Source organism: Melitaea cinxia, chromosome 12 (genome assembly GCF_905220565.1).
Source record: "Melitaea cinxia chromosome 12, ilMelCinx1.1, whole genome shotgun sequence".
Classification (NCBI taxonomy): Eukaryota; Metazoa; Arthropoda; class Insecta; order Lepidoptera; family Nymphalidae; genus Melitaea; species Melitaea cinxia.
Window position 1 is genome coordinate 1671745 of NC_059405.1, and position 72089 is coordinate 1743833.

Genomic DNA, 72089 nt, shown 5'->3' on the forward strand with positions numbered 1-72089 from the left:
AACGTTTCAAAAATAATTTTATAATGAGATATATCCCGCCACCCGTTAGCGACGATCGATGACAACTACTGTGTCACGTTTTACTCGTGATGTACAAAAGTATTAAAATAGTTAAATTCGTTTTATATTTGTGTAAGTATCTACGAAATTGATGACATATTTTTTCTTTAATAAACTTTATTAATTCGTTAGAATTTTTGTATGTTATTTGAGACATTGAAAAATGCTTAGTTTATTTTAGTTTACACTTTAGAATTACAAAATAATTGTGTTTGCAGACAAACGAAAAAAAAACTGACTTCAATTACATCAACAAGTAATACAACGTAGATTGACGAAAAAATAGTCAAGTGATTACGCGTTATCAAAGATTACTCAAAAAGTAGTTATCAGATCTCGATAAAATTTAAAAGTGACCACATGATAAATATCAGCTATTGATTAAATTAAAAATTATCAAAATCGGTACACCCAGTAAAAAGTTATTGCGAATTTTCGAGAGTTTCCCTCGATTTCTCTGGGATTCCATCATCAGATCCTGGGTTCCTTATCATGATACCAAACTAGAGGTATCCCCTTTCCAACAAAAAAAGAATTACAACCAGAATTACAACATACATAAAAAAAATACAGTCGAATTGAGAACCTCCTCCTTTTTTGGAAGTCGGTTAATTAAATTTGGAATAAGTTTAAGTATCATTAATTATTGTTACTTTTTATGTTTATTTTTCTATCTTGTTTTAAATTCTTACAGCTCCAAGAAGCTGGCTGAAAAGAGACAAGCTCCCTAAAAACTAGACATATCATGCCATTAAATAGTTTTTGTATGCCAATAAAAATAATTCCACCTCACATATAGCTTTGAAACCTGAATTAATAAAATTAGAACCTTGCAATACCAATATAACAAATAACTTGACGGATGTCGGCAATTTTTTTTTATGAATATTGGTACTTCTATGAAACTTACGTTCAAATAATGTACTCCGTATAAACCATTTAAAATTCGTATAAAAGGTCGTATACAAAGAGCTTAGGTTAACCATCCGTCGCGACCGGCATCCCTTGTGCCCTGGGACGCTCAGAATCTTTAGTGGTATTAGATATTCAGTACATAAAAAGGTACCCCGGCTATGTGTTACTATAGAAAGCTTTAACTGTGCTTATTGTTGACAGTACTTGTTGAAATTTATTATAAAATATATATCTGACCACACTTTTGAAGTAAAAAAGTAAAGACAAATCGTTTGAGGTGTCCATTCGCATTGCATACTGCTTTGCAGTGAAAATTATATGCACGAGTAAGCAAAGAAAAGGTATTCGGTATGATCCAAGATTCTTACTATTTATATCAAAACAATCGACCTTCTTGTGAATACATAATATTCATCATCATCATCATCATCATTCCAGCCTATTTCAGTCCACTGCTGGACACAGGCCACCACAAGTTCACGCCAAAAATGCGTGAACTCATGTGCGGCGGGTTGGTGACCGCAGGGCCGGATTTGTCGCACCTAAGACGCTGCTGCCCATCTTCGGCCTGTGTGTTTCAAAGCCAGCGGTTAGATGGTTATCCCGCCATCGGTCGGCTTCTTAAGTTCCAAGGTGGTGGTGGAACCTTGTTATCCCTTAGTCGCCTCTTACGACACCCACGGGAAGAGAGGGGGTGGCTATATTCTTTGGTGCCGTAGCCACACAATATATTATAGCACAATTGTTACCCTGTTATACCGATACTTTATGAAAAACATCCCGCAGGGAGACTCAATCTCCGAGATCATAAATGACGATGAAGACTTGTGGATTTAGTAAGAGTAGCTTTCATCTAGGATACATGACTGAATTAGAAATGGTTGAAGAATTTTATGAAGACTTTTAAAAGAATGACAATTATGTTTCACCCGGCCTTTCTTAGTAGAATCTATCAGTGATAGCTCCACATCTATACCAATATTATAAAGAAGAAAGATTTGATTGTTTGTAGGCGCTGAAATTACTGAACAGATTTGAAAAATTCTTTCACTGTTGGGAGGCTACACTATCCCCGGTTGATATAGGCTATATTACATTATATATATATAATTTTTAATTTTGAAATTGAACCCTCGCGAAGCCGGGGCGGGCTGATAGTCACTTATTATTAAAAAAATAATTAAAAGTATGAAATATTTTGTGAAGGGACAAATTAAATGAAAGGGCGACTTAAAATAATGATTTTTGGATTTTGGTGGCCGTTATGAAATAATATAGGAACGATATGAAGCCCGGGGCATGGAAACATATGGGGAGTGAAATATTAAGAAACAGTAACGGTCAACAGTAACGCTAAGACCTGCCCAGATAGTGATGTTCTACTGCGCAAAGAGATGAATGTTTTTTTTTTATGTCACTAGGTCGGCAAACAAGCGTACGGCTCACCTGATGGTAAGCGATTACCGTAGCTTATAGACGCCTGCAACACCAGAAGCATCGCAAGCGCGTTGCCGACCCAATCCCCAATCCCCACCAGGAGCAGGAGGAGGAATGTATTTTAAACTATCACGGAAGTTACGGAGTAAACTCCAGTCGCATGTTGGAACTAATTTTTCATTCTTGTAGTGGAGTATTTGTGTTGTTAAAATAAACGTCACAATTTAAATACTCAAAATGACACGCGATTGTTTCATTAAAAATTAATAAAAATGCAAATATATGAAAATGATGTCGTGTTCGTACGCGTGATACGTCACACTAATTTCTTTTGCGTGTGTACTTAAGGTCAAGTTTTTGATAATATTATTCATTTGTAACATCCCGCTGGACTCTTTCTCTATGTAGGAGAAGGGTTGGAGCTTTATCCACCACACTGCTCCACTGCAGGTTGACGGATTTATTCCCTACCGTGGGTAACGATCGCTATCAAGTGTCTATGATATAACCGGGACCTATAGCTTAACGTGCTCTTTGAGGCACGGTGGGGAGACCCACAACGACAGACATGCGAACCGGAAAGAAATATTTGTACAAATACAAATATCGGAATCAGGAATCGAACCCGCAAACTGTGGGTTTTGTAGGCGATTACTCGCACCACTACACCAGAGGGGTCGTTCGTGAGTGGAATTTGTGAGTGGTAAACTTGTAATACTTACTTGTGCACTGTGTGTTAAAGGTTAAAGATTTCAACCTTATACCATTCCACAAACGTACATACATACCTACATACATTGCGAGTTAATTCACTAACTCTTTTTAAGTATAAAACCATTTCAATAACCAAAATGAAATTGCGATTAACTCTTTGAAGTGACATACTGATACGTGATACGTGACATCAAACATATCTTAAAACACCCGCCCGTAATTCACCTTTTATACAAAAAAAAAAAACTAAATTGAAATCGCTTCATCCGTTCGCGAGCTACGGAGCCACAGACAGACAGACAGACAAACAGACTCGTCAAACTTATAACACCCCTCTTTTTGCGTCGGGGGCTAAAAATGTTATCAAAATCGTCTATTTTAATGCATGTTTTTTATTTTTATTTTTCGGAGCTCCATATTTCGACATTAGCAACCAATGTCTTGTTCACAAGACTGAAGTTTGCGGGTAGATCTTGACGGCTTTAGCCATAACGTACTACCTCATTTCTCGTACGTAAATAAATAACATGGTAAATATCCCGTTTTTGAATAATTATAGAAAAGAATTGAATATATTATAGAATATGAAGAAATGGAAAATAGTAAATAACAACGAAATTAAAACAATTTGTTGAGCCTTCAATACAATTTGTTACTTGGTTCACGATCACATCGATTGTCTTGAATTCTCCGGCGTTTGTAAATTATGCAAGCTACTGAAATATTTACTATTATGGTGTATAAGTTGGCTTTAGTTTATTATTTACTGAAAATTCAAATTTATATTGCTTCTAAATAGTACTTTTACTACATATACATTATAAATGACATAATATCGATCACTTTTACCTTGTAACATCTCACTGCTGGGCATGGGCCTCTTTCTCCATCTATACATACGGATATAATCCCTATGGTGAGCAACAATAATATCATCCTAATAACATAACATCCACCTACCGGCATTCAAGCAGCGTGTCGATCAAGCTCCAATCTTTCTCCTATATGGAGAAAGAGGCCAGCTGTGGGATGTTACGCGTTGAATGCGATGAGACAATATGTGATAATAGTTGCGAAAACGACGAATTTCTGATACAAAAAATCTAAGTTTATAAAGTTTCTTAGTTGAATTCCAGTTTTTACCATTTTTTCGACTAAATTGATTCCTTTCTTCCTTCGAAATAAGTTTCCTGCGTTTAAACAACATGAAATATACCTATTGTATCTATTTAGATTCATAATAACTTACTGGGTCTAATACAAGGAACTCTAAAATTGGAATCAATCTGAAACCACGTAGTCGACAGGCTACTGAGCGTTGGCATAAAACCTCATTACTGTATAATGGAAATCGTTCAGAATGTCATATGAGATAAAAGGAGTTCGCTAGGAAGGAGGTTAATTAAATACTTCGCCTCAGCTTAATTCTATTTAGTCGCACGTTGGATGTAACATCAAACTTATTAAGGTGAATATGCTAACGATGTCATAGTTACGTAATCGTTTTTAGTATCAAATATATGTCAGTATTTCCTGGTAGGTAATTTGAAATTTCGATATATCTTTCATCCGTTTTACAATTTATAAGATATACAATCAAGTGATCCAGCATCTAAAATATCTCAATCTCTTTCTACACTTATATCTCTACCTCTATTTTCCTCTGCCTAACTCAATAAACGCAAACAAATTTGTGATGAGAATTATGAAGCAATGACAATAGTAACATTAACGGCGACGATCGCAATATCTATACAAACATTTGTTTCTCTTTTCTTTCATTTCTAATCTAAATGTTTGAATTTGTCTTCATCATGCCTTGGAGAACACTAAGAGACATCGGATTTATCAGAAATATAATTTCGGTCATCACTTCTTTTCTATATATATATATTTATTTATGAATACAGCATCAATCCAATATAGATCATACGGTTTTCGCCAACCCGTGATATTTAGATGTTTTATTTTAATACATATATTTTTTTGATGTGAAAAATCTATATTAAAAATCTATAGGCGAAAATAAACCTGATTGTTGGTGTGGCGATACAGGCCATGGTGACGCATCGCCACACTATAGGATGGAATATAGATATTATATATCGCGATTTACAAAAAAATGAATTAAAATGTATATAATTTTCAATAAAGAGAAAATATATTTTTTAAATATTTTACATCTACCAGACGTCACGTGACGGCTCTATGCCGACCCTATCCCTGACCTATTATACTTGTGACCTCGTGAACTGTATTATTTTAGGTGTGACCATCTGTAAGTTTGAGGTACTTATCCAGTTGGGCTGCTCCAAATTTTGAGCAGTATATTTTCAGCTGTACCCTACCTCAATGATATCGGCCTCCTCTACATCGACGAACGATGAAAGTAGAATTTTAAGCATTCATAATTTTAATAAATTTCCGCATAATTAAGTCTTCTCGTAACAGGATTAGCTCTACTTTCAGCGAAATTAAATTTCATCAAAATTAAATGCAATTGTTCCAAAGCTAATCTCATTTAGTAATCGAATATAGTCTATAACTTTACCTTTTTGGGTATCATGTGAGTTTCCCTTAACAAGATTTAAGTAATTTTATAAGGCAATTTAAGTAATATGTACAGCTATAAGGTCATGAGGTAAATCAAAACTCAATGAAAGTCGCTCTAACACTAAGCTTATTAAGATAATTGTAAGTATATATGCGGAAATATAGACATCACATGTTCAGTGCGGAAATGCAAGAGGGCAATTTTACAAGAACTAACCTGAATTAAAAGAGGAGATAATAATTAAAAGATAAAATAATAACGTACCGTACAATTGAGTTTTGCTGAATCTTCCTTATTCTTTCAAAATGGTAAATGCGAATATTAATGAGGGCAAAAAAATATTTGTCATTGTTTCATGCTTAATTTTATAACTCATCCCGAAAATTTTGATACATCGCACAGTTCAAGTAAATAAGTAGAGATTCGAAACAAGACATGGCTTATGCACATTTTGTGTTAATATTTGGCAACTTTAATAACACTTGAGTTTGGTTAAAAGTTTTTATTAATAAATGTTAGTACATGTATTATTATCTATACTAATATTATGAAGCTGATAAATTCAAATTTACTGCAAAATGTTTTAACATTTATATATATATCCACAAAAAACACAAATTTTTATGATTATATTCTTAGATCTGGGCATAGAAAAAAGGCTCATTCAACGACTCATAACTCGTGACAACGAAAGGTCGTATCTTAGAAGGTATTAGAATAAAGGAAGGGAAGGAAAGATAACATACAAAAAACAAAACGCCCAAACACTACAAACACTTATATTGGCCTATACAAATATTTGACTTGATCGAAGATCGAAGCAGCAAAATTAGGTTATGTTATAATATAAGTAGATACTAGGTCAACTTCACTGTTCCCTTTATGTTAACTACTATATTCTAATAATTATAACAGAAAATACGAGTACATACATATTTTACACACACTTAAAAATTGAATTTATGGGTTGTCTGGAAGAAATGGCTAATTAGCCATAAGTCCGCCCATTGTACTTCACTGTCTGTAACTATCTTTATGCTTTGTTTGTAATATATTTGTGGTGTACAATAAAATATAAAATAAATAATAAAAATATTTAGGTCAGAAAAAAAATTTGGATAAACGCAAATATCTGCGAATAACAGATATAAGAAATACTTAAATTTAACCAACCTTTCCAAGTAATCTGAAAAAATTGAGCAATTCATAAGATTACTAGACTAACGCTAAATCGATTCCATTTATTGCAAGGATCGAAAAGTCTTTTACGGACCAACTGTGATAAGGGTACTAGAATTGTCAGAAAACGAAAAAACTTTTCCTATAAATTCTTTCGGATATTAATTTCAAAGTTACGATTATTCTTTCATAACTTTTTATTCGGGAGAGCAATATTGATAAGTTATAGATAACCAAATTGATAGTGACAGAGAGCAAAAGGTATTCCACTTTTTTATCCTAGTAATAGAAAGAAGCAATTTTAGGGATGATCAGTCATTTTCGTCATAATAGGTGGTTTAGAGAGCTAATTTGTATACAATTTCACGATGTTATTACCTATTAAATTGGTAAGCCAGAAAAATCTCTAAACTAACCACCATGATGTCATTGATTTACAACTGATCAATCAAGGAGACAAAATTGATCCAATTGTAAGGTTCTGATGATCTACAATTACACTGTTTACTCAAGTTAGAGATCTGGGTTTTAATTCAATAAGTTTTATGACGCCTATACAAAATTACTACTAACTTTTCCAAGTTTTCTCTCTCACAGAACTTTCTCTAATAAACCTAAGCCAGTCCAGTTCTTCAAATCGACTAGTGTACTTGTAATAAAGTTAGATTGTAAAGATTTTAATTAAATATGTGTTGTTTTTACCAGAAAAATGCGGTTCGTGATGCCTGGCTTCGTCGGCGATATACGCAACATGCCCTACGTGCGGCTACTGGTCATTATCACGGCTATGGCATTGTACTTGACAATGGGTAAGTAGCTTGTTAGTAAAATGATGCAAATACTTCCCAAACATTTCCATATTTCTAGAGTATCAACATTTGTCACAAACTCACTTTACCACACTGACTTTTTTTATACAACTAGGTCGGCAATAAAGCGTACCACTCACCTGATGGTAGGCAATTACCGTCGCTTAGGTATAGATGCCTGCAACACTAGAAGCATCGCAAGCGCGTTGCCCACCCTACCCCAATTCCATCGAGAAGCTCACCTTACTCACCAACAGGAACACAATACTACTTGAAAACAAGTAAGGTTAAGGTACTACCCCAGTTGGGCTGCTTCATATTTTGATCAGAATAAATATTTCCTGCTGTGCCCTACTTCAGTTTTATGTTCTTCCTCTAGTATCTATAATCTTCCGTAAATCTTGCATAATTTAAGCAACCCCTTTCAATAGGTTTCCGTTATGGTTATAATTTAAATTTTTATTTTTAATTGAAAATTTTATTTAGAAAATAAGTCGGTTCAATACGAATTTATATTAGTTATCAAATGCTATCTTATTGTTCAATGTTACTTTAATTCAAAAAAGATTTACGCATTTTTAAATTTCGAATTCCGCATTCTAAATTGACATACGAGTATTACAAGCGTCGTTCTATGCTTCTGTTGTCTCTTTTGTTAAGATGCGGAGTTTTAGATTTTATTTTCTTTCTCAAAAACAGTAAGAACAGTAATCGACTGCCCTGATCTTTTTTTATTTTAATGTCACTAGGTCGGGAAACAAGCGTACGGCTCACCTGATGGTAAGCAATTACCGTAGCTTATAGACACCTGCAACACCAGAAGCATCGCAAGCGCGTTGCCGACCCAATCCCCAATCCCCCCAGGAGCTCTGGTCACCTTACTCACCAACAGAAACACAATACTGCTTGAAAACAGTATTATTCTAGGAGTAGGATCTACTGCATAAAATATTATTCAAAATACCGTCACTTGCTCTCGTAACAATATTTACAAGCCGTTTATTATTTTCTTCTCGGGCAACTATCGATAAAATAGTATAATTGTTAGAGCTTGTCAGGCATGTAATAATATTAATTTTGATATCGATTTGTTTCATAGGAGTGTCAGTACTGTACAGTATGAATGTCATGTCACACACTAGTAACTAGTATTGTTTAGCTTTATATAAATTAATAAAATTATTCTTAGTAGAAATATTCAGTTTAGTTGTTTTTCAGTTTAGTAGTTTCAGTATGTGTAGCGTTATTAGCTTTTTAGTTTTCTATTATGCAATATATAATAATTATTATAAGTTGTAAACTGTCCAAATACAATAAAATTAAAATATAAAATTTCTTTTAGTATAAATTTGTGTATAATTTCCTAAAGCTATTCAATTTCCTACTAAGATTATTTGAGGATGATTCCTATTAAGTATCCAAATCAAGATTGTCGTTTATTTAAGTGAACCTCTGTTTATGATTTTTTAATGCCATGGACAAGTGTTAACCGTCAGCCAATTTCAGTTTTATTAGATCTCAGGGACACCACTTGAGACTAGCACTTCAGTCTCGTCACGCTGAATATTTTATATATTTTGAATAAAATCGTATGATTGATGATTAATTACGTTGATGAATGATTTATTAAAGATCATTGACGTCATTGTTTTTATTTTAATAATGGATTAAATACCCATTTTTTACATTTAATAAAATTAAAATAGAGATATTTTTAATTTTTTATTAATTGTAATAAATAAAAGCAGTCTTTTAGTAGATGAGACCGTAGGAGATCGACTCTCGCCGATCTGATAATTAAATAAATAAATAGATAATAATAAATAGATATCTACACAATACACACACGGTCGTCTGTTCCTAAAGTAAACAACTTAATTCTTGTGTTATAGGTAACAGCCGACTGGTATATAGCTACATTTTTTTTTTCGAGAAACATACTTATAAATAAAACATATATAAATATATAAATAAATATTTATATTACACCCAGACTCGGGGTGGGAATCGAACCCACAACCCTCGGAGCAGAAAGCAGGGTCACTACAAACTGCGCCAACGGGCTAGTCAAATTCGATGAGACATATTTTTTATCAAATATCATTTATAAACAAATATACCAATGATAGCTTCAACATAGCAGCTGCACGCCACCTGACCGATGAGTGTAATCGAGCGCGCCAACCTAAGGTTGGAACGTATTAAAATCTTTTTAGTAATTTTCGGTTTTATTATTTAAAGCAAAACCAAACTTTTTGGTCTCTTTATGTTATACGATACTTCTCTTTATGATATAAGATACATAATTATCAATTCATATATGTGTTTATATATTTTTCTGTTTTAGGTGCGTCAGTTTTCCAAGCCCTGGAAGGCCCGGTAGAACAAGAGATAGAGGAGCACATGGCCAAAGTTAAAATGGACTTCCTAAAAGATCACCCCTGTGTCTCTTGTAAGTAAATTAGACAAAAAGTCAATGTCCATCCTGAGACGGACAATAAACTTGGCATTATATAAAAAAAATTAACGCAATTTACACAAGCTTACTTCATCGTAAATACATTAAGTAGATCATAAGTAATTGTATTTAGGTATTTGTTGTATTATTTTGTGGGGTAGGTCCAGGTCTAAGGAATAGTGACACAATTGCGGTGTTTGATGTACAAACAAAGTAAAATGACCTATAGGTGGGGGACAGGTATGTACGTGAATGAGGATAGATAAAATGATATAGGTGTATATGCGTAAGTATGTTATGTAATGAAATGTATTGTGTGAGTGTAAGTGTATGTATACATTAATAATTGTGTTTGCTCGCAAACGAAAAAAAACCGACTTCAATTACATCGACGAGTAATACAACGTAGATCGACGAAAAAATAGTCAAGTAACTACGCGTTATCAAAGATTACTCAAAAAGTGGTTATCAGATCTCAATAAAATTTATATGTGTAACATACATAAAAAAAATACAGTCGAATCGAGAACCTCCTCCTTTTTTGGAAGTCGGTTAAAAAAACCTGTCGATTTGTAGTTCCAATGACTAGTGGTCGCCTAGTGGTCGAAATTCGACCATAATTAATTTAAATTATAAGTTTGATCATTATTAAGGTTCTGTTGACAAAGACTATACTTTTATAATAACACAACACAAAATAGTGTATATGCGTGTGTGTCAAATACAAGGTAGTGTGTGTAATGTTTTTTTTTACTGATTTAATGTATTTGTTAGTATAGTTTATAAAATATTAGCATTCTGTACTCCTTCTCTATATAAGCTGTCAGTGTGCAAAATTTCATATTCCGTCTACGCAATTTGTGTAAAAAGGGGTACAAAGTTTTTGCTTTACGTATGAATATAACACAAATCGCCTGTGGTATAATAATGCATGTTTAAAAAAAAAATACAGTCGAATTGAGAACCTCCTCCTTTTTTGGAAGTCGGTTAACAAAAGGCATGGGCATTTGAGCCCGTCGATGTAAATTTTAAATTAAAAAAATAATAATTGTATTTTGTTGCATACTTACGTTTACTGTATATATAAATATTGTTGTTCTTTAGGCAAAACATTTCTACGACATAAGATTGTAGAAGGATATGGACATTAATTCGCCATACCGTTTTACTGTAGATTGGCGGATGTAAATCCCTCAGAACCTATCCTAAGACGCATACACTTCCATACTACATTATAGTTAACTACCGAGTGTGATTAAATTTAAATGTAACGTTTAAAAATTTAGCTATGTTATAGACACATGTTACAGATTGTTCGTAATTATACTTTTTTCTCGTTAAAATAAAAGAAGAAAAAAATAATCTCCATAAACTTTGGTAATCCTTATTTAAACTTTTCGTAGCGGATAAAGTTTTATTTCAAATAATCTCACACAGTAAGACATAAAAAGTGTAACAATCCCATATTATTAATAAATTTTTTAATATGTGTATTAATAGTTATAAACTTCTGAGCTGTGATTCGGCTGTGCAGCCAAGTTTAGTCTAAATTTCTAAATATTTGATGATACTCTTGATGTATAATCGTGTTATTAATTATTTATCTTTGTCGCATGTGGTACCATCTGTTGGTTCGCAGTAGAATCTTCGAAGAATTACCATCTACTAAAATTTCCATATTACATCATCATCATTATCACATCAGTCTTTCGCAGTCCACTACTGGACATAGACGTCCACAAGTTCACGCCAAAAATGGCGTGAACTGGTGTGTTTTGCCCATAGTCACCACGCTGGGCAGGCGGGTCGATGAGCGCAGGGCTGGCTTTATCGGACCGAAGACGCTGCTGATCGTCTTCGGCCTGTGTATTTCAAAGCCAGCAGTTGGATGGTTATCCCGCTATCGGTCCGCATCTTAAGTTCCAAAGTAGTAATGGAATTGTGTTATCCCTTAGTCGCCTCTTACGACACCCATGGGAAGAGAGGGGGTCATATTACATACAATTAATAAATACTGAAATACTAAATCACGGCTATTTTAAAATTTGAATCGAAATTATTATAATTCATTATAAAAACAATTTAAAAAAGAATTGAGGAAAAAACGAGAAATAATTTAAAATTTTTGATAATGTTAAATGGTGCTAAAAGTCGCATTAAAGCCAGCCGTCGTAGATACAAATATTTGTTCGTAATCTGTGTGTGTCATGATCTCGTATGTATATCAAACATTAAAGTAAAGCGTGTGAAATCACGTGCCTCATTTGTTGAAGCAATTATATGCCATTAAACTTTTTATCGAAGCCCCGATAAGTATAACCATTTCCTTTATAATTAACTTAGACCAAAGTACGTAGCGATATTGTCACAACTAATGTCATTCCGTGTACACAACATTATCGAACACGCGACAGTGATACTTTTGTTTATAACAATGTTGATTTGTTTATATAGTATTTTACCATATATATTGTGTTTATTTGACACAAGTACGCAGAAGTACCCTATAGCTAGCTACAATGAGGTGGGACACAGCAGAAAATATCCTGCTCAAATCTGGAGTAGCCCGACTGGGGAAGTAAAGTACCTCGACCTTACAGAAGATCATAGCTAAATAATACTGCTTTCAAGCTGTGTTGTGTTTCTGTGGTGACTAAGGTGACCAGAGCTCCTGGGGGTGATTGGGGGTAAGGTCGACAACGAGCTTGCGATGTTCCTTATGTTCCAGGCGTCTATAAGCTACAATAAGCGCTTACCATCAAGTGAGCTTAAAGGCGGACCTTCCGAGGTTAAAGGCGGAGGCCTGTTAGTTATTCATGTGCAGGGTAAAAAAAAATTAATAACCAGTTAAACAGGCCTTAAATAAATAATGACGGCCTTATGATAACAAAGGTTTTATTAGGTTTTATTTATAATTAGCTTCTGCCCGCCACTCCGTCCGCGTGGAATAGGAGTAATTCTGTCATACATGATTTTTGCGAAACTTTAACTGTTTTCGCAGCGCATGCAGCGGAAGCTCTCAAAAGGAAAAAAAACGATTTTGAAACATTTTTCATTGGTGCTCCGCTCCTATTGGTCTTAGCCTGATGATATACAGCCTATAGCCTTCCTCGATAAATGAACTATCTAACACTGAAAGATGTTTTTAAATCTGACCATTATTCCTGAGATTAGCGCGTTCAAGTAAACAAACAAATAAACAAACTCTTTATACACACACACACTTCAGCCTAATACAGTCCACTGCTGGACATAGGTCTTTACAAGTTCGTGCGAAAAATGGCGTGAAACTCATGTGTTTAGCCCATAGTCACCAAGCTGGGCAGGCGGGTTGGTGACCGCAGGGCTGGTTTTGTCGCAACGAAGACGCTGCTTCCAGTATTCGGCCTGTGTATTTCAAAGCCAGCAGTTGGACGGTTACCCCGTCATCGGTCGGCTTTTTAAGTTCAAAGGTGATAGTGGAACCGTGTTATCCCTCAACAACAAACTCTTCAGCTGTATAATATTAGTACAGATTCTAGGGTGACAAACAAGTGTACACTACTCATGATGGAAAGCGGACAGCCATAGCCTATTCTTGCTGTTCCGTACCTCAAAGCAATTGAATGAAGAAATTAAAACTTCTCCAATTTGAAGATAATACGGAAATAATTACGAAAACAATTTAAAGGTAAATTTTTTTAAACGTACATGAAAGCAAAATTAATAATTAAATAATTTAAGTGGTAAAAGCATTGGGTAAAAGTATTATTTAAATCAATCGAGATCTAGTTATGAAAAAAATAATAGTATAAATAATAAAAATAAAACTTTTCTCTTCATTAACATCAGCTTCTGACCGCGACCGATCTCGGTTTTCTATCCCAGTATTAAATATCTTGGAACTCGTGAAATGGATAAATAAACTAGTAAGTTACTTTCATTGTTTCGTGTGTTAATGCGGGTACATTTTAGTTGTCAGTTAACGGGGCTATTTTTAAAAAGATATTATGGGGGTAATTTCGTATTTTTGGACCAATCCGGAGAAATTATTTATTGAATATTCAGTACTTTTTTATTGAGAAAGGTAAGTAAGGTAGTAAAAAAAAGGTACACGAAAACACTGTGTCGAGGGTCCAGAAACACACAAATAAATACACAAGCACAAATGCCCAGACATCGCAAACATCTGTTTGGCCAACACAAATGTATACCATAAGGGATCGAACCCGGGACAATCAACAAAATAGCCATAATTCACCTTTGCGCTAACACGTCGTCCAAAATGTACCTAAATACATTAGAAACAACCTGTTTTTGATACGAACTAAATGACTTAAAAAGGTAACAAATCCCATACAATCCCTTGTATTGACGCACGGGCACTTAGATTGATTGTAATCTCCCGCTGTTTTGTCTCCATCAAGCGATATTAAGATAAAACAACAAAAGCTAGACATTACTCGGACAGAAAGGCTGGTGTTACTGTTATTGGCTTTTAAGACAATTGATATTTATCTTGCCCACTAATCTTTATTATTTACAATTGTAACTAAGGTTTTGAAATGTCTGTCTCAGTCGCGACACAAGGTTGAACGGTTTTGGATGAAAGTAAAGATAGATAAGTTAAATTCTGGAATAGCATAGGTTATTTCTTAGAGGTCGACCATTAATCACGTGGCATTTTTAACAATATTTTGACCTCCCTTCGGTGATATGTCATGAGGTTTAAATCCCCTCCTCCTATACTGGTGAATACAAGACGAAATCGTTACGAAAAGTGTGATCGGGTGAGGCGAACGGAGCAAGAGAGAGGTGCGAACACACATTTTCTTTCTCTCTTTCTCTCATAGCCAGTTACGTTTCGTACATCTAAGACACAGTGCAGGCCTATTGTGCAAATCTATTCCTAAAGAAGTTTTACTTCAGTCGTATGGTCTAAAGCACAGTACCTGATTAAATATTTGAAAATTTAGAACCATGATACAAATTTCTAAAAAAAATAACAGACATCAAGGTTGCGGGGGTTGTTGGTTGTTTGTTTGGTTTAGAATTCGCGTGTTCAACGAAAAATAAATACACACGATATTACATTACAGCCCCGTCCATTCCTCGTGCTATTTCGTGATTTTTCCGAACTCCTCCAGCTAGCTTCGCGTGATTATAGGACGACCCCTTGTGCCGTATTAAAAAAAATACATAAACAACGGTGCTACTTACAATTAGATAGAGCATAAGCTTGACTAACATCGTAGTGGTTTCAATAAAAAAAAATTATATAGAGATATAGTTGTGTAGATATAGTTGTTTTCATTAGAATACATTTTTTTACAGAGCAAATGATCGAAATATTTTTTTTCTCAAAATAGTAGTTTAAGGGTCAGAGAAGGGCAAAAGCTACTTTTTATTCCAGAACAATGGACGGTTTCTATGGAATGGTAAAATTGATAAAAGTCGTAAAATGGTTAAAATCTGTTTTTCTCAAAAAGGTTGTTGAAGTAATTTGACATGATAAAGTAAGTCAATAAAATTGTAAAATAATTATACCATTCACGTGAACGAAGTTCGATTACGAAGAGTAATTTCTGTAGGAAATACCTTGTGGTGGCACGAGTATATACAGTAATATAATTGTAGACGTAATTATAATAAGTACGTCAACTTTAAAATTATATGTATAGAAAACATTTCTAAGTTTGTAATAACATGTTCTAAACAAACACACACAGAAGCTAGCAGTATCTTAATAATGTATACTAGCTGAATCCGCAAACGTTGTTTTGCCATAATGTATTATATTATAAGCCCCTTATAACTTGGGGGTATAAAAAATTGTATGTTGGCCGATTCTCAGACCTACCCGATATGCACATAATTGTGTTTGCAGGCAAACGAAGAAAAACCGACTTTAATTATATCGATAAGTAATACAACGTAGGTAGACGAAAAAATAGTCAAGTAAATACGCATTATCAAAGATTACTCCAAAATTTGTAATCAGATCTCGATGAAATTTAAATGTGACCACATGATAAACATCGGCTTTCGATTTAATTAAAAATCATTAAAATCGGTACACCCAGTAAAAAGTTATGCGGATTTTCTAGAGTTTGCCTCGATTTCTCTGGGATCCCATCATCAGATCCTGATTTCCTTATCATGGTACTAAACTAGGGATATCTCCTTTCCAACAAAAAAAGAATTATCAAAATCGGTTTATAAACGATGGAGTTATCTCCGAACATATATATATATATATATATACTTATTACTTTATATATATATATATATATATATATATATATATATATATATATATATATATATATATATATATATACGGTCGAATTGAGTAACCTCCTCCTTTTTTTGAAGTCGGTTTACAAAATTTCATAAAAATCGGTCCAGCCGTTTCGGAAGAGTATTTTAACTAACATTCGAATGTTCGACATGAGAATTTTATATATAAGATTTATTATAAATAAATATTGTCATTAAAAAATGATTAATATAAATTGTTATTGTTATTATAGTTATATGACACAATATACAATTGCATATAAAAACCAAATGAATCATTTGCAATAATTGAACCAGTTTCAATCATTATCAACATGACCACATATCATTTAATTATCTCATAGATCATTTACTACTTGAGTGCGCAAGCGCATCCCGATAACTTTTTATGCGGGTAAGGTCCACAATACTGTCAGTCAGTTGTCGATCGCGGCGCGGAACGGTCAAGTTGTTCACGACGCTTCATAACTGCTATGTTGTTTTCGAATATTGTCAGTCTTTCTAAAATGTATCAAGATGAAATATAAATTGCTTTTTATGACTTTTATTGAATTCATCGCGTTGTTCTTCGAAACGAATCATCCTAAACGTTTTTTCAAGTACAGTTGACAATAGTTTGAGCCGTGCCGGGTTTTGATCATCGGTTCGGACTTTATCGGGTCATATTAGTTTAGGATATACGTTTTTTATGTGACTTTGTGACTCTGTATCTGTTGAACTATGATTTGTGTGTATCCAAAACTGTAAGTGTATTTCGCTCTGTTGATCGTGGTCACTTTGAAAACTTTGAATCTAAATTCGATTCCTGTTTTATAAAATCTACAAGTGATCATTTAGTCAAAAATTGCAGAAGAACTTAAAAGATGGACAAACCGAAGTACCCTCGAATTCAATCGTATGGCAGCATGAGCTCAGCCAGAAGCGATGACGATATGACAGTCCACAGCCAATTGTTCCCTTACCCGAAAAAGATGATCGTCGAGAGAGAAATTCTTTATGAAGAAGAAAACCCTCCATTTCAACCGTTACTGGCTACCAGCAGACTTTTTGGGAAGTCCAGATTTACATGTCTCCTGATCTTGTATATAACCTTCTATTTTGCGTATCTCGTATCTGGTGCTTTGGTCTTCTCGGCTCTGGAGACGCCTTTGGAGAATCAAGTCTTGTTAGATGTGATTCGAGCTAAACAGGAGTTTACTGCGAAATATCCGGATGTTGTTGGTAAGTTAAGAGAGATAGAATAGAATTGTCATTTAAATTTCGACAGTTACGTCTTGAGTTTTACTTTTACCGTAGTTATATATGTTTTATTTGTCATTATTTTTTATTATCGTTTTAATTGTAGTGATTGTGTTGTGTTATTTAGTATTTCAGTTAAATGTTAATAGTATTTAAAATTTTGTTATTGTTTTTTGTTTGTATTGTTGATAATTTGAGCGTACCATGCATAGTCTTTATTTTTAAAATTTTATATCAAAAAGGCGATTATACCTAAAAAAGTAAGTTAGTATTAGGCGTTTTTACTATTAGAATGTCCGCTATTGGTGCGTCTACAACTCAAAGAACTATCTTTATATTTAGTGCCGTTCAGGACCCTTAAAAATTTATGGAATATACAGATACAAATAAAAAATATTTACATTAAACGGTTCCTGTCTCAAAATTGATCGAGGAACATTTCTCATGAGAGCAAAACGAACTTACGACCGTAAACGTATAGCTTCTATTTAATGTGACAACGCACTAACTTATCAACTAAATTTATTACTAAGGCCTAGCAGTAGTGGCTGACAGAAGTGAAACATTTATTAATCATTTGTTTTCTTTAAATAAAAAAAAAATAGTTCAAAAATTTATTTAAAATCGCGGCAACTCAATTATTATTTATATATTATAATAAAAAGTATATATATTCCATCATATAGCGTGGCGATGCGTCGCCATGGCCAGTATCGCTACGCCAACAATCAGGTTTACCCTCGCCTATATCATGCGCGGCGATGCGTCGCCACGGCCTATATCGCCACGCCAACGATCATGTTTACACCTATATGTATTTCCCATCAAAAACAAAGGTTTCAAAGTGTTTGTTTCGATGATAGAAAAATGTGTGTGTGAACTTTACAAATGATAGAAATGATCATCGAGGCCCAGCAGTACTTGGCTGGTTAATAAATATAAATTAATTAAGCTGAAGTTGTTTAATGTGTTAGAGTTACCTATATATAAGTCAACGGGGAATAATTTTCGGACTATATGTCGTGAAATACAATAATTGTCGCCACAGACGGCGGTCGTTATACAGTCATAATATATATTTAATATTTAATTAGGCAGATTGTATAATCTTTTCAACTAATTAGTAAATTAACAACCGCTCTGGTGTAATGGGGCGTATAGCGCCTAAAATATCGCCTAAATATCGACGGTTTGCCAGTTCGATTCCCGCTCGGGATAGATTACAAATATTTCTTTCCGGTTTGGATGTCTGTCCTTGTGCTTCAGAGAGCACGTTAAGCCGTCAGTCCTGGTTGTTTTCATAAATACCTGATAGCGATCGTTACTCATAGTATGGAACATATCCGCAAACCCGCATTGGAGCATCGTGGGGGATGAAGCTCCAATCCTTCTCCTACATTAAGAGGCCTATGCCCAGCAGTGGGATGTTACAGGCTGAAACGTTAAACAAATTTGATTAATTTAAATGACAATTAACGGTTACCCGATTGACGTACTTCAAAATCCAATATGGCGGACTCTTAAAGATGGCGGGAAAATTGTTTTTTAAGCACCCTCTTTCCGTGAAAAAAATGACAGAATTAAGTAACTACGTAAGAATTTACTAAATATACAAGAAACGTGTCACAAATAAATAATCAAGTAATTAGTTTTAGGTAATTCTACCGGGCCTAATACCTTTTACGTAATAATTACTATAATACAAATGAGAAACGTAAAATGAACGCGTTTCTATTAATTTAATTTCATATATTACAAAGCTTTAAAATAATTTGATGTGAATACTCGTAATATCAAAAGTGAAATATACAAAAAGGGTTGATTTGAAAGTCTTTTTGTAGAGTAAAATTAGAAATAATAAAGAGATATATTATTTATGTGAGATATCTTTAATGTATGTTAGCTTAGTAACCATTCTTTAAAAAGTAGATTAAATCGAATAATAGTACGAAAATGTACTATTATTTAATTTTATTTTAAAATTAGAACAGTACTTATCGCTTACAAGCGACAACAATAAATTGTAAAGATAATTATCACGTAAATATAATTATGTTAAAATGTTTTTTTTTTATTACAATTAAAATATAAACATAGTTACGTAAACGCTCTAAAAAAGCTGTTGTCTACTGCTTCGTTCATGTTTAAATAAAAATAAAAATAGGTAAAAAAACTTTTTAAGTTAAACGGTTTTATGTTAAAAATACATTGCAATGTTTAAGATAAATGTACTAAAAACCAAAAAATAATAAAATAGATACAGTCGTGGGAATTATAAACATATGCATAGACTAGACTAAAATAAAACCGTGGGGCACGTCAATTGTCTACAATCGTTGATTAAAATGTTTGTTTTGTAATGTTACACTATAATTAGGCAGTTGTTCAACCGACAACGATGGGCGTGTGATAAGTAGGGCTAGAATGTGGAAACAAGCTAGCATGCTCGATTATAAGCGAGTTTTAGGGTTTCATAGTGGTGAGCGAGTAGTACTTTTATCATATACTACGAGCAGTGAAACGATTCCTCGCCAGCCAGCAGTGTGAATGTCCAACGATAAACTAGTTGAAACATCTTTTTTATTTACATGGAGTGTATAACTATTGGAATTTCCATGAGCAAGAAAATAGTAAGTAATTTCCTCACCGTCTGCGGGCCAACTGCCTATTTTAACGACGAATTAAACGATTCTTCTATCGCACATTAAGTCGATAATTTGTAGACAATTGACGTGCCCCACGGTTTTATTTTAGTCTAGTCTATGCATATGTTTATAATTCCCACGACTGTATCTATTTTATTATTTTTTGGTTTTTAGTACATTTATCTTAAACATTGCAATGTATGTTTAACATAAAACCGTTTAACTTAAAAAGTTTTTTTACCTATTTTTATTTTCTAGTTTTTAGTTTTTATTTCGCATTCTGTTTAATTCATTTAGTGCTTCATTATTGCAAGGCCCATCTTAAATATTGAGGTTGTATAGTGCACTGTATTCTTCTTGTCAAGCCCTTTTATTTGATACCCATATTGGTGGGATTGATAAAAAATTGTTATCAGACATTTGGTAGCGGCGGCCAGCTTAGATTTCAAATTTGCATAGTAAATTGTATTCTACTTGTTGAGACCTTTCATTTGATACCCATGTTGATGGGATTGATAAAACCTAAGTTATCCGCCATTTTGTAGAGGCCGCCATCTTGGATTTTAATTTTATATAGTACATTGATTATACTGGTTGAGCACTTTCATTTGATACCCATATTGATGGGATCGATAAAACCTACGTTATCCGCCATTTTGTAGCGGCCGCCATCTTGTATTTCAATTTTTTATAGTATATTGTATTTTGCTTGTTGAGCCCTTTTATTTGATACCCATATTGATGGGATTGATAAAACCTACGTTATCCGCCATTTTGTAGCGGCCGCCATCTTGGATTTCAATTTTTTATAGTATATTGTATTCTGCTTGTTGAGCCCTTTCATTTGATACCCATATTGATGGGATTAATAAAACATAAATTATCCGCCATTTTGTAGCGGCGGCCATCTTGAATTTATAATGATAATGAATAAACATAATTGTATTGTCACCAAAATCCAAAGTGTATACAAAATTTCAGATTAATCGGTTGACAGGAAGAGGGTGAAATTTGAATTACTAAATTTGACCCAAGAATAAATAATAAAAAATAAATAAAACAAACGGGGTGAGCTAAGTAAAACCGTTTAAAAATATATATTGTTAACGGTTATGTCTAACGCTTTTAAAAAATGTGCACTATTTTACAAATAAAAAGCAGTGTATCTACTTTATATATCTGTGCCTCCTGTCACAAGTGATACAAGTCAAAAATCATCATTTTACAAGATAACAAAAACAAGCTTTCAAAAAATTATTTCGTGAACTGAAACTGAAATTATTTCGGCTAGGTTCAATAAGAGTATCTTCTTTTGTAGAGTAAAACATTCTCTTTCGATATACATTTAAGTTTTTTTTGGTGAATATTTAATTTTGAAGGTAGTTTATAAAAAAAAATTGGGCTGTATCTTTTTTCACAATTATTAAGTGCTTACATTAAACTTGTACAGTTAAATTACTTTACAACTATAACTTTCGTTGTGTCCACTCTAGAATAACAATAATAGCGGAGTGTTCCTCGAACAAAAGATAAAGATATATGTAAAACTTTTTTTGCTTTCCAAACCTAAAACATTCTGTGTGATTACGGCATCAAAGAATATAGCTACCCCCTCTCTTTCCGTGGGTGTCGTAAGAGGCGACTAAGGGATAACACAGCTCTACCACCTTGGAACTTAAAAAGCCGACCGATGGCGGGATAACCATCCAACTGCTGGCTTTGAAATACACAGGCCGAAGACGGGTCGCGGGACGCGTCTTCGGTGCGACAAAGCCATCCCTGGGGTCACCAACCCCTACCCAGCGTGGTGACTATGGGCAAAACACATGAGTTCAAGCCATTTTTGGCGTGAACTTGTGGAGGCCTATGTCCAGTAGTGGACTGTATAGGCTGTAATGATGATGATGATGAAAGAATAAAAACATTCTATTAAATATAGATTAGATATTTTATTATTTATTTATTTAGAGTACGGTACAGAAACAATTGCAAGCATAACAGCGTAGCATAAAACAGAAAAATAGATACAAATTCTCCCCTTTATGTATCACTAAGAATATAAGGATTAGACTTTACAACAAGGACATTAAAGATGGTTGGTTATTACTATTAATAGTATATTCAAATCAAAAACATTTGTATACAAAGACGGACAGCGCTTTTACAATCAACTTCACTTACACATACGCCCTCCGATTAGCGAACAAAGCACCAATGTTATACTAGAATAAACGTTACTAAAACTAATTTGTTTACAATGGTCGTAAGATAATCGCTAGTATACTTTACATAAAATGAATTTGTGTACAAGAAAGTAATAAAAGTTAAAATCGCTTATTTAAGCAATAAGTCCTAAGTTGAGCTCACATGTGCCAACAGTATTTATTTATTTATTTATAACAGCAACTGTATACATTAGTTCTCCAATTAATAAGCTTGAATTAGTAATTTGATGAAATACATCTTGTATATAAATAAAAATGAATGTTGCTAAGCGCATAACTCGAGAATGGCTCGACCAATTTGGCCAATTTATTTTTTGTATGTTCCTTAAGGCCAACGGAAAATTTTAATACTAAAAAAAATTAAAATTTTTTTTTTTTTCGGTACTAACCGGGTAGGACTTTTGACATAACGAAGTCTGTCCGGGCAGCTAGTATTTCAATAAATTAATATGTATTTATCTATAAATAGATAATAAATATGCGTACATAATGCGTACATAATGTAAAACCAAAACGCGAAATGTACACAAGAACGTAAATAGAATGACTTCACAGATGTATACATCAAATTTAAATTGTAAATTAAGCTTTTTTAAGGCGTGTTGTTTTTCGTTTCACTTCTGCGGTCCGTGATTCGTTTATTTTTAGTTCATTCCATTATATTAAAACAAGTCACTATCTCAATATCGTTACGTTAATATGTTAACAATCATCGATAGCTATTCCATTTGATTCGATTTCTGCCCTAGTTTAGGTAATATGGTATATTTGTATTTTTATTACATACTAGCTTTGCTCGCAATTTCTTCCGCGTGCAATTAAAAAAAATTGTTCAGTTCACCTAACAATAAGTTACCCCATATTACAACAGCTATCTGCGAGTGATAGTCACGTTAAAATCTGTCCCGCCGTTTCAGAGATTAGCCGGAACAAACGGATAGGCAGACATACAAAAATTGTAAAAATTATTATTTTTACCATATGACAAGCATCAGCTTTTGATTAAAACCAGAACCATCAAAATCGGTACACCCAGTGAAAAATTATGCGGTAAAATACAACGTAAGTTGACGAAAAAAATAGTCAAGTAAATACGCATTATTATATATAACTCGAAAAGCACTTGTCAGGTCTCAATTAAATTTAAATGAGACCACACGACGCAAAACATTTTTCAATAAAAACAAAAAAAAAAAACATCGTAATTGGTTCACCCACTCGAAAGTTTTGAGGTAACATATATAAAAAATAATACAGTCGAATTGAGAACCTTCTCTTTTTTTGAATCAATAAACTATCAATATTGACAACAGTTTAATTATTTTACTAATTAAGTTGCCTATCTTAGTAACAGACGACCGTGTATACATATTAAGTACTAGCTGCCCGGACAGACTTCGTTCTATCAAAAGTTAATAGATTTTTATTTATATATATTTTTTTATATTAAAAGCTTTCGTAGGCCTTAAGAAACATACAAAAAAATAAATTAGCCGAATCGGTCGAGCCATTCTCGAGTTATGTGCTTAGCAACTTTCATTTTTATTTATATAGACTAGCTGCCCGGACAGACTTCGTTCTGTCAAATGTTATGTTTTTTTTTTTAATATTAAAACCTTCCGTGGGCCTCAAGAAACATACAAAAAAATAAATTAGCCGAATCGGTCGAGCCATTCTCGAGTTATGTGCTTAGCAACATTCATTTTAATTTATATATTATAGATTTACCTATTTATTACTATCATTAAAGATTACACATGTGTCTCAAAGCCGCAGAATGGCTATTATCTATTTAGGACAATGAAAATAAATAACTAAGGTATAATTTAATGTGAACGCGCTAACCTAACTAACCTCAGTAAGATACTGGTCAGATTAGCTTTGCCGAGTTCTGACCATTAAGTCCGTTCATTCCTTTGACATAATTATAGTCTTATTTATAAAATTCTCGTGTCACAATGTTAGTTACAAAACTCCTCCGAAACGGCTGAACCTATTTTTATGATATTTTGTGTGCGAATCGGGTATATCACACTATCTATCTATTTTTACACGTCTAAGCTATAAAGGGGCTAATAACTTATATGGCAAAACAACGTTTGCGGGGTCAGCTAGTATAAAATATAAAATTACCTATGACGAGGTTAGATGATCATCACCTATCGCTGAAGTAGGCCCAAATTAATTTATATACATATATAGTATTCAAATTTCGAGACTTTTCATTGTTTTGTGTTTAAGATCAAGCATACAGTTGAGAGCCTAATTTGTGTGCATCTATGTGTGTGTATCTGTGTGTGTGTAATTACGAGCGAGTGTGTATTTATTTGACTTCGTCAGTCAATGTAATGATTGTTTCTTTTACTTAGTTGTTTATTTATCAAAAGATAACAACCAATTGGATGTCTATCAAAACTCGATTGACACCTTACGAGACTATTTATAATTTATTCATCCGAAATTAAACCTGTTTAGAATATATTGTGAGATAATAATTCAAATATCTCGAAACGTCTAGATTATGCAAATAATTCTAATACCTTCTTAATCTTTTATTCGTAATATTTAAATGTCAAAAGGTTTACTATTTTTAGATTTTGAAAAATATTGTGACATTAAGCATTATTTAATATATTTGTTGTTCTAAATAAAAACATTTTATTTAGAAGTGAAACTTCCTTAGAGCCGCTGTGGTCCGATGAAAAAAAATTACGATAAAGAAAAATAAATGTATAGGAGAAAATGAGATGGAATACATTGTTGATTAAAACGCGTAGGCGACGTGTTTTGAATGGCGCTTACGACCTTTTGCGTCGATAAATGGCGCTTCGGCCTACCCTCCTATGACTTCGAAAGTTTCACTTCTTCCGTGTGTGCACACACAATTTTTTATGTTTTTTTTTATGTTATGTTTTTTATGTTCGGCTGACCTGACAGATATCCGGCCTTGTCAACAGTCAATCGCGTGAACTTAAAATAATCTTTAAGTTTTACCTCACCAAAAGTTAGAAAAAAATATGATTAATAAGGTTAATTAGTATTATTGTACATTTGTAACAACATTAACATGATAATAAACACAGTTTAAAAATCCTCTTAAAGCAGTTGTTAAATACGTTTTATTTTTAAACAAAAAAAAATAGCTACTTAATTGTACAATTTATAATATTATAAAAGAAATATAATCAAGTAATATTAAATCATATCTCTTACCATTGCAAAGTTGCAGAAATAATACATGTACAAAGAATATCAAAAATTAGTCAGACTTATGATTGCTAAGTGCTAAGTGAAAAATTATACATTAAATTATACATTTTAAGCAATGATCTTTTTAGATCATTGCTTAAAATGTATAATTTGATAAGAATAGATCGACGGTCACGGTCGACGGAAACATCAGATTAAAAATTCAAATTAATTGCTTTTAAGGAATGATGATCTTTAATCGCTGTTATTACACAAGATTAAAACGAGTTTTATTTTATATTCATGTGACCAACGTCTAAATAAATATTTAAAACAGTCATTCAGCGTAAACGTCTATGAGGTTTTAAAAGATGATAAAAAGAGTATCGTCTTACATTTATATACAAAACAAAACCACAATAATTCTAATTAGTCTATAATAATTGAAATTTATATTGAAACGAATCAAAGGAATGTACATAGGTACGCATAAACTGCATAAAAGTGGATAATTCTTTGTATTAGTTTATGTCAGGACACTCTTCCAGTTTCATTTGCTTTTATGTTTCTATATTTCTTCTTAAAAAAAGCGAATTAATTCCGTTATATCTATTGTTTTTTTTTTTGTTGCGTATTATTAACCGACTTCAAAAAAAGGAGGAGGTTACTCAATTCGACCGTATATACGGTTATATATATATATATATTCGGGTATATCTTCGGGGATAACTCCGTTGATAATTCTTTTTTTGTTGGAAAAGAGATATCCCTAGTTTGGTACCATGATAAGGAAATCAGGATCTGATGATGGGATTCCAGAGAAGTCGAGGGAAACTCTTGAAAATCCGCATAACTTTTTACTGGGTGTACCGATTTTAATGATTTTTAATTTAATCGAAAGCTGATGTTTATCATGTGGTCACATTTAAATTTCATCGAGATCTGATTACAACTGTTTGAGTAATCTTTGATAATGCGTATTTACTTGACTATTTTTTCGTCTACCTACGTTGTAGGTATTACTTGTCGATATAATTGAAGTCGGTTTTTCTTCGTTTGCCTGCAAATATTGTACAATAAAGTATATTTGTACGTATCTTTGCTACTCTTCGCAGGGCTCTGATAGTTAAAAAAAATCTAAATTACTATCGAAATGGAAATTTCCTCTTGTGAACATAATAAACACGTAAAGGAAAAATTGGTCAAAAAATCCTGTTTTTAGACTTTAATGACAATTCCATGTCGATCTTTTCCTTGTTTTGATTACTTTTGCCATAATATCTCCGTCTTTTACCTATTTACTTTATTGATTTTATTTACTAAATAGCGATTAGCTAAAATATTAATTTTGTATTTAGTAGCTGATTTATAACGTCTAAATATATATATTAAGGATACGTGATTTAACTAATTGTAAATGTTCCGGTAACGCTCACACACTTTAGTTTAATCAGATGATGTTAAGTTTGCAAAAAGGGCAGGTCCAAGCCACATACACACGCCCCGCAGCTGAGGAACATAAATATGTAGCTGGCTTACTGAATTAAAAAGAATAAAAGGTGGCATAAAAATGATAAAACACGTTTGACGTTGCAAAATATATTTATTTATTTTAATATATAAATATAAATATCTTATAACATACACACACGGTTGTCTGTTCCCATGTTCAACAACTTAATACTTGTGTTACAGGTAACAGCCGCCTGTTATAGCTATTTTTTTTTTTTTTTTTTTTTGATAAATACACATAATATTTATTTATTGTACTTAACAAAAATGAAAACAATAATATAAATGGCAAATGAAGAACAGACTACAAAGAAGGTCTTACCCATAGAGCAAAAACAAAGTTTTGCTCTATGGTCTTACCGCTAGAAAAGCGATCTCTTCCAGACAAACTTTGGGCATATAGGACACGAATAATCAACAGCTATAGTAGTTACTTCCGCCAATTTTCAGTGCGGGCCAATGAATCAGATAATAAAATATTTCTTTATTCATCTATCTCTTCATCATTACAGCCTATACAGTCCACTGCTGGACATAGGCCTCCACAAGCTTACGTCAAAAATAACGTGAACTCATGTGTTCATCTATCTCTTATCAGGCTACAAAGATTCTCCAAAATTGTCAGGTATAATATTCTGTAAAAAATTAAAGTCATTGCAAAACTGTGTTTTCTGCACAGAAGATTCATCAAGAACCATTATAAATTCAGCCATATGCACGAAAGCCAGTGCTACCAAGCCCACATCGAACTAGTTGTATACGAAGTATAGCAGTAGTCAACTAGCCTAATTATAGTTAACAAAAGAATACTCTCTATGGTACAGTTAAAGCCAATTACATTAACAGTACGAAGATCTGATCCCTGCCAAAAAGGCCATAGTTGGTTGTCATAATTTAGGTATAAATGTGTATGTATGTGTGAGCGTGTATGTGTGTAATAGTGAGCGTTCGAAGTGAACTGTCATTTATTATTTACGTAATTGTATCGGTGTTTTCTTCACGTGAATTTTTATTACCCAATAAATCCCTAAACGAAAAATATCCTACATTTTCCTCAACATAATTGGCCTAATATACTTTGGGAAGGTAGTTGTTTTTGTGGTGTGCCAGGAATAAATTTTAGTTACGCTTACCAAAAATAGTATTGAAATAATGATTTGTTGACCACCTTATAGTACCTATAATTATGAAATGAAAAGATGTGTGTCGTAACTATTAAAGAAAAGAAAACGATTTTAAATGGGTGTAATTGAAATTATTTCAATTCGATCTTCAATTATACTGCCATTAACATTTTTGTAATTAAAAAAAAAATTGACACAGATTTTAAATACTGTTATAAAGGTAATAAAATGTATTTATTTTGTGGAAAAAGAAAGTATCACCTTGTACTTGCAACAAGTTAAAAAAATTAAAACCGGTTCAAATTGTTGTTTTTAATCTCGTACAACAAATTATCGCGTAATAAAGAACCTTTAAATTTGAATAATTAAACTATGTAAAGTAGACTTCAAATCATGTCATGTCAAATGGAATGTCAGAAATAAACCAATGAGTTGTGTGATTTAGAAGTAGTAGGAGTTTGTTTAATTTTTTTTTTTATTCTAATCAAAAGTACATCACAGATTCACAAAAATACTTAACAATATTTCAAGTGATGCTACAAAAATTAATCTGCGTGTTATATTATAATTCATTAAAATGATATAAATATAAACTATATAAAAATTTTATATTCAAATATTTTCTTAAATTCCTTACAATTTTCAACCATGTTGCTAATAATACATATCTTTTGTTACTTTGTATCGAAGTTTCGAAGCACCTTTATACAGAAGTCACTTAAACTGCCTTTGTATCCTTATCATTGAATATTATATCTATTGAGAGCAGTCGAGAGCTTGTTACGTTCAAATTTATCTGATATAAAAATGTATTTTTGTGATAGACGTAATAAACCAGTCTAGTTTAGGACCTCTCTTAACATGAAAATTTCTGTATTTTTAGAACTTCTTCGACATATAACATGTCTTTTAAATCTAGTCAAAAACGCTTTAAAATAATAAGAGCTCTTTTGTAGGTTGGAATAATGTTATTTTAAGTAATCTATAGCCACACAAATAAATAATATTGGTGTATCTGATTGTAATATTAAAATAACCGCTTTTTACTAAATGCTTATAGATGTCCATAAACCATAATAACAATTTTTACAATCTTTGTCTGTTTGTCTGTTTATTCCGGTTAATCTTTGAAACGGCTGGACCGATTTCACGGGACTTTCACTGGCAGATAGCTGGTGTAATAAAGAGTAACTTAGGCTACTTTTATTTAAAAAAATGTATGTGATAAAAATAACTAAATAAATAAACTTTATAGGGTTTATAGGGTCTGTCGTTAATAATGGATAATCCGGTAAGTGGAGGTAGTCCAGGTGTCAGGCTATAATAAAATCATTTTTTTATGTCAGTTTACCAACAGTGTAAAAATGGTGTCCACTTTTAATGTTTTTCAAAAATTTTGTTCCTTTGGCCATTCAATCGGGTGCTATTTCCACAAAATTTTGTATTTTTGTGTAATTTTTGTGGCATCGTACTCCTAGAGATTTGTTTTATTTAATTTAATTAGACTTAGAGTCATTTTTAGCAGGCTGAACTAGTGATGTAAAAATTATAAATTATACAGAATAGGCGACATAAAAATTCGGGCGTGGCAGACTTTATTGTCCCGTGCGCTTAATCTTAAAATACGCTATTGTTCGTAATGCTAGTTTAAATAATTGTAATCAAGATTTTAGTATATACGAATTAAGTTCCAAGCTTGACCTAGGCATTTAACTACTAGGGGACTAACTGGAGGAAAAGATCGATGTTGAGATCACTCGAGTGTGGCTCGCCTCGATAAATTTGAATAGTTTAATACGCGGCGTCTCTTGAATTCAATTTTGGTTTTTTTCAGATAATATTTATCGAATTACGTCTAAGTTTTTAGCTTGCCTAAATAAATAGACTAGCCAAAACAAAAATTAGAGCGTTCTGCAAAGAAAATAAAGAAACTATTACTGTATCTACATGTAAATAAAAACTCATTGAAATATAAAGTCTCTTTTTAAAACTGGTTAAAAAGGTACAACATTCGATGGTCATTACGTAGAAACGGTTTGGGGGCTAAACAAACATGCAACACAAACAAAACACTAACCACACGCCTATACAAATTGGTTGCCGTTTGGTTTGAGCAAATATTGTTGTTTTAGCAATTAAGTAACAATTGTTTATTGTTAAGCTATAATAAAATAAAACTATTGATAAAAGTTACATTATTTATTCATATCTAAAATTTTAATAAGATAAAAAAAAACATAAAATTGTCTGGTACAAATCGCTTTGCTAGCGAAAAGCAGCCTATTGCAATAAGCTGACTGACATTTTTAATTTAGAACAAAATTGATCAACAGCTAATTATAATATTGAAAATACTTTTTAAATCTTTAAAATAAGCACTTTATAAGAGGGATTAAAATATAACAATAGATTTATTTTTTCATTAGACACTATAGCTCTCACAAAAACTTATAAGGATACACTTAAACTTATAAGTTCGATCAAAAAAAGTACCAGGAAAACAGGAATATTCCACAAGTATTTTCTAGAACGATGGCATTATGTAATTGCGTAATGAACTCGTGAACTAATCGGCCACACCCCCACTGCACTCATCTGACCCCCACATCTCTCCGTTATCAGTGTTTTATTGCAGTGATAACCGACATTTGCATAGTAAAATATGTGATTCCCTACGTTAAATAATAAATTTAATTAATAAAATGGCCATATGAGAAGCGCCTAAGAATAAAAAGTATAAATATAATTCACATTAAAAATGTGACATATTTATCAGTTACTACGTAAGTAAGTAGTCTAAATTTTGCGTCTCGATCGCCTTCCCTGCGTACGCATTTACACCTAATTAAAAGATACCTACTTATTTTAGTTTGTAGAACTACCCACCTTATTTCTAATTGCCCAAATGAACTGTATTCAAACTTAACTCTCCGGACAAATCTCTGCGATTTTTGGAGTGTATTACTGTAATTTTTGTATGTAAAATGAGTTTAAATAATAAAAAAAGAAGCAAGAGTATTAAAACATAATACAACGAAATGTAACAAATGTGTAACAGAGAGTGTATGGAACTCAATACACTTTGAGATAACCATGAACATTTGTTGAAACTTTAGTGCAATTTTGTTATGAGTTCGTGCTTTCAACGAAATCAGAAGCTTACTGTAGTAACAAATTGTTTCTACTTCGATATTTTACACACAGGATTACAAAATACATACAATATTAATATTTTAATATTGTATGTATTCGTCCTCGTCGACTTTTTATAAATATACTCGTATAATCGAAAGTTAACTTAAAAAATTTAAAAGAGCTGGTGAATTTTTTGCCCAGAGAATCGGCAAATCGATTCAACGGGAAAATGTTGCCAGCTTTCTTGGCGCCAAATAGCGCCAATAGGTACTTATAATATTTATAAGTAGGTAAATTGTTTATTATGACACATGTGGGTTTTATCTTATTGTGTTTTTATAGGTAAACAGTGTATTAGATCATGCGAAAGATCACGAATATTAAGATAATGATCGATCTCAGAGGTGATGCCTAGAGTTACTAACATTACCATCTCGAAGTATAGTAAGAAAACTACTTTAATTTACACATCGACTTGTAATAAATAAAATAAATAAATATCTTATAACATACACACACGGTCGTCTGTTCCTATTGTAAGCAACTTAATGCTTGTGTTACAGGTAAAAACCGACTGTTATAACTATTTTTTTATTAATATACATAGAAAAAATACATATAAATATATAAATACAAATATTACACCCAGACTCAGGCGGGAATCGAACCCGCAACTCGCGGAACAGAAAGCAGGGTCACCACAAACTGCGCCAACGGGCTAATAGAAAATGAGAACATCGTCGACGTAGCCGAAGTCAATTAAATACGCATTATTGAGAATAACTCAAAAACAAGTCGTCAGATCTCAATTTTAAATATGACATCATGACAAACACCGGCTCTCATATAAAAAGTAATCATTAAAATCGGTACACCGAGTAAAAAGTTATATTATAACACACAAAAATTGCAGTCGAATTTTAAACCTCCTCTTTCTTTTGAGCCTGTTAATACAAATACAGTATTATGTACTTATTAGATAAAATGAATATAAAGTAATTATTATTAAAATATATGCTTGAAACCATAGTCGTAAATAATTATCTTAATTATTAACCTACATAAATATATATGTATATATAGGTATATATATCTCTCACGGTCAGTTTTGGACTCACCATCGAATTAGAGAAAATAAGCTTTAGTTCGTAATTTGAAACATGCAATGTTGAAAATAATACGCCTCAACGCTTTGAAAATTAAAATGTAAATAAAAAAGGCATGGGCACTTAAGAGCCTATGGATGTTAAAACTTACATTTAAAATATATATATATATATATATATATATATATATATATATATATATATATGCTCAATAAGCGTAAACAACATTATAAAATATAGTTTGAGCTTCAACGATATTATCTATATCTATATAAATATTATTAAGTGGAAATTCCAAGTAATTGCTGAACTATAATTGTGTTTGCAGGCAAGCGAAGAAAAACCGACTTCAATTATATCGACAAGTAATACAACGTAGGTAGATGAAAAAATAGTCAAGTAAAATATGCATTATCAAAGATTACTCCAAAAGTAGTTATCAGATCTCGATAAAATTTATATGTGACCACATGATAAAAATTATCAAAATCGGTACACCTGGTAAAAAGTTATTACGGATTTTCGAGAGTTTCCCTCGATTTCTCTATGATTCCATCATCAGATCCTGGTTGCCTTATCATGGTACCAAGCTAGGTATATCTCCTTTCCAACAAAAAAAAAAAAAGAATTATCAAAATCGGTTCATCCAGTAAAATGTTATGTGGTATAATACAACGTAGGTCGACGAAAAAAGCGTCAAGTAAAAACGCATTATTAAATATAACTTGAAAAGTAGTGTTAAAAGTTGTGTTAGATCTCAAATAATTTTAAATGAGACCAAATGACACACACCACCTTTCGATTAAAAAAAAAATGTCGAAATCGGTCCACCCGGTCAAAAGTTCTGATGTCACATACATAAAAAACAGTCGAATTGAGAACCTCCTCCTATTTTGGAAGTCGGTTAAAAATATTCAAGTAAAGTAAGTTATGTATTTTATAATGATTAATATCTTTATATATCAGTGTGATCCTATTTTGGCCATATTTGTACATTATATTGTAGCATACTATTGTAACATAACGCTGTCGGATTGGCTATAAAAAAAAAAATACGCATTATTAGATATACCTACTTAACTCAAAATTTATTTGTCAAATCTCGATTAAATTTTAATGGGACCACATGATAGACACCACCTTTCGATTAAAAAAAGAATCGTTGAAATCGTTCCACCCAGTAAAAAGTTGTTAGTTTAGGCCCACTTTACATCGTAACTATGTCGTAATCTCCAAAGGTTGCCTACGTTACTACGAACCGGTTTTAGAACAGGTTGCGAGTATCTCAAGAGTGTAGTGACGACCACCTGAGAACATTAAAAAAGTTTTTATGTTAAAAACACACACACACACAAACTTGTAATGACTGTTTTTATAATGTATAAAGTATTTGTGTGGTGTGCGTACATTGCGAACATACGCACATTGCGAACAAGCGTTTTATAAAAAATATTTCGTCAAAAATGTAGTTTCGAAATTCAAAAAAAAAACTTTTAGATAATAAAACGACACAATCTTAAAATAACCAGATCAGTTCAAAAATAACTTTATTTATCAAGTAAGCTTTAAGTGCACTTTTGAAATGTCATTTTGCAAAATAAACAAATGAAAACGAAAGTAAAACGGTTTCACAAAAATGCATAGAAATTTGTTGTGTTGAAAATTTTATAAAAATATAATATATCTAAATAGCCGTATTAAAGTAATTTAAACTTTCTCCGACGCTATATGTCAAGCAGTGCTTCAACAAGCCCTCATTTCACGGCCCTTCAGTAAAGTTTCTGACTTACGTCATTACTGTGTAATAGTACTATACATGTATGGAAATTTCTAGTCATAACTGATATAAAAAAGGATATCATTGTAATATCAGAATTAAGGATTAAATTTTTTATAAATAATAAAAATATAGGTATATTTTTTTCTTAACATTATATTAGGTATATCTTATCTTGACTTACGTATAATCACTACAGAACAGTAACGATATTATAATCGTGTTGGCTCACAAACGAAAAAAAAATTGTATATTTTTTTATAGAACTAGATCAACAATCAAGTATACGCCAATTACCGTAGCTTACAGACGCCTGCAACACCAGAAGCACCGCAAACGCGTTGCCGACCCTACTCCCAATCGTCCACACGAACACAACATTGCTTGAAAGCAGCGTTATTAAGCCTATTCTGTAACGTCGAGGTACTTCACCAGTCGGGCCGCTCCAGATTTTGACATAGAATAATATCTCAATTAAATTTAGTTCGACGGTGAAAAGGAAAAACACAAACTTTGATACCGTCATATTTCAGATAAATAGCTTTAACGGCAACGGATAAAACAGGCGCTTCGTAATGAATTAATATTAAATTTCATATTTTTATTAATATTTTAAACGTTATAAAAAATAACTTTATAGTACTCATTAAATATATAAAAACATATAGTTACATCTATAATATAAAAATGAGTCGCTGAATGTGTTGCTAAGCGTAAAACTCGAGAACGGTTGGACCGATTTCGCTAATTCTTTTTTTTTTAATATTCTTTGAAGTACGAGGATGGTTCTTACGGAGAGAAAAATTCTAAAAAAAAAAATTAAATTTTCTGAAAAAGTCTAAAAACAACACTTTTCTATACTCCCATACAAAAGATTTGTGATAATACTTAAAAGTCACTGTTAGGCGATACGAAGTTCGCCGGGTCAGCTAGTAATTAATAAATAACGAAAGTTATAATAATATTTTGAAGAACTTAGCTCATTAAAATACAATATTGATAATATTTAAACTCATTTTTTTCTGTCATAAAATTTGTAAATGTAATTTAATTGTAATTTGTAAAATTACAATTCAAAAGTTCTTGGAAACTTAGTTGAGTGAAGTATTTTTTTATTTTAATTCCATTAACATAGGATATTGCTAATTAACTATTATCATTAATTTTAAGTTATTTTTAAGTTTTCTCCTACATTGTGAAGGATTCCTAAGGAACACTTCATGTTGCACACTGAATTTGATTTTAAGAACATAAATAAATAAATATATTTAACCCGCTCCACGGTCGCTTGTTTAGCAAGGTAAGTTTAATGCTTGTGGAACAGCCAGTAATTTATAAGTATATATGTATTTATATGTATGTATAGGTGTATGTATGTATGCACGTCACGTATGTATGTATATGTTTAGTTATATGAATATTTATTATAAATTTATTGTAACTTGTACACCTACGCTGACGCTAGATCATTTCCTTTGTCCTAAGGTTGCCTGGAAGAGCCGCCCTTTGTAAAAACTGAACTGCCGACTGATATAGTGTAACGACACAAACACAAACGCGCAGATCACGGCACACATCTGTATGACCAATATCAATGTATGTCATGTGCGGTGACCGAACCCGCAACCGCCAGCGCAACAGCCGTAATCCGACGCTGTAATACAGTTGCGCTAACACCTACGTCGTAGTTACATAAATTATATATTTTAATAATACATTAATTCTAACTAGTGGTCACACAGTGGTCGAAATTTGACCATAATTACATTATTAATATGTGTGCGCGCGCGTGTGTGTTTGTGTGTGTGTGTCTGTGTGTTGTGTTAAATGCATCTTTATGCATAATTAAAAAAAAAATATGAGCATTCTGCACTCCTTCTCTATATAAACTACAAGTGTATGAAATTTCATACTCCTCCGTCCGCGCAATTTCTGTAAAAAGGGTAAAAAGTTTTTGCTTCACGTATTAAAATATAGGTATATATTACAAAGATATCTGACACTTGATGTATCTTTTCGTATCGTACGTTCGATTGTGTACTTTTATGGTAAAACAAATAAAACATAACAGTAAACTTTGTGTTGAATATTTTCTACGGTAAAAAGGATACATATTTATTAGGTTTAACTCTAAAGAAGTTAAAAATAGTGACAATCTTCAGTAGACTCCCTTCGAATTACCTCCTGATTTCGAAGAGATAGTTTATTAAGAGTTTTTACTATATGACTGTATGTATGTAGCATTATAAATTTCTAAAGTTTAACATCACGTCCTCCAGGCTTCATGTTTGAAGTTAAATAAAAAGTATAACACGTGCAATTTCATTGTTGTGTCTGTTTTTTAAGCAATGCTTAAAAGACATCAAACGCGTTTAATAAGCACATATTTACACAGATCACTACGACATCACATTATAATGATATATTATAATTGGCCCTTAAGGTTTTTAGGGATTTACTGTTGAAACTAAAAGATACACCAAATTCGTCCCATATAAAACAAAGCCTATTTGAGATGAAATATATAACGTAATACGGGCTGCCGGGTCAAGCAGTCGGCTACATATATATCACTCAAATACTTTTCAGGGTTGAGACACTGTGAATCAAAAACTATTTTAATAAAATGTAAAATCAGCACTTCTTATATTTACTATTGTTTAATATTATTATTATTATTTTTTTAATTTACATTCAAATCTGAAGTAACAACATACGTAATGTTGTGAGTTTAGATCTTTATTTTATTTGTGTTATTTTCTCAGTACATGAAAAACATTTATTTTTTAACAAAACAGACAGAGTCACGGTTATTCGCTAGTTAGTAATATAAGTATGTTTATATGTACGCAGTCGTATAAAGCGGTGATGACAGCCCTTATCAAATTCCGTGCCGCATTTTCAGGTGCTGTTCCCCACTCTCTTATCTCACACGTTATTGGTATATGACATAATTTGAAAGCCTTTAATAATGTTTTAATATTTCTGCTCTTATTAAATTATTTAATACAATGAGCGGTGGTTTATTGAGGGAAGTCAATAAAGAGAACACCTTTCTACCTTGTTGCTACAGGTTGCTACCGGGTTTTGTTCTATAAAGTATTCTAAGATAGGATAGGACTAAGATAGTATTAGGTAACAGATGGCTGAGATGGAGAGATGATTTCTTTCTCATAATTTACGTTATAATAATACATATATAAATGTATATAACACCCAAACTTAGGCAGGAATGTGACTCATAACACTGGAGCTAAATGCCGAGTTTTTATTAACTGCCGAAACAGACCAGTGTCTCTAAGATTCTAATGAGTATTTTTAACCGACTTAAAAAAGGAGGAGGTTACTCAATTCGACCGTACATATATATATATTTATTTATTAATATATGTATGTTCACAACACAAATATATTAAATTACAATTAGCTATTGTTTATATGTAAGATTTGAGTATTTTTTTTTAACAATTTGCGTTTGAGAGAGTCACAGACAAATTTACGCCCCATATCAAAATCCAGATCTGGAGCTGACATTTGTGTAAATAACAATGATATGTCCTCAGTCAAAATTGTAGGTCACTAAGAGTCAGAGTTGGCTCAATTAATACCGAATATTGCCCGATATACGTAATCCGTTTACCTAAATAATAAATGAGTTGCCGAACCGTATAAAACCTCAGTGGCTTTCGTGTGTAATATGGAAACTTTCCAACGAGTTCCGCTCGTACAGTCCGTGTGTGCGGTAATATTTTACGAGCGTGTACGAGTGCCAACGTGCCCCCTTAAATATACTTAATTGTTACCTCTTTAAGTTTTAAAGTACTTTATTTATATTGTACACGCTTCGTATGATTGTGACTTTGTTTTGAACTCTCTTTTATCTTTGACTTAATTTTTTATATTTAAACAGGGAGATAAATGAACAAACAGACACCCACTATATGCTTACTTTTGTTATTCAATTATGTTTGTAAACAAGCGTCCGCTCTAAATGATGGTAAACGGTTACCGTATCCTAAGTACATCTGTTAAGACCAGGAGCATCACAAGCGCGTTGCCACTCCTACCTTCGCTGTACAGTGCATCATCATGAGCACCTCCTTATTGGAACAAAAACAATTTGAGAGTAGTAACATTTACTGGAACAAAAACAATTTGAGAGCAGTAAAATTTGGCTGTAATCTGGAGTAAAGTTGAGGTACTTTCTAAATCAAGCTGCTAATCAGGTGTATTATTTTATTAATTTAAGCAACTTTTCCCAACAATTCGTTTTTGTTAATATTTTTTTTATGTATATACTTTGGCCAGTTATAATTTTATTACCATGTAACTAAATGCGGAACAAAACATCTTTCCTATTATGAATAAGGATCGGAGATTAAGCCAGGTCTGCGGAACTACGGATTTCGCCCAAAGGCGATGTGAATTTTAAAGGAATTTGAACTTAGAGATAGAATACTAAATTTTAATACGCGACTGTTATTAACACATTAATGAAAAAACATTAGTAATTACAAAGTTATATATTACAATTAAAATAATTATCTTATTTTTGAACTTTATTTCTCACTAATTTACCATCCTATAATCATGAACATCTTATGACCCTAGGGTCATGGGTGTATTTACCTTAGGGCCAAAAGGGCCATGGCCCGGGACATTATGTGATGAGCGGCACAAGCTGAACACGAGGGGCGACCTAAACCGACCATACGTACTAAGGATATAAAAATATACATAATTTATGAATTTACGGAATAGGCGGTTCGGAGGCGGTAAATTTTATTGGCCTGGGGCGCTGAATATTAAAATACGTCACTGCCTAGGATTATCTGGAAGAAGTCTGGAAATCTTTATAAAGCGACAAGATCGCCATTTGTAATATTTTTATTTTTGTTTTAATTTGTGAGTAACAATAAAGTGTTAAAGTAAAAAAATGTATATTAATATGTGAGATATTTTGAAGTGAAATACAAAAACTTCATAGCTTTTTTGAAAATAGTTTTTCTTATGCGGCTGTCTATAAAAACTTAAATATGTGTTTGTAACAGTTTTTTTGTTAAAATTCAACTCGCTGAACTATGGATCTAAATTATGGATCGTTTGTCATCCGGATTATATATTTTTTTTATTTTTTTATTTATTTATTAAACTCAGAATCATGTTCGATTTGAAAAAAAATCTTATTAACCGACTTCAAAAAAAGGAGGAGGTTACTCAATTTGACCGTATATTTTTTTATGTATATGTTCGGGGATAACTCCGTTGGTTATGAACCGATTTTGATAATTCTTTTTTTGTTGCAATGGAGATATCCCTAGTTTGGTACCATGATAAGGAAACCAGGATCTGATGAAGGAATCCCAGAGAAATCGAGGGAAACTCTCGAAAATCCGTATAACTTTTTACTGGGTGTACCGATTCTAATGATTTTTAATTTAATTGAAAGCCGATGTTTATTATGTGGTCACATTTAAATTTCATCGAGATCTGATTACAACTTTTTGAGTAATCTTTGATAATCCGTATTTACTTAACTATTTTGTCGTCTACCTACGTTTGTTACTACTTTTCGATATAATTGAAGTCGATTTTTCTTCATTTGCCTGCAAACACAATTACTTGTCTAGCTTTTTTATTCTTTGATAGCGTATCAGATACTTTTACATATGTAATATATGTCAGATTACTATCTTGAAGTGGCCTTAATAGTAACACAATTGTATCATACTACCTAATATTACAAATGACAATTTTTTGGTAAACTTTTTTACTCGTTCGCGCAAAAACTGCAATACCAATTGCAATAATATTAGTACGTAGTTAGGATGGAGATCCATAATTACACATAGGCTCAATTTTATAATGATAGGGGCTAAACTATGTATCGGCCTTGGCGCATCGGTCACAACTTTGGCTGATGCGCTGGAGGTCGCGGGTTCAATCCACGCTCACAACAGACATTTATATTGGCCATATATATATATATATATATATATATATATATATATATATATATATATATATATATATATATTTCGTGGTCTAGGCGTTTGTGCTTTGTGCTGTGTGTGTGTTTCCGGATTCCCGACACAGGAGATAATCCTACTGTGGGGCCGTTAAGTGTGAAGCGTTTATTAATTTAAAAAGGCAAAATCACGAGGCACAGCTTGTAAAGTTATAAGTGCAGCTTATGACGCGTTCATATTACGTAACATTATTTCAAAAAGCACTTAGCAAGCGCCTCATTTTGTACAAGAGTTGCTTTTAGGAAGGATTATTCTGTGAAAAAAAAATTGCTGGACACTTATGACTACTAAAATTTGAACTTTCTGTTATATGGAAAAAGAGGTGTATGCCCAACACGCTGACGTTACAGACGTTACAGGCTAAATCGATCGGATATAAATTTTGGTAAAAGCAAAGTTAATGAAGCAAAATTAAATTTTTGTCATTTCATTTCAATTTTTATGATTTCATTTTAATACGATTTTTATGTCTTTGATGTGTTTCGAAAAAATAAAATGGGTACCTACAATTATAGAAAATTCCCCTTACGAGTATTCTTAATGTACCCACATTGTATGAAATTTATGATGAAATGTTTCAAAGGAATAAGAGATCATGTCAATTAAGCTTCTGTTCTTTGATATTCAATTGATTTGTCAAATAGAAAGTGCTCTTCCAAAGCCTCTTTTTTAACGTTTCATCTCACTGTGCGAACTTCGTCCCGCTGTCTTTTACGCAAATAATAAATCGAAAAAGAATTTATATTAAAAAAAAAAAAAAAATTGGTTTTGGTTTTTTACAACATTTCAGAATTGTTAAACAAAGTGGTGAACTAATGTTCAGAAACTATCCCCATATATAAATTTCGACGATAATTTTTTATTAAAATACTAGCTGACCCGGCGAACTTCGAATCGCCTAAGAGTCGATTCTTTATTTTATTAATTTTTTTTTTTAGAATTTTTCTCTCCGTAAGAACCATCCTCGTACTTCAAGGAATATTTTAAAAAAAGAATTAGCGAAATCGGTCCAACCGTTCTCGAGTTTTGCGCTTAGCAACACATTCAGCGACTCATTTTTATATTATAGATAGATAATCTAAATGCAACGTTTTACAATTTACATTTTTTACTGAATAACTACCCGCATACTAGGTTCATTACGAAATGCATCTACGTAAGCGATACGGATTGAAAGATTGCAAGTTGAATATCACTCTTTAGTTTCAAACTATAATATATTTAAGTAAAACCTTTAAAAATGGTTGAAGATAAATAATGCGATTTTTGTTTAAGGATTTTTTTTATAACAAAACTCAAAGACTCCGAATACACTTTATTTTTATTAATCAACTTTAAAAAACGGATGTTATTGATTCGACTGAAGTTTTTATGACTCTTACATACTCAGACTAGACATAACTTAGACTTTATAGACTTCTGTCATAACTTTTTACTGGGTGTAAAGATTTTGATGTATCTTCTTTAATCGAAAGCTTGTGCTTGTTTTAATGGCCCCATTTTAATTTAATCGAGATCCGACAAGTATTTTTTGCGTTATACGCTTCACCCTGTAATATCCCACTACTGGGCCTCTTTCCCCATGTAGGAGAAGGATCAGAGCTTAATCCACCACGCTGCTCCAGTGCGAGTTGGCGGATATATTCCCTACTATGAGTAACGATCGCTATCAGGTGTACATGATAACAACCGGCACCGACGGCTTAACGTGCTCTCCGAGGCACGGTGGGAAGGACTGCACAAAGACCCAAACCACGGCAAACACATGTATGGCTAATACAAATGTTTGTCATGTGCGGGGATCGAACCCGCTACCGCCAGCGCAACAGGCACAATCCATGGCTGCGACCGTTGCGTTTTGGGTTATACCTAATAGTTAATATTATTAAATTATGTTTCGTAATTAATATTAAATTATTTGTTAATGTAAATTACGAAACACATTCCTAGAAGTCCCAATACGAGATCATACTTGGTTTTTTCTATTACCTAGTTCAATATTTATTTTCTATCTCCCATCGTTCGTGTTGTCATATAATATCCTGAAAAAGAGTACGTTTCAATATAAGTACCCAGTCGCCTTCAAAGAAAGTATTCTTGCCAATATAAACACACTTGAAGATTCAAAAAATGTACTTTTTTTATAATCGAAATTGCGATTAGATGGGACGATGTTCCCAACAATCTTAATACCATTCTACGCAGACATCATTTGTAAGTACCATGATTATTTGTGAATAATTACACAGGCCCGTAAGTAAACACAAATATTAGTTGTCAGTTCAGAGGTAAAATTAGAAAGTTTATAATAGTTTTCATCAATTAAGCTAATTAAATTCTGACAGCACCCACCTTACTTTGTTTTTAACCTTATTTAGTACAGTCACCGTAAACGGCAATGGCCTTGTTGGTCGAAAAGTTTAAATTATATTATAAATTCGTTTTATTTAACGAGAAAGTGTAAATCTGTTCAAAAGCCCTTTATCTCGGAATAATTAAATTGATGTTTGATGGAATCAAGAGAAACTTGAAAGTTCAAATTGCTTTTTGATTCGATTTGGTAAATAAAATGTTTATATATTTTTATATTATCTTTTAAACCAAAATAAGTTCGTTGCGATATTGTTTTGTGGTTTATAATTGGTTGGTCGACAAAAGAAATTAGAGGCATCAAATTGAATTGTAATTAAAACCGAGAATTATAACGAAAAATCGCGAATTATTGACAAAATTACTTTGGAAACATACGTGTCATTTAAGAACCAATACTGGTAGGTAGAGAATGTAATATTTAAATAGATATTATTAATTACTATCTGTCCTGGCGAACTACGTACTGTCATATTGTTTTTCGTGAATATAATTATAATTTTGACGATTCATTTATATATACATAGATATGATTATATGAAAATAATATTATACAAATATCTAAAACTATCTATACTATACTAAAAGTAATCTATACTAGCTAGGCCGAAATATGTGGTCCTGTTTTGACTGTCAAACGCGTGAGGTTAAGGTCCGTATTTTGCAAATTTTCAACTTTCTGCGTAATTTTCATAAACTGTTATTCCATAAGAACCTTCTAGAAAGTTTTGAAAAACTTAAATAGGTCCAAATTTGACCTTCATTGTTCTAGAGTTTTGCTCTTTATTTAGAAATATATTTAGCAAATCATTTTTATTTAGAAGATTATTATAACGAAACATCCATAAATGTTTCATTATTAATAGCTAAGTTTACGATCTCCCTCCGACATGTTAAGTAACTTATGACCGTCAAAGGTAAGACATCTCAGTCATCTCAGTAAAAGGTTATGAGTTATAATACAACGTAGATCGACAACAAAATAGTCAACAAGTTATTGATTATTGATAATGATAACTCAAAAAGTACTAGTCAGATTTCAATTAAATTTTACATGACCACCTTTCGATTAAAATACAATCATCGAAATCAGTCCGCCCAGTAAATTTTTTTGAGGTAATAGACATAAAAAATATAGTCGAATTCAGAACCTCCTCCTTTTTATAAAGACGGTTAAAAAGCGTCTCGTCGTGTAGTTTCTTTGCTGCAGTTTGATGCTTGCGCAAAAAATTTTAATAATGTACCTACACAGAAAATTAACGAAAACTAAAAATTACTTATATCATGCTAACTACGAATTTAATATTTTAAATTAGATGACGAACGTTTCACCACAAGTTAAATGTCTAGACTTTAATAACGCCTGACATTTCAGTTGTTTTACACAAATTAAAACGTTATACTAAAATTGAATTAAGTAGATATTTTTATTTATCACGCAAAAACGTAACATTATACCTATTTTTTTTATTTTTAATTACATGTTGATTTCAAAACAACTTATTTATAAAAGATCTTTTGTTGTTCTTAGCCTCAATTTCGTACAAAATTTCGATCTACCCTCGATGGCGTAAGGATAACAATGATCAACAGTACAGTTTGTTTACGCAAACGACAATTTCTAAAATATTAGAATGGTAAAATTTATAATGAAATCCGTATATTTTAAACTATTAATGAAAAAACAAAATATCTTTGAAAAGTATATATTGTAGTTTATGAGCGTGTTGTAACGTATTATATTATATTAGTTATATATTATATATATGTATCCTAAATGTATGTATAAATTACGTGAGTAACATATTAATAAAGTAGTCTTACTAGAGCATTCGAGGAGAGGGTAGATTACAATAACACGGTTGTCATTGTTCTCGTATTTTGATTTGCTTTATTAAATAAATAAACAGTTATAAAGGTATAAAAAGTGCGAAATATATACCATCAGTGCGAATACAGACTGGACTATATGTAGTACTCGGTGAATAAACTTAATAAACTGTGTAATAGTGGAAGGTGATGTGTCATTGAAAGTGACTTTAAAAATAAATTGTATAGTTAACTCAGTGCAAAATATTACTTCTCTCTAGTCTTTTATATTAAAATAAAGATATAATTCGAACAAAACATAAAAATAAGTGTCTACAATAACAACTATTCGAGTAATTAGACGTTATTATAGCCATAACAGCACTGGCCAAGACATCTATTGCCGTTAGTAGCAATTATAGCTTTGGGTTACATATCGAGGGCGCTAGAGGGTGCTACATATAGCATAAAAATATGGAAGAAATAAAAATGATGTTAATCAATATGCAGCAAGAAAATAGGGAAACAAAAGCTGAGATGTTGGCAATGAAAGAGGATATAACAACAACCATTATAAATAATTTAAATGAAAAATTTACATATTTAGAGACAAAACAGAATCTGTTGGAAACTAAACTTCAACAACAAAATACAGCAATAAAGAACTTCGACAGGTATTTGCGACGCAAAAATCTGATTTTGTTTGGTGTAGAGGAACAGGAAAAGTCATACCATGACCTAGAAAAAACCGTTATAGAATTGATAAATACATACTTTAACTTTCAGTACGATATTTGTAGTATAGAAGATGTCAGAAGGCTGGGAAAAAAGAAAGACTCGATTAGACCTATAAAAATTACTTTTACTACTATGGGTTTGAAAATAAATATCTTGAGAAATAAGAAACTCTTAAAAAATACGCCATACTACTTCAAAGAAGACTACCCATTAGATATCTTGACTAAGCGTAAGGAGTTACAAGTTCAATTAAAAAAAGAACAACAACTTGGCCACAAGGCCTACATCAGATATGATAAACTAATTGTAGTTAAGAATAAAGATCAACAAACCCTTCATAGGCAATCAAATAAAAGATATCTATCTGAATCACCGGAGTTAATACATATGGAAAATAAATTGCAAAATCAAAACAAAAAAGAACCTAATAAAAAGAACAAAGTTTCAAGCATTAAAGATTTTATTATTCGGGAACAGAATAAGGTTTATAATTGCGTCATCAACTCTCAAGATCAGCCTGAGAACGACATACAAATCAATAAACAATGAAAATTACAAATGGCCCTCCACGTCTCCCATTACGGTTGGTCACCGCGGGAGAGTCCGACCATAACCCTCCAGACAATCTTACTAGTAACGGACGTATAACGTGAGAAGTTTATCAACCAGTTACCGTCTAATAGAGTGGTGAAATTTTTGGAAAATACGGAATATGACATAAGCGGCATTTCGGCATCGGCGGTCCGACGTGTGGGCACATCAATCCATTAATATGACAACTATCAAGTCTGGAGGAGGCCTTCACCCTCAAATAAGAGGGGTTCTTGCATGAATGCATGATATTAACTAAATAAGTAGATATAATTTGGATACATTTTATTTTCGAGCAATTTTGAATTTGGTTTTTTAAAGTTTTAAATTTAATTTTTACAATTAATCTTTAAAAATTAATAAATTTTGAAAAAAAAAATTATGAATTTTATTGTTTAGTTGGTTTTTTATTTTTTAGTTATTATAATTTTTCAATGTGAATTTTCAAATTTATGAAATTGTCAATGCAATGTATTAATCATACTTTAGTTATTTATTTATATTACAAATGGAAAATGATTTTGATAAATAATATTTTTTAAATATTATTTGTTAATTATTACTATTTTTTAATCTTTTAAATTGTATTTTACATTAATTTAATTTTTACATGCAATTGTTTAATTTCATTTGATTTTATTGATCTTGTTGATTGTTTTTGTTTTATATTGAAATGCATTGAAATTGAGTAGCTAAGATTTTATTTGATTTAATTGAATAATGTCACTTAATTTAATGAGATTTAATTTTTTTGTTAACTGTACTTGTGTATATTACTGTTTGATTTAATTTCAATGAATATTGTGTCATAAGTCTTATTTTTACTTGCATAAAAATAAAGAAAAAAGGTTTCTAGACTTTGTGAAATCAAAAAAATATATATATTTAAATGTATTGTATTTGCGTCTAAAATTCGCAAGAAATAAAAGGCTTTTTTATTTTTTTATTTTTATTTTTATTTTTATTTTATTTTACTAGAGCATTCGATATGGTTTGATTTCCATCTCCTATTACAACCTTTATAATATCTATATGATGTCAGCCAACGACGTAATAAATTTACACAAATAATATGTTTTAGAGTAAATTATACCTTTATTTTTCAGAATTAAATCATAGAATGTTATTGTATAAATTAAGACATAAAATTAAATGATATTTTGGTATCTTTTTATATGTGAGCTCAAACACATACACACTCTAACTGTACTAATTCTATTTTATTTTTATTACAGCCGATGACCTGGAGACTTTGCTTGAGGAAGTGGTTAGAGCTGGCAACCGTGGCGTGTCTGCTGCTAGAAATGTCACCGGTGGACCTAACTGGAGCTTCGGACAGTCGTTGTTCTTTTCCTCTACCGTAGTAACTACGATTGGTGAGTGTTATCGAGCGAGTGAATAAACGAAATGTTTTGAAGACGATTTCCCCCCTTTTTTAGCTTTGCATTGTATGAGGGTAGTTGGAAATATTTACATACAATATTATTTGTATTGAAATATAATAAAAAAATTGAAATGATTTTCTCGTTAGAGTGTAATACAAATATTTAAAAAAATAGCAGCATTAAAATAGCATTCCGAAAACGAAAGTAAAAAGTTACAAGATAAAAAATATTTTAATAATGAAACAAAGCAAAATCTAACTTTTTACGAAACCCAAATAAATAATATAAGCATTCTGATGGAAAGCCACTTCGATATACCGATGTCACCAGTATTCTTAATTAATATTGACAAGGGAACGGTCTTTGGGGAAAATTGCGAAAGTGAAGATAACAAAAAGCCGAGATTGAACAGAAATAAAATATCCCTAAATTAGAGGGATTTTTATTTCAAGGGTAGTCAAACATTTTTCTATTCTTATGAAGAACTAGTAATAAGAAATGAAGTACAGTGAAGGTTAATCTTTCATTAAACTTGTATCTGATAACTTATAAATGGTGGTAATCTGTAATGAACTATTTTTGTATAACTACGTTTATATAAGACTATCATATTATCGGAAATAAAGTTGACTCAAGACAACTTTTACTGCACGATTTTATTTTTGTGTTACCCACACATTAGGAATTCTAAACATTTTTGATATGATATTCAAAAACTTTTACTGCAGTCATAGTAACACACACAGGGTTAAAATATTATAATTATGCACACATATTTTTTTTAAGTTCAAACAAAAAATCGATCTTAGCAGGAGGTTCAAACCTATATTATGTCCAAACTATGAAACTGAAAATAATAATCTTTACCTTTTTGTGATATTTATACATTTAGTGTTTTTGTCATATCCAGGATACGGCCATGTCACACCACTTTCGAGACCTGGAAAGTTGTTCTGCATGGTATACGCTCTGCTCGGTATACCGATGACACTAGTACTGCTGTCTGCGCTAGTGGAACGATTGCTGTTACCAGCGACAGCGCTGCTGAGATCTCTGAACGCCGCGCTTGGACACTTGTATCGTCCTTTTACGATCAGACTGGTGCATCTTACGATTATGGGTACGATTTTATTTTCAACTAATCATCTATATAAATGAAAATGAATCGCTAATTATCTTGCTAAGCGCAAAACTTGAGAACGATTCAGCCTGTAATATCCCACTGCTGGGCATAGGTCTCTTTTCCTATGTAGGAGAAGGATCAGAGCTTAAACCACCACGCTGCTCCAATGCGGGTTGGCATTTGGTTGTTTTTTTTTTTTAAGTTTTTTAGTATAATGTAAAGGGTTATTACGGAATGAAAAATTAAGAAAATTGCGCAGAAATTTGTAATATACTATAAGCATTTGACAGTTCATAAGACACGATAATATCTGTTGTGAGCTCTATGACAAAACTGCGTACTGGTTTATAAGTTATATTTAACTACTACGATTAATTACAGAAATAAAGCTAGACAATTATTTTTGAATTTTAGTCTGTTTGTATATTTATTTGGACATCACGCAAAATGCATTCACGAATTTGGATGCGAATTTCACAGTCGTGATCCTGGATGCATACTTTACATTCTTAAATTACTAAATTATATATTTTTTAATATATTTGAGGTAATTTATTGAAATATTTGTTAATTCTATAACTTTTATATTAAAATCTTACCCAGCACCAGTTAGTCACAAGTTTATATTTCATCTTGTAACATCCCACAGCTGGGTATAGGCCTCTTTCTCGTGTAAGAATGGAATCGGAGCTTAACCCACCACGCTGCTTCACTTCGCGTTTCCACTCCAATGTGTAATCACAAGTATTATTATCTTATTTCAGTGACGATACTAGTAATCTTCTTTCTGGTGATCCCTGCGGCGGTCTTCGACTCGCTTGAACCAGAGTGGGACTACCTGGACTCGTTCTACTACTGCTTCATATCGCTTACCACCATCGGACTGGGAGACTATATCCCTGGCGATTCTCCGTACCAACCCTACCGACCGCTGTATAAGGTCGCTGCTACATGTGAGTATTTGCCTACACACGTGTATCTAATTTTTATGCTAAACAATATGAAGGCGATTTTAAAATTTCGTTTTCAACAATTAACTAAATTATAAACTTTGTATTTTAAAAATTATTATATAAGCTAGATTAATAAAGGCTATTATTATTATTATTGTGTATGTAGTACGTGTAAGCATTATACAGTGTTTCTCGTCTGACACATAAACGCTTAACCGTTAAAAAAGTAAGAAAAAAAACGCCGTTTTATTGCTAAAACACTGTCACTAATAATAGCAATAACGGTTGTAACCACGATTTTAAAGACATAAAATAAGTTGAACAGTATACTAAGCATAAATTAAAAAAACATGGTATGACGTCACGTTAAAGACTTGTCTCGAGTATACCTACATTTCATAAATAACTTATTTTTTAGAGAGTGTGTTCCAAAAAAGTACAAAAATTAACCATGCGTTCACAATTTAACATTTTAGAGCTGTTTAGAATTTTAGAGCTTATTGCAATTATTTTTATTCTGTAAAAATATTATTTCACGTACCTATTTGTTTTCATTATCTATCGTAAACATTCTATTGACGTACATATCGAGAAACTGACCACGATTTTATTGCAAAGCATACACAACTATCTTATTAACATTTATCAAAACAAATATTAACGTAATCGGTTTTATCGTTTGCGTCCTAATATTATATTGACTTTAAATTTAATATCAATTGAATTAATTATTATAACTTTGTTCGGGGTTTGCTGAATTTAGAAACAAATTTTGTACCTCAATATTTTTTACGAAGAAGATTAGATTAACGAAATAATAATATAAAAAAAAATTAGATTCTCCTTACATATACAACTATACCGTCCACTTTTATAACAGTTCCATAAAGTTGCTAAAACTGGAGTTACACATTTTACAGTTACCGCATTTTATTTAGTTTTTTTTTTATATACAACTAGGCCGGCAAACAAGCGTACAGCTCACCAGATGATAAGCGATTACCGTGGCCTATGGACGTCTTCAATACCAGAAGCATTGCAAGCGCGTTGACCCTACCCTCAATCGACCATAAACTCTGGTCACCTTACTCACCGCACAAACACAACATTGCTTGAGAGCATTGTTATTTACCTGTGATCTTCTATAAGGTCGAGTATTTCTCCAGTCAGGCTGCTCCAGATTTCGAGGGATATATCCTGTGGTGCCTTACCTCAGTCAAAAGTAATAATAAAATTGCCAGAAGTAGTTACCAACAATCGATTACAATTATTGCTAAAACTACAGAAGTCTTTAGCGCCTGTAGTTTTTTTTTTTTTTTAAATTTGTATGCCCTTCTTAAAACGACAAAATTTTAAAATGTTTCTAAACTGTTTTGTTTAAAATTATTTTAAGTTGCAATTTTCTATGTTGCCATCACAGATAAGAGATAGTGATTTTTTTTGTATTCCCAATTTTAATATATTTAACGCATTTGTTTTAATTAATCATACAAATATTGATAAATAATTAAATGAAGCTTTTAAAAAATAATTATTGTCTCTTTGTTTTCAGTTTACCTAATCATCGGCCTGACCTTCCTCATGTTGACGTTGACTGTTTTCTACGATATACCGCAATTGAATCTCAGCACTGTATTTTCTTCGATGAAGCTCGACGAAGACCCCGAAAAAATACGGCTCAGTGGCTCTGGTGTGATGGGCCCCGGGTACGGGATCGGTGGGCTGATGATGAGGGATGACTATCACCACCATGACCAGCGACGTTCAGTTGTCCACATCAGACCACATCTGGATGACAGCCCCAGCCCTGAGGATACTACACCCGTTCACGCAAGAGACATCCGAGTACATTAGGAATCTTTTAAAAATATGACCGGGTTTAAAATACCCCAATAACCGTTATGATTACCACGTTTTAACAGAGTGACACACACATAAGGTTTTATTGAATGAAATATAAATGTACTGTAGCATTTGAATATATAATTTAGTTGCATTAGAAATTATTGTATTATCTGTGTCTAATAAAATTAATGTATAATAAAATAATGTAGTCTTGACAGTTGTAATGATATGCTTGTTTGAATTTATGGTAATTGTATGGAGGTGGATAGGAGTTTTTAGTTTTAACTATTAAACAGCGAACTTTGCTTTTTATCTACATTTATTTCTCACTATTATAATTTTTACTATGGATGAAGGAAAAATAATTCCAAATATAATTATTTCATATTTTTAATAAAAATAGCAAAAAAATCTCTTAATACTAAAATTCGCTATTTTAGCAACCGTCCTTACATTTTTTAACGATTTCTTGTGTTTTTGTATCGAACTGTAAAAGTATATTTTATTTTGAATAAATCGAACTTAGTTCGTTAAAAAGACTGAGGAGGTTTTTTAAATTTTCTCACTTTTCTATTTCGAAATGTAGTTTCTATAAATTAGGTGTCGAAACGAGATATTTCGTAAACGATAACTGACTGAAGAACAAATAGTCTATCCTGTATACAACTTCAAAAATATTCAAATCAGCGGCATATCAACACTATCTTTAGAATATAATATACAAACTTTTTATATAATGCAGTTTCTTTACTTTTAACGATTTCTGTAACAAATTATAAAATCAGAGAGAAGTCTATCACAACGTATTTTTGACGAACATATTTACTATATATTCAGTCTTTATGTAAATTATAGTATATCATACATTATAATAGAAAATTAATAGATATAAACCATCAAATATTAATAACTATATTCTTATTTTTTTTTTTAATTTTCTCATAATAAGGTTATAATTTGAACTTTGGCTGTGAAAATGCTAAAACTTTTTTTTCTCATTTTATTAAACACTTGTTTTAATTGTAATCGATGACAATATACTAAAAGCTTTTACCGAGATGAAATAGAGTTTATATAATTTATTTTACTAAAAATACTATATATGTACTCAAAAGTCTAACTACTTGTTAAGATATTATAAATTTTAGCTCAATCTAAATAGTTTTTAATTTAGATAAAGATATCGACCACTTGCACCGCTAAATAATGTAGCAGAAGTGATTCCTACAATCGCATTTGTGTGTAGTAAGCTTAATGGGAAATTAAATTTGGAAATAAATTAATAGTACAGGTTTGTCCCTAACAATTTTTTTAATTTAACTTTTTGATAATTCTATATTTTTAATTATTTTTTGTATAAAATACTAAAAATATTTTTTCTAAGCTACATCATTACGTTTAATATTTTTAAAAATTAACAAAATTATTAATTTCGTTTGCATATCGCTTCTGACCTCGATAGAGATAAAAATTATAAAGATTAACAATGTTCGCGATAGTATTTAGCAATAATTTACAGGGAATAGTCCACCATGAAAAAAAAAATGCATTTAAAATATATACACACAAATATCTAATAAATAAATATAGATATATTTAGCTGAATGTGTTGATTTTAATAGTTGATAGACAAACTCTAATAAGTTTCAAAATATTTATTTATAGATAAAAGTATATGTATACTAATTATAATATAGAGTACACAATAGATAGTATACAGATGATTATAGATAAAATAGAGCCCCTTCAGTCTGTAAGTGTCATGTAACGATATTGTATTTGATGCAAAATTTGAAATAAATCAAATAAAAAATATTTTAAGCCATTGTATTCTTCTTTTATTTCTATATATATCTTATATTTTATAAAATCTAATATTATACTTCAGTAAATTAAAGATATTGTTAAATGACTAAAAAACGTTATTGATTTTTCTTTTTTCTTTACTGACCTAAAATAAAGCCTCTTTATTTGAACAGTTAATCATTAAATAATTCTGATGAAATTGGAGAGTATGGATGACGCTGGTGAGGTAATAATTTGCTTAAAACAAATTTAATAACGGTTTCATATATTTGTAATATAGAAGCAATAGAGAAGACTTCCCTTAATTAAAGATTAGTTTTTAGGTCAATTTACGACAAAGGAAAACATGTTACTCTATGAAATATCTCTAAATATTGTTGCAAAGCCGAAGAAATTGAAATATGGAAAACACTGGAAAATTGATACTATTGTTAAAAATGTATAAATATTTTTGTTTGGTTCATATTATTCTTAATAAGAATAATTATTAAGACTAAAGTGAATATAGTTACTTAGAAATATTTGTATTAGGTATGCGTTTATAAAAAGAATAATATGTTTTAATAATACGTATACTTAGGGCTTGTTTCACTAGTGGAAGATAAAGTTTATCCTGCAATATGTTACGGATAGACTTTAATAGTATGCGGTGGAATAGTCCTTTAGGACCTATTTCTCCTCAATTAATAAACTATAACTATTCAATTGATATTTGCGAATAGAAATATCTTATAAATACTTGTAGCTTAATTCAGTGGTTAAAAAGAACGATATATCAAAAACTTTTATCTTTTCGATACCGTCACCTCTCAAATAGCCTTATCCACAACAAATGACAACAAGTACAAATACAAAATATACTTTATTGTACAACAAATATTTACGGGTAAAGAATTCCAGTGTCAGGCCTCTTAGACAGAGAAAGAGCAAATAGAAGAATGACAAGAAATTTTTAGAAGGAGGACCACAACGGGTGAAACAGACCTTTATTGGAATATTTATTTGAATTACCAATCCAGAGGTTTGATTTTAAGCAAAAATCAATAAATGTATAATCAATAATACCAAACATTTTGATTATCAAATAACATATTCACTTAAATAATATTGAAAAGAAATAAATAAATAATATATCTAGCTTACGTAAAGGGGGTGATAGACGTGCGAGTAAGTTCGCGAATTTGTGGCTCGACGACCTTTTTCGTCAGTGTGTCACCCTAAGTACGCGTACTTTAAAACCGCCGAGTAAGTTTGTTGGCGATCCGACAAGTTTGAAATTTTACTCGTAGCGCGCCTCCGCTCGTGCGTGTGGCAGCACTTCGAGCCGCGAGCCGCCAATTTTAACTGACTTCCAAAAAAGGAGGAGGTTCTCAATTCGATTCAGAACCTTAGAACTTTTGACTGAGTGGACCAATATCCATGATTTTGGTTTTAATCAAAAGGTGTGTCGTGTGTTCCCATTTAAATTTAATTGCAATCTAATAAGTAGTTTTTGGGTTATATCTAATAATGCTTATTTACGTGACTGTTTTGTCGTCTACCTACGATGTGTTACTTGTCGATGTAATTGAAGTCGGTTTTTTTTTTTTGTTTGCCAGCAAACATAATTAATTATGTTTCGCCAGTCCGTGGACACGCAACGTTTGTAGTGTAGGTATTTGTAATTTTTGTTACTTTTGATTGTAAAGTTACTCAAAATGAATTATTTCCGAATTTCGTCTTTTTTTTTGGTTTTTTAAATATAATACGATACAATTCCTAGCTATGATGTACCTCGCAGGTGACTAATTTATGGGAGGTTAAATTTTTATTATTTCTGACTCTACCTTAATTCGGCTGCTGCGGGAAGTGTACTCATGCTCCGTTTTGCGACTATCACACGTTATTTGCGAACAAATGTACGTAAAAACTATTTTTACTGCAAGATCAAAATACGATAGGAACCGACCTTTAACGACTAACAAATAAACACTTTTAAACAAAATTTCGCGTCAGACATAATATTTTAATAAAATTAGTAACATTGCGTGCTAGAATATAGGTATAAAAATTCGAATAAAACCCAAAACCGATTCGGAGCACCCCACTGTCCACGTGGTCTTGGTCTGCCCTACCCCTAGTGTTTTTTTTAAGCCGGAGGCGTGGAGGGAGGGCAGCCCTCGCCCGCCATGCGAAAGCGCGCGAACGAATGCGTAGAGGAGCGGCTGAGGCTGGTCGCCGAAGGCGGAACGGAGCATGAGTGAGCGTGCTTTCGCACGCAAGGGCGGAAGGGCTGAACTTCCTGCAGCGCCGGAGCCAAGCGTTATTCTAACCTCAAAGGTGGTAGGTTAATTTTTTCCGATTTAACCTCAAAACTTCAACCACGATATCTCTGTAACAACGGGGTTTACATGAAAATAGTTATCCGGGGGGGGTAAAAAACCCACACTACCAACCCTGCGATGTACATGATTACCCAATTCCTAAATAACACAAAGCTTCTTCTGTCGACGACATCGCAATATACAGAATGAGTAAGCTTTGCGTGTGACACCGACGTCGAACCACGATCTTAAAAACCGCGTTCTTTAAGTTCGTACTTCGTACATCTATCACCCTCTTAATAATTTACCGAATGATATATTAAAAAGCAGCAACACTAATATCAACAATAATTAAAACAAAAAGACGGGTAGTCAAACCGTAAAAAACTATAACATCATAATAATATAATTATACGGAAGTGTAAATTGCGGAAATTAAAAACGACTACCTATTTTGTGATAATATAAAATAAACAATAAATACTGTTATTCATAATAATATTTTAAATAAGAGAAGTTGAATTGTTAATTTCATCGAACATGTATTTTTTAAGTTGAGAGGTTATGTCCGTGTGGATATCTTAATTCTTGGTCCAGTCTTATAGGACTAATAATTATGGAGTCGCCGGTTTCTGCTTTTGCTGTATACAAAAGCAATAAAAAGGAAACGAAGCCTAAAAAGAAAAATCGCAAAAATAAAAATAAAATACCGGTATCACCACAAGTACTAAGAAAGGATTTCAGTGAAGATGTCATGAAAGAGATCGGTATAAAACTAAAACAAAAACAGAAAAAAAATAAAGAACCGAAAAATATTGCAAAGAAAAAGCTACATAAAAAGAAGAAATCTAAAAAACCGGTGAAAAAAATTAATGGTAATGTTGAAAAATTGGATTTAAGCAATCGAAGTACCGACAGTGATGAAGCTCCAGAACTAGAGTTAGAGTCGTTGGAGCCTAGAAAAAATCTAATTGAAGTACCCAAATATGATGATGAAAGTGGCTCTCATGAGAGCGATGGAAGCATTGAGTTTAACCCCGTGCAAACGGACAGTGCTGAAGAAGGAATGAAGGTATTTAAATGGATGATAGCACCCTTTGATCCTGATGAATTCCTAAAGGTAATGTGGGAAAAGAAACCACTACATATTATTAGAAAAAAACCTAAGTATTACAGTGATATTATATCGACACCAGCCATTGATATAATGTTGAGAACGGAAAACATCCAGTTCACTAAAAATGTTGATGTAACATCATACGTTGATGGAAAGCGAGAAACTCATAATCCAGAAGGTAGGGCTCATCCTCACGTGGTTTGGGACTATTATTTAAATGGCTGTAGCATTAGGTTACTGAATCCCCAAACATATATTTCTCGGTTACATTTACTCAATGCTACCCTTCAAGAATTCTTCAATTCGTTCGTTGGGGCTAATGCATATTTAACGCCTCCAGACAGCCAAGGCTTCGCACCACATTATGATGATATTGAGGCATTTATTCTACAGGCTGAAGGTAAAAAACATTGGCGTATTTATAGGCCTAGAGAAAATAATGAAGAATTACCTAGAACATCATCAAAGAATTTTACGGACGATGAAATAGGAGAACCTGTATTAGAAGTCACTTTAGAAGCTGGTGATATGTTATATTTTCCCCGTGGTTTCATACACCAAGGGATCACTGTAGACGGGGAGCATTCTCTCCACGTAACTATAAGTATGTATCAGAAACATGCATGGGCTGATCTTTTTGAAAAGTTGATACCTGCTGCATTACAAGAAGCTATTAACGAAAATGTAGAATTCAGACAGGGTTTGCCATTTGATATTTATGATAATTTTGGCCTTGTACACTCTGATGTAAATACACCGCGTAAAACTGAAATAGAAAAAATAATTAAGAATTTATTTGATAAAATTAAAGATCATTTGCCAATAAACGAGGCCGTAGATCAAATGGTCACGAAATACCAACAAGATGCTCTACCTCCGGTATTAAGTGATTTAGAAAGAGCTGTAACAGTATACGGTGATACCGATGTAATGATAGAAAATGGAAGAGTAACAAATAGAGTTGAAATTAGTTTAGACACTAGAATAAGATTACTACGTAAGAATATTTTGAGAATGGTTACAGAAGATTGCATTCGAGTGTACTATCACACTGAAAACTCTTTAGAATATCATGGAAATGAACTGACATACTTAGAAATTGATGAGGAGATGGCACCGGCGATAGAGACCCTAATTACTGCATATCCTGAATATGTTTCAGTTGAGAATTTAGACGTGCCTGATGATTCAAGCAAATTGCAAGTTGCTGAAACTTTATGGAGCAGGGGATTGATCATGACTGAGTATCCTCTTGAAAATATAGATGATGATTAAAAACTCGATTTGTAATACTTCATTAAAATGCGTAAACTTTTAGAAATATTTTTTTTATTACTACACCTTTCCTATTTATGGTAATTTTTTACTGAGTCTAATTTATAGATACAGTTTTATAAGCTACTAAACACAATAAATAATGTTCATATCATTAAAATTGTGTTCAATATACTAGTGAAATTGCAAGTGAGAGCATTAAATTACTACAAACTTTTTTTTGTAGTTTAGATAGTGGTGGGTGCAGATAGGAAGAGGTACCTAGTTGGTTTACAACTGAAATTAAATTGAAGTTTATATTTGACTGACTGTATATAGCCTAGACATAGTCTGTAGGTACTGCATGTGACTTAAGTTAATACTTCTCGCTTGTATTCAAGGTAGATGAACAAAAACTCATAAAACTTAGTAAAAAATTTAATATCAAAAAATGTATGAGAAATTGAGCACCCCATTCATTTTTTCAGATTTACAATAGTGGACACACATGAAAATAGCACATTATGATTTACATTATACGACAACTGGCACAATTTAAATGAAGATTCAACTACAATACTACATATTCAATATTTAATGGTCAATTTCCTTATTAAGTTACTGATCCTCCATAATATTATATAGAACTATTGACTAAATACAACAAAACTTTGCTATACATGGGCAAAGTTGTACATAGGTTAGTGGAACTAGGTATACATGTACAACGAAATTCCTATTTTATGGTATTAAGGAATGTGGCTAAGATTGTATCATTTTTGCCTTGAAGATATCACAGATGGTAATAACATTTATTACAGTAGACAATAAAAGCTAAAGCATTGTTTACGTCATATTAATTTTGTAAACAAAAATGAAAATTGTAGTAACAGATAGTGAAAATAACAATACAATATAAGGATATTGTGGGTAGTTCCATGCTAAAGATTATTAACAATAATGACAGATACCTGCTGTACCTACTTATATCACTGGCTGCACAGACAAATTTTTATCAGTATGAAGAATAAATAAAATATAAAAATTTCAATAAAATTACATATATACATATATATATATATATATATATATATATATATATATATTGTGTAGTGGTGCTGTCATGTACTTAATACTGGTTTAATTTTTGCTTATATGTAACAAATTTAACAAACTTTGACAAATATAATAAATATATGTACAAATCATACCTTCCTTTTAATCAAATAAATAATTTTTATACATTCTTTAAAAAGAAAATTAAGAATTATTTATTATTTATACCTTTGTTTATACTTGTTAATGTTATATATATTTATAATAACTGTAAACATTAATTACTCAAACTTTCTACTATGTTTTACATAGATACCTCAATAAACACACATATACATATATTTTAGTGACAATGTTACATCAATGCACAAATTGTTCCATGGACAGTTACAATATGAAGACCATAATTAATTTGTTCTATGTAACCTCCTAATAGTTTTTAAACTTTAACACATTTTCTACTAAAGCTCATTAACTTGTGTTATTTCGGAATCTAAAATTAAAATTTAGCTCGAATATTATTTCAGATAACTTAATATTGCATACTATTACATGAAACAATGTATTATTTAAAAATAGCTTACATTTATGGCTAATTTTTAAAATTAATTTTACAATTATTACCACAATCTGCCACTAGCGTACAAAATTTGTCATCTATCAACTCTGCCATGATTGAAAAGGTCAACAGGTAAATTATTGCCCTCTAAGAAATGTCCGAAAGTCTTATTTATTATATCCAACATATTAATTTTTAACCTTTTAGGTCACAATTAATACATTCATTAATATGTAGTATGTACTACCTTGGCTATCATTTAAGATTCCGGACATTTTGTTAACATAGTAGACACAATGGTCACAGGACGACCTAGTCATCTCAAATGATAACTACAATAGATTATTTAAAAATGAAATTATAGTTTTAAAATGTTTCTACTACTGTCAATTAGCTTTTATTGTTCTACCGAATAATATTCCACAGATGTGATTAAAACATAAAGGCAGATATTATTGTAGCAATACATATAACATAGCTAATTATTCTTAGTTCCGATACTTTGAAAAGTAACCATTTACGCAACAATCTCCCTCACGTTGGACTGAGCTTCCGTGTGAGCTTTTGACGCACATTTATATCTCTTCTTAACTTCATTATTTAAGCCTTCTCGGTTTCTCGCAATTTCGATAGCGTAGAATTGAACCCTAGGCACTAAAATTGTGTTTTGCTCTGAGTAATCACCGTTTGTGTCTGCTCGCAATAGCGTACCGAAACTGTAATCTTCGACTGTATTCTTAAATTTCTCACAAAACATACGCCACTTCGCTTTGTTAACATTGTTTTTTATTTCGTCTTCTTTTATGTATGTAATATCCAGATCAGGGAAATCTTGCCTGAAGTGGGTGTATATAAGATCATCGTGCGGGGTTAATCGAAGCCATCTCGTGTCCACAGAACAAAGTACCTACAAAATTTACAATTAGAGACATACACTATTCGAGACTACCTACTAGGTTAGGTTAAATATAGATATAATAAAAAAATCCTACATTAAAGTAAATATCACTGTGCTCCATAGCTCTAGCTGCCCAGAGATGCTCGAGGGTCTCATCATTTCCAAACTCCTCAGCAGGTCTAGTTAAAACGTCCTGAAATACATAAAATTATAGTACCGCACAATATGATTTTCATGCAAGATATTTACTATAACTGTATGTACTTGCCATTGTAAATTAAAACACGTTTTAAAAGATTCAGTAAGACGTCAATTTCAATGATATAATATTTGTTTTAAAGAAAATTTAGCGTAATTTAAAGACAAAAAGTCATTTTATCCTGAGTCAAGCATCAAAGCAGCTGGGAAATTCGCTAAAAGTAGGGTTACCAACTCTTAAATAATGTATCTTTCAGGTATATTACTTTTCTCTATGAATGTATCATACACCTTGGGGCTTGGTGAGTGGTGACCTAGGTTCTTGGTAGAATTATTTTGGCGTCAAAAAGTCTAAAACTACAAAATTTGCAAAAAAGTAATTGGTAAGATACACAAAACTGATTAAATAAAAAAAAAAAATCAGACAAAAAATTAAAAATTGATTTAATATTTTATTATGAAAGGACTACTAACTAGTTAGTACTTTAGTTTAGCTATATGTTTGCGGCTAAAATAGTTTTTCAAAATAATCGAAAACATTTCCCATAATAATTAAATTATAAATTGTATAGGTATACATAAATTTAGTATTTTTTTTTTAATATTATGTTTATGTATTAATTGAAATTCAATTGGCTGTGTGGCTACGGTATTAAAGAATATAGCCACCCCTTCTCTTCCCGTGGATGTCGTAAGAAGCGACTAAGGTATAACACAGTTCGCCTACCACCTTAGAACTTAAAAAGCCGACCGATGGCGGAATAACCCAACAGCTGGCTTTGAAATACACAGGCCGAAGACGAGCAGCAGCGTCTTCGGTGCAAACAAAGCCAGCCCTGCGGTCACCAACCCGCCTGCTTAGCGTGGTGATTATGGGCAAATTATATGAGTTCACGCTATTCTTGGCGTGAACTTGTGGAGGCCTATGTCTAGCAGTGGACTGTGAGAGGCTGAAATGATGATGATGATGTATATGAAAAACGTACTTCTATCAGTTTTGTCATTCTATAAAATATAAACAATGTATTTTTTTGGTAAGTCTTTAGATTAAGACCAGTCGAATAAGAAAAATTTTACCTAACCCATCTAAGCTCAAAATTTTACCGTTATCGGCATAATTTCGTTACAAAAAAAAAAAATAACCCTAATCTATCTAACTTCAAAGATTGACCTTAATCTAAGGACTAGCCTTTTCTAATTTAAATAGTAGAAAATATAATTTTTTCCATAACTAAAATTCATTACAAAACTGTTTTTTCAATTTTTGTATCATAACGACATTTAAATAATGACAAGTTTGTTTATCTATATATTAATACGTGAAGTAAAAACTTTGTACCGCTTTTTACGAAAATTGCATGGACGGAGGAGTATGAAATTTCGCACACTTATATAGAAGAGGAGTGCAGAATGCTAATATTTTTTTTTATTATGCATAAAATAAAACTAAACATATTGCATCAATAAAAAAAAGATATTACACACACTACGATATACTTGACACACACACTCACACAAATTGTACTTTTTTGTTGATTGTCAAAGACTGTAGTCAAATTAATTTTTTTAAAAAAAGTTATTTATTTTTCATTATTTTTTGATTTTTTTAAATTTAAATTTTTAATTATGGTAGAATTTCGATCACTAGACGACCACTAGTTGTGATAAATTCACAAAAACTTCATGAAATATGTTACCTATCTCTTATTACCAAAGCTTATTAGTTTTTACCTATACGAAATCTATAGATAATCGATATAGGTGAAAAACTACGCATAGTACAAAATAATAATATAGGTAATTATGTAAAGTTAAGGCTTTATTTAATTTTCTCCTTTTTATTTGAGACCATTGTATGTATATTAAGTATAAATTTGTTAATTACTTTTATTATTATATATATTATTATTTATTGATGTTTTGTTTACAAAAAATGTTTATCGATAAAAAATTACATTCAATTCTAATATTTTTATTTAAAAATAAACGTGTCCGTTTGTAAACGAGATAGCTGATTGTAAATGTACTTGACAAGTTGAGATAAAACATTCTCGGACGGTTTCGTTCCAATACCGTAAATATCTGTGATTCTATTGGCGGGCAGAAAAGAGGGTGGCGCATGCGCGTTAGGCCGACGCCATCTCTAAACTACTGTGCATAATACTTGTTGAAAGACTTAGTGAATTGTGTGAATTTGGTGTTTGTTAATTCGAAACAAAAGTGTTAACCATGGAATTACTTTGTCGTGAGTGAGATCTAGTGGATATATACATCGTTTGATGACTGTATTATTCCGTTCAGTGTCGTCGGCAGTCTCGATCTTGCGGAAGTTTCTTAGCTATAGCAACGCATATTTTTTGCGGCTGTCTCTGCCGCGCTCGCTACACATCAGTTTCATGATCGTTTATCGCCAGTTTTATTAGTGGTAACTTTTAAACACTATTTCCAGCTTTGTTATTCGATTATAGAATAGGATATACATAGTAAAAGCGGCCAGAGTAATGTACTTCGGCGGCGTTCTTACGCGCGTACGACTATACATAGACACAAGTTGTATTATGTACGAATTATTGTTTTGGGTCAAAGACATCTCTGTGTGCTGACTCGCAACAACAACAGTGTAAATACATTCTTTATGTTTCAGCTTTATCACGGTGAAGAAAGTGAGTTTTAAGTTGATATGAACTCTGCTTTAAAACCAGTGCTGCCCCAACCGGGTGTACCTCAGCCCGGCGGGCAGGCGAGTCCCGCCAAAGGCAACGTAGCGAGCGCGAACCACGCGGTAGGGTTACCGCAGGGCGCTCAGAACTCTCTCCACCACGGGACCAACAACCTGGTGGGTCAAAACCTGGTGCACCACGCTCCCGCGCCCCCGCTGCCGGCCCACGCCGTGCCGTCCATGGCTCCCGTGACTGCCAACATGGCCCAAATGGCACAAAACATGAGCCACCACGGAAACCTTTCCCATGTCACACAAAACTCTATTACGCCGACGAATATAGCCGCAAGCCCTAGCAAGAGCGCAAGCACCAGTGCTCCTCTTAGTTTAGTGCAGGACAAAGCAAACGCTTCGCAACCCCTAGCTTTAACTAGAACACCTGAGAAAAAAGAGCCAGACTCTACTGGCCAGGCCAACGGGACGATAGAGTCTCCGAAATCAGAATCCAATGCCCCCGCTACACTGAAACCTCAAAATCAAGAACCTAAACAAGAGAAACAAGATATTGCCAAAACGTCACCGAGTACACCTAAACCACCCGAAAAACCAATTAGTGCTCCGAGTACCCCCCAAAAAACTGAAACGTCGAATCCTGTCCAGGCTGATAGTCCAGCACAGCCTAAAGTAGCTACAGCTAATGAGCCCCGAGAAAAATCGCCTTCAAAACCTACAGAGCTTAAGCCCGCACCTCCCGCTGATGTAGCACCCACACAGAGTGATAATAAACCTGTTCCCGAATCGGCAAACGAGAATCAAGATAAATTACTAATTCCTCAGAAAGAAGCGGCGGAAAGTGTAAAACCAGAGTTATTCAAGGAAGAGAAGAAAGATGAAGTTTCCGAAAAACCGGGACAAAGTTCAGAAAGTGCAGTTGAGAAAGTGGAGGAAAAACTCGAGCCTACAAATAAAACCGAAAAGCCTATAAAGGACGAAAAACTCGAGGAAAGGAAGCCAGAAGTTAAGACAACAGCTAAATTGGAAGTGAAGGTCACTCCTAAGTCGACATTAAAGTTGGCTACGGTGACACCCCCGATGAGGAAAAGGAGACAGGTCTCTGAGAAATTCGACGGAGCTACTCCAGCTAAGAAGCCAGCCGAGGGTGACCTCACACCGGACACAAGAACAAAACGAAATAGAACGAAGGTGGGTGATATATCTGAGTAAATTATTAACTAATTTTTTGAAAAAAAAAATGTAAGTACTTTTTTTGATGAAAAGTTTGTGTATGTATTTTAAAGTAATCTTAAAAGAGGTTTAGTATGTTGCTAGCTGGCAACAAATGCGTCACAAAACACAAACAATGTGTTATTGTTTATAACTATAAAAATATATTTGATATCAAGTTACAACAAAACTATGTCATTTACTATAACATCTAGACTTGAGTTATTAAATGGTAATGTTAAACTATGAATCAAAGAAATCATAATTATATACTAATTTATTACTTATATTTAACTTTAACTTGTTTAATTAGGTCTGTCTATTATCTAAAAGACTAAAAACAAGGTTCAAGTTAAAATGATTTTTAGAAATTTGAGAAGTACACATACATAAATAGATAATTGTAAACAAAAACTTTACATATTGATAACATTTAAATTATTTTCTTAATTACTTCTCTATATGTAAGTAAAAATGGTTTCCTTTTAATATTAATAAATACTACTTTTTTAAGATAAGGCACTTCAATAAGCAGAATAATTATGATGATTCAGTAATCATGAATATGCTTCAAATAATGCCTTAGGACAAGTCTTTAACATTTTTATGATGCTTATATGTTACATTACTTGCTTAGGTTTTAGATTGAAAAACTTTTTATAAGTTTAGGTTATTATGCCGATTTTTATGAAGTGTTAAATTTTGAAAAAGTTTCGTAACGGTTATATTACATTAATCGTAACTTCGGTGTGCCATATATAGCATGAGATTAATAGAAAAATTTATTAGAAAAAAGAAACTCGTTTTGGCGGGAAACGCTTTGATCGTTTTACGCGTCCATTACAAGTCTAGCAATATCTCTTTCGATATGTTTTACGACCTACCTTGGTAAAACAATTTCATAACGCAGAAAAGTCTTTTAAAACTGTTCGTGTCTTAAACGTTTGTTCAAACAAAATCGTTTGTTGTGTTCCTGTGGTGAGTAAGGTGACCAGACCTCTTGGGGGGATTAGGGGTAGGGTCGGCAACGCGTCTGCGATACTTCTGGTGTTGCAGGCGTCTTATAAGCTACGGTAATTGCTTGCCATCAGGTGAGCCTTGTTGAGGTTATGCTTGTTCGTCGTAAATGGGGTCACATGGTAAGCACCACCTTTCTATTCTTTCTATTTTTTTTAATAGAAAGCTATTAAAAAAAAAATAGAAATCGGTCTATCCATTAAGAAGTACTGAGGTAACACACAAAAATACAATTGAAATGAGAACCTTCTCCGTTTGTGAAGTTGGTTAATAAAGAGACCCTTAAATCGTTTTTGCGAAGCTTGAAAAACAGCGTTTAATGTCTTTGCTAATACAAACAATGATATCTCCGTGAAAGTTGCATTTGAAACAATATGTACGAAAAAAAAAAAAAAAAAATTTATAGAAAACAATATACAAAACAAAGTGGTTTTTTAAAACAATTTCTCAAACACTATTCAAAAGTAAACAATACTAAAAGCAGGTACATATTATTTTTTACAATACATTCAATGCACGTTTTGTCCCAAAAACTGCATTAGGCGAACTACACTCTGACGATTGCTATTAGTATATTTTGTCGAACAAAGCCGACCCGAAGAAATTATTACATTTCGTGGAATTGGTCTTCGGGTCAGTTCGGAACAATTCGGCTCTCGTTGGGGTCTTAGTTTATCTAGGCTGTTTTTATAGTTTAGACCGTTATAAGTAATAATTTAAACAGTAATAACAATGACATGAAAAACGACTAGTCGTATGCGTCGCACACTAAGCACTACCTCAAGGTAATGTTGATCGGCATTTTAATTTTACCACTCGGTTCGACTTAGCGGCGGTATTTTGTAAATGAGGTTAGGTCTTCTTACTATTTTATATAGAGCATGCCTCGAACGTAGGACCAAATAGGCTTTATTAGCAGAAAGTAAAGCATTTCCTTAGAACCTTTTTTAACTTCAATTAACAAACTACAAATTTTTAAAGAGTCGCAGGTTGCAAATGGAAATATCTTACGGATGATTTGAAACTTGACAGTTAGAAATAATTCTTTTATCATTATTTTTATCTGTTGGATACCGTTATACGTCAAATAGTTATATAGCGGTGTAACATGCCGGTATTAATACGAGCGATAGTTGTCAGAAGATATAATTGATTAAATATGTATATTATTCTTTAATCGCCTGACGGTCCAAATTAATGCCTATTCGAATTTGTAAAACACGCCTACTATAACTAATTAGCGTAGTATTCTATGATTTAAAAAACGTACGACAAACGTTCCCCATATATAAAAATCCCATAATTTAGGCTATAAATATTCATGGCAGGTACACTTCAAGAATTTCAAATATTCTATCATTTAGGCATTATAATATTTCCGCCAGGTATAACTATTTTTTTTTAAATAAAGAATTCTTTCTTCAAAAAATTAGAAAGCCAGAGAACCATAGAGCCATAGAACGACTATGCGTTGCACTACATTCCGTTTCTTTATTATTTCACAGCAAAAATGTTCGAAATATAAAAAAAAAAACTTATTACCAATAAATGTATTAAAGTACTTAATTAAAGTAATTGATTGCGGGTTCGATCCCCGCACATGACAAGCATTTGTATTTGTATTGGCTATACAGATGTTTGCCGTGGTCTGGGTGTTTGTGTAGTCCTTGCGGGTCTTTCCATCGTGCCTTGCAGAGCACGTTAAGCCTTCGGTCCCGGTTGTTATCATGTCACCTGATTGGCAATCGTGATGTGTTTCTTGGTTTGTAAACAAAAATATGTAGATTAGTTTTTTGTAGATTCATGTTACGAAATTGTATGATTATAAAATTAACAATTGTTGTTTTTGACAAATTCGGGTTTTTATTTTTATCTATGCCCGCGGTCTACTCGCGGTAGATGTCCTGTACAAAACGTCTTGATTCGTCAACATTGTTTTTAGACAAATAACTACATAAAACGTCTGGCATTTAAAAAACTTAATAAACCTCGATAAATTCCGCTAAAGTTGTTTTAGTTATAATAGATTTTTAAAATTATTTAATTTTCTGAGCAAATTTTCGTTCCGTAAGAACCTTGTACGAGGTACTAGAAAAAATACAAATAATATATATAGACGAACGCAGCACGCTCTCTAGTTACGGCAGTAAAGAATATAGCCACCCTCTCTCTTCCCGTGGGTGTCGCAAGAGGCGACTAAGGGATAACGCAGTTCCACTAACACCTTGGAACTTAAAAAGCCGACCGATGGCGGGTTAACCATCCAACTGCTGGCTATGAAATACACAGGCCGAAGACGGGCAGCATCGTCTTCGGTGCGAAAAAGCCATCCCTGGGTCACCAACCCGCCTGTCCTGCGTGGTGACTATGGGCAAACCAATATGAGTTCACGTCACTTTTGGCGCGAACTTGTGGAGGCCTATGTCCATCAGTGGACTGCGATAGGCTGAAGTGATGATATTATATATAGCCGGATGTTTCCAGTCGTTCTCAAGTATGCGTTTAACATTATATACTCATTGCAGCAGCGTTTTGCCGCTAAACGCTATTTAAAAATAGGGGTTGGTGGTAGAAGGGTGAAAATTTAGGGTTGTATGTATTTTTCAACGCCAAATCATAATAAAATAAAAAGTAAATAATTTATTTAAAAACTAGCGACCCGCTCCGGCTTCGCACGGGTATAAAATATAATTATCGCCTATGTCATTCACTAAAAAAATGATTAAAATCGATCTAGTAGTTTTGATTCATTCATTACTAGCCCGTGGCCCGCACGCGTTAACTTTAGAGTAAAAGCCGGCCGGAACCGCCGCAAACGCTACGTACCGCAATTTTTAAATCTGTAATATCTTCGAAAATATTCATTTAAATCGTATGCTGTAAAGGGACATATAGATCTATATTAAATCAACAATGTATTTAAGGTGTTTAATTAGATAAGGATTAATCCTACATTGCTTAAAATCGCTTTGAAAATTAGCCATTATTTAAAAAAAATGTTATTGTGGGATATCCATAAGAGATAGGCATATACCATAGCGGAGTTTTATGTAGACCTTTTCAATGTGTACAATAATTAGTACACTATTTTGATAAATCTCGTAGGATTCATGCTGCGTTTGCAATGTAATTTGAAAAAATGTAATTATTTACGACATCACATTAGAAACCTCAAAAATAACAGTATTTCTCCACTATTTAATGGATGTTATTATACATATAAACCTTCCTCTTCAATCACTCTATCTATATGAAAAAACCGTATCAAAATCCGTTTCGTAATTTTAAAGATTTAAGCATACATAGGGACATAGGGACAGAGAAAGCGACTTTTTTTTTATACTACCTATGTAGTGATAAAAAAAAATTGGGGTGGACTACATTTAAAATTTAGAGGGATGAAAAATAGTTGTTGTTCGATTCTCAGACCTACCCAATATGCACACCCAAATTTCATGAAAATCGGTCAAGCCGTTTCGGAGGAGTTTACCTACAAACACCGCGACACGAGAATTTTATATATTAGATATATATACAGATTATGCTACAATAAATTCTACAATGTTTGAAATGCGTTTAAATTTTTTATGTATCGATCTACTTATTATAAACATAAAATCGATAACATTTCAAATATAGATAAGGAATGTGTCATTACATTTAACACACTTACGCCGAGTTGCACGAAAAGAAATTAAAATTTAAGTGGTGATTAAACTAATTTAATCGCCATAATTGTATGAAATTCTTGTGATTAAATTAGTTGAATCTCTACTTAAATTTTAATTTTGTTTCGTGCAACTCGGCGTTAGCGTTTCAATAGTAATTTTAAATACTAGATATGCCAGCGGCGTTACCCGTACTTAAACTTTCACAAGACATTCGTATAAAAAAATAATATAGAAATTTTAATAAAGCTAAGCTAGTTACGTAAAGATATTTTTTCTTCTATCATTTTTATGGCAAGGTAGATGAGTAGATAAAGTGAACAAGCATTTGACTATTTCGAATTAAAATTTGGGCTAATGTCGTTAAGTTTATAAGTACTAATTTATCTTTAACCTTTTTTTTATGCTCGGCGATAAAGGAAAAAGAAGAGATTACAGGATTTCTAACACATATCGCCTACCCACAGTAGGGACAGCATTAGCTCTAACTAGTGGCCGTGGGGGTAGTGGGGAGGTAATGGCGCCGGGTGGCACACGAAAGGGAAGAAGGGGGCGAACACGCTGCGATTTTTTTTTTTCAATTGACAAAAAATAATAATTCCAATCGCGCCGGCAATATAACATAAAAATACAGTAAAATTGAAAAACTCCCCCTTTATTAAAGTCGGTTAATGAACATAATGAAAATTGCGCTTTGAATGATTGTGTTAAATGAATATGTTAAAAAAAATGAAGTGGTAGGGGTGGCAAATTTTCGGTAGGCCCCGGGCGGCAAAAATGCACGCTATGCCACTGGGTGTAACATTTACATAACAAGTAATAGGCAGTGTTAGATTAAGCTTTATTTCTTAGTAGCTAATGAACCATTTATTGAGTGTAAGAAATTTACATGCAGAAATTGTATTTGTGTTAAATTTCTAAAACTTTTAAATTGAACTTCTTACAATGAAATTGACGCACTTCTTAAACAAATACGCAAACATTTCACAAAAATCATAGTAATATACATATGTATATTTAACTGTTATTTTTAGACATTATAATTTTTTATTTCACTATTTTCGATAAAATATGCCATACATAAAATATGTGACGTGAAGTTTCACCGTTTTGGACACCTTCCCCTTTCAGTGAACCCCTAACAAATATTGGCTCTCCCGCCATAAATGACATTTGTATTGGCCATACAGGTGTTTGCCGTGGTCTAGGTGTTTGTGCAGTCCTTGTGGGTCTCCCCACCGTGCCTCGGAGAGCACGTTAAGCCGTTGGTCCCGGTTGTTATCATGTACACCTAATAGCGATAGTTACTTATAGTCCAGTCATTATATACATTTGGAAATGCAAATGAACCGAGAAAGCTAAATTTTGGATATTACGTGGGGGATGGCTAGAAAAGCTTAAGTTCAAATTGTCGACCAAAATAACCTTGTGGGTTTTCCGCCATCTTGAAAAAAGGGTTAAACTCAGTTTTTTTATCATAACTCGGTTCCCCGTTGAGATACGAAAATTTTTATAGAATACTTTTTTGTTGCTCTTTTTACGATCTACAATTAAGGTCCTATACATTTTTCACGTATCGATCATCGTTATCGAGATATCGTTAAAAAAAGCCACAAATTTTGGGAGAAAAAATTGTTTTTCGCTATTTCCTTTTTTCTCGTGAAAAATATCGAAAAATGTTTGAAATAAAACTTGTAGAACCTGTTCAGACCTACAAATTCGTTTTTTAATTTTTTATTTTCGAGAAAAATTACGACCTCTAGCGCGCCGCAAAGTGAGTAAGACTGTGCCCGGTGTCGATTTAGCCGCTGGCACGGTTGTATCCACAACGTAAAAATGAATGAATTATTTGCTTAAGGGAATTATTTTTAAGGGAATTATTGGTTAAGGGAATTATTGCTATACGAAATAAATGAATAAACCAGCCAAATTATAAATCAAAAACATGAAATTTAGTAATCAAAAAGTTTTTATGCAGCAAAAATAATAATTACACGTAGTCATTATTGTCACACGTTTTTCTCCGTTTTGATGGTCCTGGCTGCTGTTGAAGTTCCTCCTCGGTACACTCTTCGAGTCGGGTAAATTCTTCAATCGCAGGAAATGATGCTGTGACGGTCGAAAATTCGTAATCTTCATCTACAACAACAAATAAGACGAATAATCTTTCACTACTCCCACCAACGGAAAACGCAGTCCGCCAACACATTTTCCGAAAATATTTACAAGTGCAAACGTGGCTCGGAATTTTTAAAGATCCTCAGGAATGGGGTTGGCGAAAGACGAATTACGGGCTTGAGCCAATTTGCACCACAGCCGCACCCGCTCCACCTGAACTTTTAAAATTAATTTCGTGCAAATGTAAAGGAAAGTGTGCGGCTGCTTGTGGGTGCAGGAAAGCAGGAATTAGTTGCTCGGTTATTTGCCTGCACTGCAGAGGACAGACATGCGACAATGTCGCCAAAGTCGAGATATTATTCAACGACGATTACGAAGATGAAGATTACGAATTTTCGACCGTCACAGCATCATTTCCTGCGATTGAAGAATTTACCCGACTCGAAGAGTGTACCGAGGAGGAACTTCAACAGCAGCCAGGACCATCAAAACGGAGAAAAACGTGTGACAATAATGACTACGTGTAATTATTATTTTTGCTGCATAAAAACTTTTTGATTACTAAATTTCATGTTTTTGATTTATAATTTGGCTGGTTTATTCATTTATTTCGTATAGCAATAATTCCCTTAACCAATAATTCCCTTAAAAATAATTCCCTTAAGCAAATAATTCATTCATTTTTACGTTGTGGATACAACCGTGCCAGCGGCTAAATAACCGTGCCAGCGGCTAAATCGACACCGGGCACAGTCTTACTCACTTTGCGGCGCGCTAGAGGTCGTAATTTTTCTCGAAAATGAAAAATTAAAAAACGAATTTGTAGGTCTGAACAGGTTCTACAAGTTTTATTTCAAACATTTTTCGATATTTTTCACGAGAAAAAAGGAAATAGCGAAAAACAATTTTTTCTCCCAAAATTTGTGGCTTTTTTTAACGATATCTCGATAACGATGATCGATACGTGAAAAATGTATAGGACCTTAATTGTAGATCGTAAAAAGAGCAACAA

At 32.4% G+C, this 72089-nt stretch overlaps 4 protein-coding genes across 4 annotated transcripts in view; 3 read left to right on the forward strand and 1 right to left on the reverse strand.

The window, feature by feature from the left end:
- The first annotated feature begins 16972 nt into the window (after positions 1-16972).
- LOC123658563 (potassium channel subfamily K member 6-like) lies at positions 16973-51937 on the forward strand. The gene is made up of 5 exons (XM_045593941.1): positions 16973-17626; positions 47130-47270; positions 48190-48399; positions 49167-49355; positions 50908-51937. The coding sequence occupies exons 1-5, from the start codon at positions 17269-17271 to the stop codon at positions 51207-51209; spliced, it is 1200 nt and encodes a 399-aa protein (XP_045449897.1). The 5' UTR covers positions 16973-17268; the 3' UTR covers positions 51210-51937.
- A 3743-nt stretch (positions 51938-55680) lies between these two features.
- LOC123658561 (bifunctional lysine-specific demethylase and histidyl-hydroxylase NO66) lies at positions 55681-57747 on the forward strand. Its single transcript, XM_045593939.1, has one exon. It carries the CDS (start codon positions 55926-55928, stop codon positions 57699-57701), a length of 1776 nt encoding a protein of 591 aa, XP_045449895.1. The 5' UTR covers positions 55681-55925; the 3' UTR covers positions 57702-57747.
- A 1912-nt stretch (positions 57748-59659) lies between these two features.
- Positions 59660-60631, reverse strand: LOC123658569 (protein PBDC1). The gene is made up of 3 exons (XM_045593945.1): positions 60462-60631; positions 60288-60386; positions 59660-60202 (listed from the first exon to the last, which is right to left on the reverse strand). Exons 1-3 carry the CDS (start codon positions 60462-60464, stop codon positions 59813-59815), a joined length of 492 nt encoding a protein of 163 aa, XP_045449901.1. The 5' UTR covers positions 60465-60631; the 3' UTR covers positions 59660-59812.
- A 1883-nt stretch (positions 60632-62514) lies between these two features.
- Positions 62515-72089, forward strand: part of LOC123658560 (protein piccolo-like) — a 21500-nt gene continuing 11925 nt past the window's right edge. The window contains 2 exon segments of the mRNA XM_045593938.1: positions 62515-62816; positions 63036-64253. Of these exon segments, the coding sequence (XP_045449894.1) occupies positions 63072-64253 (1182 nt within the window). The 5' untranslated portion in view covers positions 62515-62816; positions 63036-63071.

Bases quoted from the DNA above. Each gene is read 5' to 3' on its own strand.
- LOC123658563 (XM_045593941.1), top strand. From the start codon at position 17,269: ATGGACAAACCGAAGTACCCTCGAATTCAATCGTATGGCAGCATGAGC. The intron at 17,627-47,129 runs GTAAGTTAAGAG...TTTTTATTACAG, and splicing joins GAAATATCCGGATGTTGTTG to CCGATGACCTGGAGACTTTG. The intron at 48,400-49,166 runs GTACGATTTTAT...ATCTTATTTCAG, and splicing joins GGTGCATCTTACGATTATGG to TGACGATACTAGTAATCTTC.
- LOC123658569 (XM_045593945.1), bottom strand. The intron at 60,203-60,287 runs GTAGGATTTTTT...TAAATTTTGTAG, and splicing joins ACAGTGATATTTACTTTAAT to GTACTTTGTTCTGTGGACAC.
- LOC123658561 (XM_045593939.1), top strand. From the start codon at position 55,926: ATGGAGTCGCCGGTTTCTGCTTTTGCTGTATACAAAAGCAATAAAAAG.